This window comes from Vitis riparia, chromosome 11 (assembly GCF_004353265.1).
Source record: "Vitis riparia cultivar Riparia Gloire de Montpellier isolate 1030 chromosome 11, EGFV_Vit.rip_1.0, whole genome shotgun sequence".
NCBI lineage: Eukaryota > Viridiplantae > Streptophyta > Magnoliopsida > Vitales > Vitaceae > Vitis > Vitis riparia.
Genome location: NC_048441.1, coordinates 17,290,055 through 17,360,223, shown reverse-complemented (window position 1 = coordinate 17,360,223; position 70,169 = coordinate 17,290,055). Strand labels below are relative to the sequence as shown.

The following is a 70,169-nucleotide window of genomic DNA, read 5'->3' as shown; positions in this document are numbered from 1 at the left end:
TAATATCTTGATTGGTATGGAAGAAGTGTCGGAACTGCTAGCAATCCCCCATGCCCATGTCCCAGTAATGAAGTTCAAGTTCGAGGGAGTATCAATTGATCTTCTGTATGCAAGTGTCTCCCATTTGGTTGTTCCTGATGTAAGCGTATGCTTGTGTTCTCAATTCTTCTTTACTTGTACATCTTTTCTGATACTTAGAAGTTTCTGCCTACTTCTTTAACCGATAACCGATTCATTTACAGGACTTAGATATCTCCAATGAATCTATACTATATGAAGCTGATGAGCCAACAGTTCGAAGTCTCAGCGGCTGCAGGGTTGCAGACCAAATTCTTCGACTTGTTCCAAATGTTGAAGTAGACATTGAATTTCCTAACTTTACAATATTGTTTATTCCTCAATGTGTACTCCCATCCTTCGCTGATTCTTTTCCTCTTTTTCTTGACTAGCATTTTCGCACAACGCTCAGATGTTTGAAGTTTTGGGCTAAAAGGCGCGGTGTTTATTCAAATGTAAGTGGGATTAATTCTACATGCTTTACATTTTTAGTCTTGCTGCTCAGCTTTGCTTGTCATATTTAGGTTACCGGATTTCTTGGTGGGGTGAATTTGGCTCTTCTAGTTGCTCGTGTTTGCCAGCTTTATCCTAATGCAAATACCAGTATGTTGGTTTCGCGTTTCTTCAGAGTTTATACTCAGTGGCATTGGCCCAACCCTGTAATGCTGTGTCCCATAGAAGACAAAGAGCTTGGTTTTCCAGTATGGGATCCTCGCAGAAACCCCTTGGACAGGAATCATCATATGCCAATCATCACACCAGCATACCCAAACATGAATTCCAGCTACAGTGTTTCAACAAGTACTCTTGAGGCTATGATGAAGCAGTTCCACACCGCCAATAAAATCTGCAATGTATGATCATAAATCTCTCCACAATCTGTGGCTTTTTTCACAGGAGCTAATGGTTTTCTTGTGAATACAGGACATTGAGCTCAATAAATCCAGCTGGGGTGCCCTGTTTGAGCCTTTCCTCTTCTTTAGATCATACCAAAACTACCTCCAGGTTGACATAACTGCGACAGATGCTGATGATTTACGTGCTTGGAAAGGTTGGGTGGAGTCCAGGTTGAGGCAGCTGACTCTAAAGGTAAAACCACTTCTCAGAACTGTGTTACGAAGAGAAAGACTATATATCTTAACTTTCTAGTTGATATTAGTATACTGAATGGTGGTCTGTGAGATTATACTGTTTTGATTACACCATCTGATGTTGTACAGGTAGAGCGATGTACAATTGGAAAGCTGCTATGCGTTCCATGTCCGCGTGAATACGTCGATACATCCAGGCAGTGTTGCCATTGCACTTATTTCATGGGGTTGAGGAAGAAACCGGGAGTGGAGGTAGGAGAAGTGATCGACATACGTGTGGCAACTCAGGAGTTCAAGGAAGAAATAGTAAACATGTTCTCGTTCTGGACACCAGGAATGGAAATCCATGTATCTCATGTTCTCAAGAATCAGCTCCCATCTTATGTTTTTCCAGATGAGTATAGAAAAAGGTCTCAGTCATCAAAGTCCATAAACCAGCAACATCAAAACAAGAGGAAAATAAATTCTGAGATGGTTGATGGGAAGCCCAGTGCTTCTGGGTGTATGTCTGGTGGAATGTCAAACAGCTCCAGTCAGCTGAAGGCAGATATGGGATCATGCAAGACTGGGTATAAGAGGAGAAGATTAACACCTGAAGAGGGTTTTGGTGAGGAGAGTAAAGGGTTATCGGTATCAGAATCAGAATCAGAATCAGATGGGCTAGCAAAGGAAAAAGGCTCAAGCTTACTGCAAAATGCCTTGCTGAAGGAGGTAGAGGTCTCTGAAAATTTTCTCTGACTCTCTATTTTAATGTACTTGTTTGGCCTTTTTACCAACTTTTGTTACTCACATTTTCCTTGCTGTGTTGCATGTGAATCTTGAATCTTGAAGCCAAGGGTTGGTGTTTGCTGTGGGATGTTAGCCAAAGCTCAGGGTGAAGAGGGATGTGGTTTCACCATGTATTCTCAGGAATTCTAGTAGAACTTGTAACTTGTGGGATAAGGCTTTCAGCAGCATTAACTTGAAGACTTTGTATTGGGGTGTCATATGTATATATGTGCCATTGTTGCACACCTGTATGATCTCTGTTGACTCTTTGTAATTTAGCTTATATATAGTGCAGAATGTGATTATCGTTGTTCTTTGTATTCTTTAGTACGAAAGCAGAGAATTTTTTTTTTTTTTTTTTCATTTTTCTTTTTGGAAGCAACATTGGTGGAAGTTAAGATATTGTGAGCATGGGCCAGTAGAAGCCCCTGGACTTTCAATTGGGCCACAATTGACCCAATGAGGTGCCCAATGTCCTCCCTGCCAGGCCAGGATCGAATTAAAGGCCCCCGACCTCCAATAGGCCTAGATAAAAATGGACCCAGATAAGGGCCATTCGCTTGGCATTTTTAGGACCGGTAGCCTGAGTTAGCAGTGGCCCAAGTGAGGTGTTTCTTCTTTATTGTGTGTAACATGCATGGCGTGCAGGTTTTTTGTTTCCCACCATCGAAATTTATTTAAAAGAAGAAGCAGTTCCAGAAATCTACCATTACGGTTATCTCAAATATGGTAAATGCATTTTATCCTTAACTCTGAAGTCAATATTCAAAAATCAGCCTGCAGAAAGGAAAGTCTCCATTAACGAATTTGAAAGGCAAAACAATATTTTTAAGACAAGGTGAATAAAGAAGGAAGAAGGAAGAAAGGAGAAGAATCTCCATTGTTCTCAGGCATATGTATATGTTTATATAAGAAAAGTAAAAAGAAAATAAACACATGCATGCAACATGAAAGCATGTATGCATGGGATGGAAGGTTGAATCACGTAGCATGAGTGAGGTTGGAAGAGGGACATCTATGGAGGGACCCTTGTGTCGAGATATAGGGGGGTGGAGGATGATGGGAGAGTAAAAGGAAAGCAGAGAAGCTACAAAAAAATAAAAATGTGACAAAGGAGAGGCCATGTGTGGAGGGGACATGTCATGCCAATTTGAGAAATAAAGAAACGGTAAGTTGAACAAATCATGGAACTAACACCCCTACTCATGCAAGGCCCTGCTGCACATAAAAGAATATTCAAACACCAAGTCTTATTGCATCTCTCTGCCACTTGTTGCTTATAAGGTGGACAAAAGGGTCTGGGACTGTGCCCTAGTTGATCCACCCTACAATCTCACTAGACCCCTCTAGCCTTCCCTTTCATCCACAGACAGCCATGATGGGTTGGCGGGTTTGGGTGATGATGATGATGATATGGTGCTGTTGTTGGGGTGGTGAGCAGTACTGGTGTGTGGTGTGGAGTGTGTGTGTGTGTTCAAGAATGACAATATCTCTTTGAAAACAACCAAAAGAAAGACTACTGCTAGCTACTGGAGATTTAGATAAGGGGACAAGAGGAGAGAGAGGCTAAAAGCTGGGGGAATGGGTAAGTTGCTGAAAAGGGTTAGCCATGTGAGAAGCATGATGGTCTAGAATCATGTTGTCTTTCTCAATTTCTATATATTTTTTCCCTTCTTCCATAGCTGCCTTCTAGCTTCTATTTTACACCCAAGGGGAATGGCAGCCATGACCCCTCACCTCTTCATAGAGCTGCCTGTGGGGACTCTCTTTCTTCAATACATCCAGTCCAGGCTTGTTTCACCTCCCTTATTATTATTCTTCCCTTTGTTTTTTTATGACTCCATATGCTGCCAACATGCCCTATACAACATTTATGTGCGAATGGGGATTTCTTTAATATTCAAATACCAACTTAAGATATTTTCATATCATATTATATTTATGTCCATACAACATTTGATATATGTTACTATATACTTGGACCAAAAAGAAAAAAAAAAACAAAAAAACAAATACCCTTGTGAGCCATAGGTGATTGACTTGGGAAAGCTGTGATACTGATAAAAACAAATATTCTTGCTCATGCTTTATGTTTTTCTTTGGTGGTTTAATTATGTTAATTGCGTGCCCTCGCTCTACCATGTGCTTCGGTAGAGCATGCAATTGACCCGAGATAATCTTAATCTAATGCATATAATTAGGTACATAAACAAAACCTATATTGCAGTAAAGTGTTTGCATACTTGCATGTGATTATGCACCTAGGATGTTGCTAGCAATTTCTGGTATATGAGAGGCCACCGTTTTTGTGCACCCTTTTGGGTGATAGACAATGGGTCCCTTTCCATTTTGTGAATCGGGACATCAAAAAGTTAGAAGACATCCTCCATTTTAACTGCGGTTGTTTGACAAGGGGCCATGGTGCTTCGTCATTTTTTTTTCTTGAATTTTTTGAAATCAATGTAAAGAGAAGTCATAGATCTACAACATTTTTGGCCACAAAAGAAAGATAAAATGTGTCCTGATCAGGCGAGGCTCACACACAACATACACACATGCCTGGGAGGAAATATTGGCTTTATACACTGGGGAGTTTGAATTTAAGGCCACATGGCCTAGACATGAGTATTATTCATTTGGCATGCTTGCATAATTTGAAGTCGTGACCTTTTCTGATATGACATTGATTACTGAATCATTTTGCGTGGAGGAGTGGTGGGTTTCCACGCCAAACGCCACCCTTCTTTAAAACGTCTATTTTTAGCAAGAAGTTCCGGGATCGTTTGTTATATGATTTATCACTTTGGAGATGTGCAGAAAAAGGAAGGGAAAAAACCAAGCCCAAGCCAAAGACTTGGGTGAACACAATTTCAATGCGTCACGCTGGACGTTCCCCCAAATCGCATGAGGCAAAAACAGTTTCTCCCGTTAGGTTGCTACCAATTTTGCTGACCTCCCATGTCAAATTTTCTCTCTTAGGGCCATATCCCAACAGTAGGATCGATCGATCAATCAATCAAGCTGGTTCAAGTAGGCATCATTCGCCATCACATCAAATGAAAATGCTTAGCTATAATTGCCACCTGATCATCATTCGTGTCTGCTATTATGGAAATGAGCTGACAAATTTGGAATGATTAATGGAACATCAACAGCATAAATGCACATCATTAATTTGACGAGTGCCTGCTCTACTGTTCTGTTTGGGATACACGGTTGCATGGTGACACTTTTGCCGTACAGAAAGAGACTTGAATCTAATCTTGAACATTCAGACTATTAAATCCCATAAAGTCGCCCTCAGATTAGTAGTCTCTGATTTTGGTGGAGAAGTCATATTAAGTAGGCAGACATGGTTTGGAGGCAATGGCTGGTAAACGCATAACAGCAGCAACGCGTGTAAGTGCTGAATTCAAAAGCTTGGTGCCAAAAAGTTTTGGAGTTGGATGGATTTGATGGGGTTGGGTCCGGAGAAAAAGTAGTGGGGTTGGAGTCTTGAGGAGGAGGAGAAAAGGGGAGATGAATTGGAACTGTAGAGGCACAGAGAGTGATAAGAAGGGGAGGGATCGTACGTAAGAAAAGAACAAAAGTGGATTTGACCGGTGTGTGTCTGCGTGGAATAGTCGATACCCCCCTCGTGCAACATCTGCATAAAGAACTTCTGCCACTTCAAAACAGACAAGAACTTGTTTTCTTTTCCTTCCCTATGCTGCTGCCATGGCTGTTCTCTTCTGTGGAGGCCCTTTCTCTCCCCACAACCCACCTCTTTTTTTTATTCTTTTTTTTCTTTAATAATTTGGAATACTGGGTTGAATGAATTATTTTGAAGGGTGGGGGAGGAAACTAAATTTGAGTAAGCACTGGAATGTTGTTGCTTTCTTGAAAAGGTAATCAGAGGGAGAAGAAGTGCTTGGGAAATGTAGATGCATCAATTTTAGGAAAATGTGACCTCAACAATGACAAAGAGGCATTCTGAAAAAATATACATGTGAAAGATAAAAGTATGATGCATGGGAAACAATGCCTTTGGACCTTTGGAAAGTGTTGCATTCATTTTTCAAGCAAATGGGGTCGGTTGTTTTGACTTGTTTTGCCACTCTGTTTTGAACGATGACATCAAAAGGTGAAAAAAAGATTTACAATTGACATAAAACACCCCTGTTGACTGTCATTCATGGTTTACTATTCAATTCTCCTGGTGAGGAACAGAAGAAAGGTCACAATCCTTAGCAGGGAGATATTATTGAGGATTATATGGGGGGTTGGCCGGTTGGGTTGGGAAAGGGCGAATTATAGACGCGGACCACAGTGGAGAGTAGAGCCAAAGCCCCCCACTGAAAAAGTATGAAAAGAAAAGGAGAAGACCATGGGAATGGAGGAGGTGATTGGCCAAATATTTCTACCCTACCCTATCAACACAGCCCATGGTGTTCAGATAGTATAGAGCTGGATGATGATGACTTCAATCACCACGTGTCTTCCTCACACTTGAATGCCTTCCCCTCTGCCCTTTTGTCTACACATCAAAAGCTCAGAACAAAAAGGAAGAGACATGTCTGGATTTATGAGACACTCCCCAAAACGGCCAATTGCTTTGTGGCATCACTGTTCCAGTCTCTCTCTTTCGTTTTCTCTCCTCTTCCTTGAACCATCCTTTTTAACTTTAACGCAAACTGCCAACCCCTGACAGTGAAAGCTTAACAAAATAGTCCACAATAATTAATGGAATTTTTTGGGAAAATAACAACAAAAATTCTCCTTTATCATACTTTCAGGAAGACCCCATCTCTCCCAACCAAAAAATCAATAATTCACAATCACAAGTTCAGATTTTAAAATTAAAATGAAACCAAAAAAGAAAAAAGAAAAAAAGAAAAAATAAAATAAAATTACACCTGGGTGCCTATGTTTTGGTGGTCTCAACTCTCAAGATGATGAAGTGACCACTATGCAGATCAAGGGCTGTTCTTCATCCTTGGTATCAGCAGTTGGGAGTGGTGATACTGTGTCTCCGCACCCTGCGCAGGTTAGCGTCTTCGCCCTCATGGCTTGGTAGTTCCAATCAGTGGTCCCAACCACATACAACATCATCCCAGCGCAGCAGACCTGGGCCGCAAGCAAGCCCACCCAAAGTCCACAAAACCCAACACCCAGCCAAAACCCAAGCCCAACTGCCACCGGCATGCCCACCAGATAAAATGCGCCGAGGTTGACGTTGGCCGCCGTGCTGGGCCGTGCGCTTCCTCTGAGGACCCCACATCCTACCGTCTGTGGACAGTTTCCGAGCTCGCAGAGCCCTAGGATTGGCAGGGCCGCTGATGTCAACCGTAGGATCTCGACGTCAGACGTGAACATCCGGCCCCACCTATCTCTCATCCCTGATGCAAACATGGTTGCTGAAAACCCCATCACACCCGCGAAAAACACGGATACCATTGCTGATACCCTTGCCTTGTCTGGACGATTCGCACCGAGTTCGTTCCCCACGCGACTCGACACGGCGAACCCGAGTGACGATGGGAACACGTAAATCAACGACGTCGTTTGTATCAGAACACCCATTGATGCAACCGTTGCCTTGGGGTTCACTAGAAGCCCACACAGTACGATCATGATCTCGTACCACCACCACTCCAAACACACCGACACGCAGCTGGGGGCCGCCAGCCGGAGCAGCGGCTTCCACCCGGTCAAGCAGTCTATGCTCGGCGTGGTCCACGTTGGCTCGTGTATCCCGCGGGCCCACACGTAGGACACGAGGAAGATCAGTACGAAGAAGTTGGAGGCAGAGGAGGCGGCGGCGACGCCGGCTACGCCGAGTCGAAGGTGGGAGACGAGGATGAGGTTGATGGGTAAGTGGAGGATGGTACCAAGAAGTGATGCTATTGTGAGAGGGTGGGTGATGCCCTGTGCGCGAAGGTAAATGCGGATTGGGTGGATAAAGGAGTTGGTGAAGAGGTCAGGGAGAGAGAAGACAAGGTACGTGTGAGCGATACGTGTGATATCGGGGTCCTGATGCAAATAAAGAAGAATTTTGGACATGTTGAGCCAGAGGAGTGAGATGGGTACTGATGAGAAGAGAAGAAAAATCACAGAGCGATGAAGGGTCAAAGAGAGTAGCTTTGGACGTTGAGCTCCAAAGGCTTGTGAGCACAAGGGCTCCATCCCCAGTGCCAGGCCGGAAAGCACCGAGTATCCGGTGATGTTAGCAAAGGCTATGGCAAGAGAACCGGCGGCAAGTTGGATGTCGCCAAGATGGCCGAGGAAGAGCATGGAGAAGATAGAGCGAGAGTAGAGAATGAGAGCCGTTAGAGCTATGGGGAAGGAGAGGCGAAAGAGTGATTTGGCTTCAGTGATGATCTCGGAGAGGGATGGGCAAACGAATTGCGACTGCTTTTCCGGGTTGGTTTTGGAATTCTGGAAGTCCTTTATACAGTTGGGTAATGATAAAAAATCGGAATACGGTTTCTCGCTCACACCTCTGGTGGCGATGTTGGAAGTGGTGTTTGGATTACACATACTGATGATTCAACAACAGCAGCAGCAGCAGCAGCAAACTCTCTTTTCACTGGTCTTAGCCTCCTCTGTTTCAGCCTCTTCAGAGATACTCTCATGAACAGCGGCACCCACTAGCGCTCTCTCTCTCTCTCACTCACTTTCTCCTCAAAACGAGACACACAGATTGATTTCCGCCGGAGGCCAAGTATTAATAGAGAGGTTGAGGTGGGGTGGTGTTCTTGCTTTAAAAATTCAATTATTTTTCTTTTTTCCATTTTCTTTATAGGTTGGTTTGGAATTATAGTGATTTATTTTTAGAGAGTAATTATTTTCTTACTTTATGTGGGTTTAAAGAAAGGGACGTCAGACTGTCAGATCTTTCTGTAAGGTTCAATTTCCAATAAGTAAAAATGGTGTTTTTACGAGAGATTTTTGCTGGTTATTTCTTTCCCTCCGCCAACCCACCCCTTTGATACGTAACTCAACTTAAAATCACACTAGCCTACACTCCCCTTCCAAAAAGACAACTCTCTCCCTCTCCCCCCACCTTCACTAGAATAATCAGTTAATCACCACCACCACCCTATCAACTATAATTCCCTCTCCTCCCTTTTATTTTTGAACAAAATCGAGAAAATTGTGTCAGTTACTTTGACAGTTAGTGTCCGTTAAGATGTTCAATTCTAGTCATACCTAATTGTATGTTTTAATTAGGGGAGGAAGGTGGTAATGACCAGTGAGACGTGTGGATTGCCGTACTGTGGGATTTTTTTTTTGAAATTTTAATGTTGTAATTGGGTGGGGAGGTCCTTGTTGGTCTGTAAACGTTGCGCAGAGTCGCAGCGACGCGAGGGTGGCAGTTTAGGTGATCTGATTGGGGGACTGAAATTTGAGAGATGGACCCCACCAGCGGGTCAGGAGGGGTACACGTCAGCAAAATCATTTGTAAACTAAAGTGGGATTTTACTGCCAAAAATGCTGTCGACTGAGCCTTTGCCCCTCCAACTTTCTCCAACGTCATTTATCGCGTCACCCCTCCAGAAATTTTTAGTTTTTTTTTTTCTTTTTTTTTTTTTTTAAGAAAAAAACCGAAAATTCCTGGGGAAAAATAAAAAAAAGTATGCGATGGGTGGGGAGTACAAGAGGCGGGTACGTGATAAACGGAGGATTAGGAGGCAAGATGGCTGGCATTTCCACAAACAGATGGTAGGAAGGGGACATGGTCAGCAAATTCACTCCCCCTAAACCTGCGCATCAATCTCTTTTCTTCTTTTTAACTTTCGCTTTCTCTCTCTCTCTCTCTCCCTATCTCTATCTACCTCTGTTGACTGTGGTTGTCGTATCCTAAGGTATCATCTCTGAGTGTGTGTGTGTGAGGGTGTCAGGCCGTGAAGGCCTTCACAGGGCAGCAGTGGTGGTGGGGTGGGGGTGGTGGTGGGTGGTAGCAAGTAAGGAAGAAGGTACTCAGATTTTTGCCTGTTTGTAGTGAATCTGACTCTGCTGCACACACAGAGCTAGCCTTGGGTGCGCCACACTGAACCCCATTTTGTTTCTTTGTGTTCAGCCACTCTGACCCGGCCCTCTTCGCCTTTTCCCCCCTCTTGTGGACCCCCATCAGGATTTCTCGCCCCGAAATCTGCTTCATCCTTGATTCCACCGCCACTTGCCTATTTATTAACCTCTTTCCCCAGGAATGGACTCTACTCTGTAGATAGATTTTGATGGACACTCTATCATACACCCTTATCACCTTTCCTTCTTTTTTGTAATCATATTATCAATTCTCCTCCTATATGGCAGTTCTTTTTTCCTTAATAAAATAAAATATTTGATCCATCTTCATGGGTTATCCATTAGGGTGTCGAAATTTGTTATTAAAGCAGAGGTTTGACCGAATTAAATTGTCCAAATAAATGGAAAACACATCGGTGGCCTGCATCATAAATGTGGTCAAAGAGACTCAAAGGTCTCCCAAGACTAGAAGCAATAAGGAATATATTAATAATAACATCTGGGTCCTAAAATTTTAATGAGAGAAGAGCACAGATGTTAATGAGTAAGAGGGTTGGAGGTTGCTTTGGGGAATAATCTTCATTGTTATGGGGTTGTTTGTGGGTGCCAGTAGGAGTCGTCTTTAATCTTTATGGGTCATGGGTCATGGGCGGCCACCGTTTCATGAGTTGGCCATTTGGACTCTATTGACCATTCTCTATGACTTCCAACCCCTTTTGTCTTCCCCCGCTGACTTTCCTATTCTCCTAACTCCTAATTTCACTGCTCCCCTCTTCTAAATTTTACACACCTAATTTTAGAATAAAGAAGAGTTTTTTCTAGAAATATTTTTTGAAAATTTTATTTATAAATTTAAAAACACTGCAAATGAGAATCAATCTCAACAAAAAATGGTTTTTTTTTTCTAAGAAATTTAATTTCTCATGGTTGAGAATTGTTTTTTAAAACAATTTTTTATTCTTTAGAACAAAAAAATAAATAAAATATATTTGATAACAAAAAACCCTTTTCTGTTTTATATGTTTTAAAAAAGAAAATAGGGTGTTTTCAGATAACATCTTTTAGTTGTTTTATTTTATTTTTTTTAGGGTTGTTTTAAAAAATAATTATATAAACATGTAGAATAATTAAAAATAAAATACTAAATATAAAAATTATTTTTAAAACATATTTAAAAATATTAAAATTATTTTAGGTTTTCAAATAAACTTTTATCCTATAAAAATCTGATAGCGGTTATAAAAAATGGTTACCAAACATGTCCTTTGTTTTTTATTTTTACCTAATTAGAAGTGGAGCATGTGGATGAACGTGACAATTTATAACTTATCTTTCCTTTATTTTAGACATGAGAAATGTCATTAATGTTGGTGCATTCCAAGTCCTACATGATCTATCAAGTGCTACATTTATTTTATACATATAAGAAGAAGATGGACCATTAAAGAGGAATTTAATTTGGCTAGTTGGAGCATACTACAAACCTAAACTCAAATCCCATAATTGTAGCCAATAATTGACTGAAAAAAAAAATTTAGTTTTCAATCTTAAGTATTATTTTCTAACATTTTTATTAAATTTAGGCCAATTTTATAAATTAATGCATGATTAAAGTTTCATATTTAATCAAAGTCATACCATATTTTATCTTGAAGCAACCCGGAATAATAATTAATAGTAAGTCCAATTAAAATCTTATTCCCCAACAATTGTATATGGGGTCCATTTTGCATTATTTGTAACATAATTTAGAAGATAACATAAAAAAATGTGGAAATGTTTTAAATTAATTGTCATTCCTTGGAGATGGGTTATAAGAATTAACAACAATTGACATTTTGTGGTAGCAACTTTAGACGAATTAAAATGTGAAAAATCACCCAATGAGCATCACAACACATACAATAAAATTCCCTTTTGGTTTAATTTATGGAGAAAGAGGATGCTCAAAAAAATTTAACTTTCCAAAAAGAAAGACTTCAATATGCTTATTGGGACGCGTGGCAGCACCCCAGATGAGTCAATAAAAAGAGCTTTACACACTTTTTATGAGGCGCTTTTTGCATAAGAGATTGTTTCTAGGGCAGCATTTGTCGAAAAGCTCAGCATAAGAGCACACGAGTAGTGAAAAGATATGCACATTGGGACTACACATTTGTTGTATACATGCTTGATTTGATTTTGGTGCCTTTAATTTTCCATAAGCATGGGGCCTCCCCTTGATTTAAAGGGTTAGTTAGTCAAATCTGCCCATTACACTCAACTATTTTGGGTGAGCTTAGGAAAGAGGCTAGGGCTCTTTTGTTGTTGTTTGGATACGATTTGTTGAGGACCAAGCTTCCCCCTACTTTGACTTCAAACTCAGCTCCAAGCCTAGAACTTGTACTCTTTTGTGTTTAGTGTATGTTTTAGTTGAGTAAACTCGGATTATATATTAAGGGAAATCGTAATATTAAATAAAACAATATATTTAAAGGAATAATATTAAGTTAAGACAGTTGTAAGTTATATGATTCAGTTCTAATACCATTTATTAGTCCTTATAACGATTTAGATGAACCTATATCATTAAGCTCGGGTTTAATAGTTGGACTTATAAGCGCTTACATACTTTTCTCTTAAAAGTCGATTTTCAAGGGTGAATTGCACTCAATATGTGTGTGATAATTGGTTTCAGAGCAAACATTATACAAAGAAGATCTTCATCCTAAAAAGAGTAGGCTGAGGAAGGGTTACTACCTAATTGTGTGTGAGATCCACAAAGTCATTTAGTCATAAGCTTAAAAAACATAATGGATTGTAACAACCCAATTGAATCATACATCGCTTTAGCGGTTAAACCTATAAGCACTTGGATATCCTCCCTTAATAACTGGTTTTCAAAAATGAATTCTACCTATTGTAAATTATAACAGTCTTAAGTGTTAGTTATCTCATTTGAAAATCAATTTACTATTATTAATACTTCAAAACTTTGATGTCAATTCATAAGTAATTGTTTTTTGAGACGGGCATTCTTATATACATAATGACAATTCATATATAAAGAAGAGTTAAAATAAATCAATTGATGCCTAATAACATATAAGGTCATATATGCATAAAGGAAAAGTCATTTTTAAAGCAAGTGGTGTATAATAAAAGAAAAGTTGAATTAGATTTGGAAACAAGTTAGGATTTTGAAGGCCATGAATTGAGTTTAACCATTTTAATTAAGATTTGTGAGGGTAGCCAAGCCCTAAGCCAAGTGTAGGAGAAGAAGGAGAGGGAGAAGGAGAAAGGGGATTGATTATATATGTATAACAACACACAGGTGCCCATATTCCAAAACAGGAAAAAATATATAGAAAGGCACGTGAAATGTGAGATGGAGTTGCAGAAGGGTGATTGAAAACGCCAGCTACTTGCCTCACACGCACGTACAGCTCATAGCCACCTCTCCAATGCAGCAAAGCAAAGCAAAGAAAAACACATAGAAAGAAAGGTGTTCATGTTGTCTATCATCACCTGCAAAAGGACTAAAGGAGTATCTCTTATGACTTATCACGGCCACAACGCCTCCCTCCTTGGGGGCACTTGATGCTTACCTTTCTACACTTCAAATTATTTTTAATCTTTCTCATGTCCTTTGTGTATGGGACTGACCTTCCTTCCCTTTCTTAATTCCACCCTCAAAACTGCCCTTAAACCACTTTGAAGAGACCCACACGCATGCATGTCCCACGTGGGCCGCATTTCTTCACATGGTATTGTGAGACATGCCTAGGAGGAACTCCCCCTTCCCCTACTTTATTATTATTATTATTATTTTCTCTTGTTGTCCCAATCCACGACCTTCCTTCTGATCCTCTTTAGGATGGGGTTTCATTTTCTTAGGTTGACGACCTGTCTTTAAGTCTCCATCATCATCCTTAAGCTAAGAATTGATACCTTTGAAATGGGTTGTGAATATTAAACATATTGGGTTCATCAGTCCTAATTTGTGGAAAAATAAATGAATCTAGTTATGAAATGAAGTAAAAGAGAGTGGCATTTTATCACTGCAGTGTGTAGTGTAGCTGAGTCACCCATATGCTTGAAAGGGCTTAAAAATTAGGCAGTGAATCTCAGTGGGAGCCACACATACTTCAACTAAAAATTAGGTTGACCCCCCTAATTGTCCAATGAGAATGTGCGGTGGGAAACCTAATTTTTGGAATGGAGGTAGTGGGGATCCACTTGGCAAACTGGGTCCTCATCGACGTGGGGTTGTGGGCTTGCTTGGTTTAGCTGTTGTAGTGGAAGTCAAAGACTCAAAATGGTGTTGCTTTCATGAACTAAACTCACGTTTTTAGTAATCTTGATAGATTCCTAAACTAAAGCAAGAACAATTCCAATTCTACTTTATGGAAAAGCAATCCCGATTTCACATGCCCATGAATGGCCCACCCACCATCTTTCATCTTGTGTGATGAGACTCTGTGAAATGAGCACCCAAGTGGACATGGGGTTTCTTCAAAATGGTCAAACAAGAAGAGAAATCCATTAAGAAACAAAGATTATGTTGTGTCGACAAAATGGGGAAGTAGGAATCAAGGAAATGATTTTTCAGCGATTTCATCCACTAAAATCATGGCATGATGAGAGTTAGATATGGGGGGATTGTGGGGGGTCAAATCACTCAAACCCAAAGATCTTGAGCTTGTTAAAGAAAGTAGATTTTTGGATTTACAAATCCCTAAAGACCTCCCTATGGGGGGGTTGCATTAATTAGAGATCCCACCATATGGGCACACACCCACATTTTGAATAACCCACCACTTCTTCCATTACCCATTTCTAAAAAAATGTTAGATTTCTCATTTTTCTTTCTATTCAACCAATAGAAGGTACTCAAATGAGTCAGCTTTCTACAACTAAAATCCCATTCTAAAATGGGTTTTGCTTTTACATATAGTACCATGCCATAGAGTTGATCCAAGGGGCAGTTTTAACACTTGATCTTGTCGTGTAATTTTGTGCCCATTTTCATATTGAATTAGTGTACACATAGAGCACTAGAATGATACTAATATGATAACAATATCCTTTGCTAAGATACCTTTTCCTTTTCCTTTTCCTTGTAGTCTTGGGTTTTCACTAGCATTTGACTTATGCCCGATTGGAATTATAAAAAACAAAAGTAAAAAAGAAAAAAGAAAAAAAAGGAAAAGGTTGGACTAATGGTGGGGAGTGTGAAAGAATCATTGATAAGATTGTCAAAAGTGGCATTAATTTATGTTTGTGCTAACCGTGTGGTTAAGGGTGTTTTTCAAGAAATATTTAAAGGAGGAAATCAGAGGTGGGGTTGGCCGACGCCTGATAAAAGGAATGGGATGTTTGGGGGGAATCTCATGATGTTAAGTTAAATCTATGTCCTAGAGTTTCAAACACAATTTAAGGAACAAATGTAGGGGAATCTCATCATTTAATTTTTACAAAAAGAAATCTTATGTGTAGAGTTTGGAACACAATCATGGGTGTTTCTTTCTCCCCCCTCTTGCTCTAAAAGATAAGATAGGGTAGGCTCCCTATGAGCATGCATTCCTCCTCATCTTCAACCACCCCAACTATCGACAGCCCATCTCAGATTGGGATGGCTACACTTTTTAGTGCAAGCAAGGCTTCTTCTAGAGAATATTAGGCCCAACTCATAATCACTAATGTCATGTTTGGGGTGTTGGAAGATCTTGGAATAAAAAAACATGAATGGGAAATCAATTTTTATTTTTATTTTATTATTATCTTTGAATCGTGTTTTTTAAGAACAGGGATATGAATAAAAAATTGTTGTAGTATATGGCTCATATTAAAGAAAAGACATATATGGGGAAAAAAATTATAAATGTCGGGAGTGGAATGAGGAGAGCATAGGTACTGTTTGAGAGTATTTTTAGAATTTTATTATCTGAGGGTTAATATAAATAGTCTTTTATATAACCTTAATTTGACATATGATAAAAGTCTTCTTCCTTGTGCCCATAAATATATGCAATTTGTTGAATCATATTAAATATGTCTGTTTTCTTTTCGTTTTTCTCTAATTTTTCACCATGAATTATTGCACAAAAATCAACAAAAATTTATCAGTATGATATCAAATCCTACTTTTGTTGAATTGTTAGTATTTTAATTCTTTGTTTTTTTTTTTTTTACATGGTATCATAATTCATTGTCATTGTCATTCTTTTTCTCATGTATTAAATACACGTCAAATTTTAAGTACTAAATGTTTAGACAATATTTGATTCCAAAAAAAACTATGAAAAAAATATATAAAATATTTTTTCCATTTTGGTTTTATAATGAAAAATATAAAAGAAAATTAAATATAATCAAAATTTATTAAAAACTTATATATTTTCAAATTATTTTATTCTTAATGAGATTATTAAAAGACTTAAAATAAATGATTCATAAAAATAATTTATTAACTTTAAATATATTTTAGATATTCTTTCACTTTTATTTTCCTTCTACTACCCTATTTTATTTCCCTTATATTTTCCATATATTCTTCAGAACCAAGCAGAGCCATATCGTACCCTTAGAGTCATCTATTTATCTCCCATATTCAGATGACGAGTTAGCAATTGATTCCACAACAAGGGGGCTGGGCCCAGGAAGCTCCAGTTCAGGCCTAGTCTCAAAACATCTGGGCCTGACTTTATCCCAATTAAGGTACTGTCCTTCCATGTATTGGGCTTAACCGGTCAGACTCTAATGTTCCAGGTTTTCTCTCTTTTCTTCTCGGCTTTATTATAGGCCCAAATCCAGTAGTGGTCACGCCACGTGGCGTAAAATCAGGTGACCGTGTGTGGCGAGGCTCACCGTCCTGTGATGCCTCCTTCCTTAAAAAACCCTAGGGCATTGGCCCACAGTGAAGCGAAGCTCTGAAAATGGAACCTGAATCCAAGAAAAGAAGAATCGGCCATGCAATCTCTCGCAGGTAAGCCCACGAGCCTTCAATTTTTATCCTCTTCATCGCTTTCTTTCTCTTTTGATTTGTTCTTCTTTTTTTCTTTTTTTCTTTTTTTCTTTTTTTCACGCAATTCTTATCAATAAGATTCGTTTTTCATTTCTAATTTTTATCGATTAGGCTTTGCTGAAAAACATTGAATTCATGATACGTGATTTCTGAATACTTCATTCTTCATTAGAGATATTTTGGTGTTTGGATTTGTTGAATTGACAGTAATGTGGAATTTTGAAGTTTGAATCGAAAATGTTGGAACAAGAGGAAAGGAAATAGAATCAAACTCCTCTCCCTTCCATTCCACAATTAAAATTTTCTCGATCAAAATTTTGGTTGGAAACAAAGTGTTAAAGATGGAGAAAGCGACTCCATTGTAAAGGAGTATAAGTAGTATTTCTCAAACTTCTGAGTTCAAATGTAGACAATTCTCATCAGAACAATGTAAACTGCATAATGAGATGAGTGCAGTGGGTTGATGGATTAATATAATTCATTTTTGCTGCCACTTCATGGTTTAGATTTCCAAAGAAGCACCTTTGAAACTTTATTTAATGTTAGGGCTTGATAATCTTTCATCGGTGATGAAGAATTTTGTTGTTGCCCTGAAATTCCTGAAAGCCTGCAGCAGTAGAGATTGTTTCATAAAGTTAGGTTTGTCCTTCCACATACTGTCATAAAAAAGGAAAAAAAGAAAAGAAAAGAAAGAAATCTGCACAGTTTCAAGCTTAACTACCAAGCTTTGGTCCAAATATTTTATGATATGAAACACAGAGTATAGTTTCTTTCCGATTTTTGATTTCATGATTTAATTTTGAATGAATTTGTGATTCTTGAGCTCAACTTGTAACCTCTTAAGTGTCAATTGTGCCTTTTCTTCTGGTTGCAGAATGGTCTCCTCGCCAGCTGCAAAGAACGATGTAGTTTCAACTTCAACTGATATTCCAACTGTGAGTAATGCCCTCCTTTGCTGTGTTCTTGAATCATCGGTTTTTAACCCTAGGATTCTCACTAGGTGGCTGATTATGTAGGTTCCACTTCCAGCAGCCCATCCTGGTGGAATCCATTTCAGGATTGAACAAGCTAGGAGACATGCAGTAGCACAAGCTCAACAAGAGGGTTGCACTGCGAATTTCAAAATCTTTGATTCGCGATTCGGAAATTTTCTACTGCCTGTAATTCCAACTCATGCAGAACTAAATGGATAGACTCATGCCTCTACAGATACTAGATACTACGACGATGTACTTAAGATATTGTATGCCCTAATCTAAGATTCTGAATGAAGGTTTTGAGTTGAATGCCAACCTAATGTAACTTGCCTCTTTTCTACAGGTTTGGACCAACTCTTCAACAGCAGTTCTCCAAGGTCCAAGCATAGAATTCCAGACGTGACAGAAACAGAGTTGCTAGTTGGTTTCTGTAAGTTGGATGCTCTGTGAAATGCTTGATTTTCTTTGGTTTTGGGTTAAGCAGCAGTGCTAGAGGTGTGCCTCTAATTAACCCGTAGTCATACTGTCCAAGATAATGGGATCTGGGAAAAGGGAAATGATAAGTTTCCCAAACTGCTCATCCATCAAAGAATCAAACATTAATAATAGATATAGTATAACAGATGTGGTGTAAAGGCTAGAGCTAAGCCTGGAACACTAATTTTTCTTCAGGCCACTTGTTCACTTTCCTAAACAAAATGGGCTTTACCATATTTAGACATCAATGATGCCTTAGAAAGGCTTGGCTGTGGAAACAGCCGAGGGCCTGCCTAGTATTGGAAAGCAACGTGGATTCAAGACTCATCAATCAAAAAATGGCAGGTGAAATGGAGTTTGGTGCAGTCATTGCCCCTCCTAACTAACACGATTCACTTGGACTGGACCCAAATTGGGCCTGGCTTGAACGAACAGGTGAGCTAGAAAATTAGGTAAAAGCGCGGGGTGTGGAATGGTTCCACAATGAATCGGAGCCATGTGGGCAAACGAGAATGGGCCATAATGGTTTCCGAATCTGAGCCGAACATCACAAGTCCGCAAATCAAGTGCTTTGACTAACACCAACTTGACATCTTTGATCTGACCCGCATCATCCTCCACCCATCCAATCTCATGTGGGCCACTCACATGCTGACACTTGGGTGACGAATCTGATATTCTCCAAAATAGATGATGGGCACGAACAAAAAGTGGGCCGCCCACTTTTTTGATTCTCCCAATTAAGAAACTGCGGCCCAAACGTCAACTGCAGCTACACGTGGGCCCAATTAAGAAACGGACCCAACAGCGCGTCCCCTGGTTTGGTGCAGCCTCGTGTCCACATTTTCCCTTTATATATATATATAAATTTTTACAGCTCCAATTATAAAGACCCACTACTTTATATTAAAATATATTTATATACATATAAAGGCAATTTTATAAATAATAATTAAGATTCTATGGTACGCCACTAACCCTTATTCCTTGCCTCTAGGATTTTATTCCTTAGGAACTGAATTTTAACTGCAAGAATTTTCTTAAGTGGACATGTCACGCGTACAATATTCCTTGTTATGACTCACCACATCCATGGTTTCTAAAAGTTGGATAAGGATGGTCGATTCGTGTCAAATTAAAATTGGTTGATTTTGGGTAGAACTATTCCCAATAATGTCAACAATGGATGACATTATGGACTGCCTATTGGGTGCGTGTTACTTTCCAGCTTAATGGGAAACCATTAAGTTCGAATACTCAAATAAGGGATTAGACCTTAGACACATGAAACAAAAGGGATCAGGCCTTAGAAACATGAAGCAAGAGCAAACTCTCATAGTTGCGCCAACTACTGGCTCGATCAAGCCGGTCGGACCGAGAACTACTAATTTTTTTGCCTTAAAATTGAAGTTATATTTATAAAATTAGTATATTGCTTAGATGTGAGGTCCACGGTTTTAATTATAGACTATATGATAAGGGAAACTTATACCCAGATATTTTTGTGAACTTAGACAAGGACACCACGTGCCCCACACGCGTCAACCATGCAAGATCTACAAAGCCACGTGCCTAATTTATACCATTTGGCTGGCCCGCTGCAGAGTTTGCAGGTCACGTGACCTGCCTCGCCTCATTATCTACCCTTAAATTATTTTATCTAGTATTTTTTTTTCTTTCTTTGAAACATTTGATGAACATAAAATTTTCCCAAATAGGGAATTGAAAAGGAAATAACATGATTTATTTATTAATTAAATGTCATATTTATATTATTTTTATCTAAATAATTATTAATTATGATAAATAAATCTTATATTGTTTTTTAAATCTATAATTGTTTTCAATAGTCTTCAAGCATATCCAGATATATGAATAAACTTTGAAAAATCATTTTCTATGATTGACAGTGGAGGAATTGAAAGCTAACACTTGAGGGGGATGTTTAATAGAAAAACAAAATAATTCTAAAAAATAAAAAGGAAAATGGTGGGTCTTATTTTTTAAGTATATTTGATAAGAGTTAAAAATCACTTCTTACAAAACATGATCAACAAATTATAAATTTTTATAATTTTTTTTTATAAAAGAAAGAGTTTTATTATTAAATCATTTTTATTTTAGAATTTATCTTTTTTTTTAAATGATTTTTTAAATTAAAACATTTTATCATTAATTCCTTATTACAATAAAATCAAAATTCTAAAAATAATACCTATTTTAATTCTTTTATGAGATTCAGTTTTAATCAATTTTTATTCATTTTAATGGTTTAATGTAATAAAATTCAAAATCTAAATAAATTTTATTTAATTTATTTATATCAATTACTTTTTTTTCATGTTATTTATTTTTTTATCATTAAGTATATATATGGATATAATTGTTTTTATTTAACTTTAATTTCTTAATATAATAAAATTAGGGTTCTAAATAATTCTATTTAATTTATTTATCAAAATCATTTTTTTATTAAAAGGTTTTGAAATTCTTACAAAAAAAAAAGAAGAAGAAAAAATTTACAAAATACAATAAAAAAATATGTTATTTATTTATTATATTTTATATTATTATACATAATTAAAGTAAATATATTATCAAAAAATTTAATTTTATTTTATTAATTAATATCAACGATTAGTTTTAACTGAATAAAAATAAATAAATATTTACTATAAGTTATCGTATGTCAAGTGACATATTACAACAAAATGGATAAGGTTAAATTTGCATAAATTAAATGAATAAATTATTCCATCTAAACCAATTTCATACTTTGTAAATTCAATATTATCTCCTTCCATCTTGTTTCCATAATTAATTATTTCTTTTGAATTTTCCTTTTTGAAAAAGTAAAGTTAATTTTTAAGGTGAATAATTTTTAAAAAGAAATAATTTATTGTAAAAACTAAGAAAATAATATTTTTCATAAAAGTGAATTTTAGCTTGTATAGAAAAATTATTTTTCCATATTAAAAAAAAAAATTATGTTTTTATACCACCATACTTTGGAAAATGTGTATTTTTTTAATAATAATAATAATAATAATTTATTTTTTTACTTTTTTGTACCAAAAAAATTTACATTTTTTGTACCATTTTCTTTTTTTGGGATCTGTTTATTTTTCCCACAAAAGTATATTTAAAATGCGAAAAAAATAAGTATAATTAAAATGAATTAAAAAATATTTATAGAGACAAAAAAATTGTTAAAAAATTATAAAAATAATTTATTAATTTTAATCCTCACAGTAAAAGACAAAAGGGTATTATAGTAATTATATAAAAAGAGTGATATATCAAAATCTTAAATTATTATCCTTTTGAGATAAATCTGCAGAGAAGCGGCTGACTTGATAAAATACAAAATAAAATCGAGAGCACTCGAAGGAAATAAAAATAAAAAAGGGAATAAAACAAGGAAACCAAAGAAGCAGGAGCTGAGCCTGAGCCCTGTGTCCTCTTTCTTGTTTTCCTTACCTTATTTTCCCGAGAAAATCGCTCGAAATTCGTCCAATTTTTCAATCAAAATTTCCTCCCCTCTCTCTCTTACACGTGCAACTGAATCTCTGAACATCCAGGCAATTTCTCATTAAATCGACCAGGGTTTTCCGGTTTTTCCACCGAGAGGGAAAGCTTGGAGCTTTGGAGGAGCTCGGAGTTTGGAGATTTGAATCGATCTGCGTCTGGAGAGTTTTATTGATTGGTAGTTGGTGTTGTTGTTGGTGGTGGTGGTGATGGGGAAGGTGGCGGTGGGAGCGGCGGTGGTGTGCGCCGCGACGGTCTGCGCGGCGGCGGTGCTGATCGCGCGCCACCGTATGCGGAGCTCTGGGCGATGGGCTAGGGCCATGGCGATACTGAGGGAATTTGAGGAGAAGTGTGGGACCCCTATTGCGAAGCTGAGACTGGTGGCTGACGCCATGACTGTTGAGATGCATGCTGGTCTTGCATCTGAAGGTGGAAGCAAACTCAAGATGATTATCAGCTTTGTGGATAACCTTCCCACTGGGTAATCAAAGTTTCCTTCTTTGTTTTATTATATTTTTCTTTTTCTAACTTCATTTTATTTAAATCTTGATGTCGCTTTTATTTATAAATAAATAACTGAAAAAAAAAAAAAACTTGTTTGGGGTTTGGTTTTGGTTTATTGTTTTCTCATTGATTTTTGCATAACGACTCGAATTTGGAACTCTTATTAAAAGGTTGATCAATCATTGATCAGATATATTTTTTTGCCCTTTTTTGTGATCGTAGTTTGAATGGGTTTTCCAAACTATATATTTTAAACGATGTTCTTTTTTGTAATTTGTTGGGATCGGGTCTTGGTTTTCAATCTTGGGTAGTGTATGTAACAATTAAGAATCATTTTCATTGATTATATCAGTAGGCATTTTTGTTTTGCTGTTTTTTTCTTTGTTCTAATTTTTATATTTTCATCTTTGTATATGAAATTCAAGGCTCTCTGATTTTTATTTTTCCTATCTGATTTATCATATTCTTGCTGTCACTGTGTCAGTGCTTGAATGGAAGAAATGACTGTTTTGAGTTTATGAGTTGATGTAACTGAAACCAAACATGATTTTAATGTTCTTGCGTGCACTTATCATTGAGTTCCACTAGAACTTGAGGAAGATGGTCCCTTCTCTCTCTCTCTCGCTTCTTTTTTTATAGGCTTGAGGGAGATGATCCCTCTCAGGTGGTTCAAATGAAACTTCCTAGAAAAACATATTCCTCCGGTAATCATGGACTTCCTCAACTTGATTGAGTTGGGAGAATATCAAGATTGAAATGTAGGAGTTTCATGGTAGGTTTGCTAGTTGCCTTTTTGAGATGCCAACCCTATCTTACCATCAAACTTTATGCTCACGAAGTTCATTATATCTTGATTGGGGGTTATTCATTCTTTCTTCTTTCCTTTTCTCTGTCTTTGTCGAGCACCCACCTTTTTGTTCTCAATTTTGTTGGGTCGTTTTTCTTTTCCAATCTATTGGCTTATAGACTACCATATAAGGCTTTGTTGCTTTTACCTTTTTGTCTCATTTCTGGTCCTTGGTTTTGTGGCCCTTTTTTTTCCATTATTTATTTATTTTTTCATATAGCTTGATCATGAGAATTCTCCTTACAATAATTCTTCTTTTTTGTTAATTTTCATATTACTGATTTGGTCTAGTAGATTAGGGTCACCTGGACATAATACTGAAGTGGAATGTCACTTTACGCTTAAGAAGGTGGCAAAATGATTTTGATTTTTATATTGACTTCATGGAATTGTGAAAGTTTCCGTTTCTCGTTTTTTTATTTGATTTGTTCTTCTTGGAATGTCTCTTTATGATTAGCATGCAGTTCTGTTTAATCCGGTAGAGATGAGTTTGCCAGTGGCTCTGTAATGAATCAATGAAAGCAGATATGAATTAAGTTATCTTAAGACTGCCCTATCATGTATGAATATGATTAATAATCCTTGTGGCTAAGTTTCAATTAATTAAATAATTACGTCTTGTGATTATCATTAGGTTGAAGTCTTAAATCAGGGTAGTTTGTTTTTGTTCTTTTATCTACATTTGTATATATGTTTAGTTGGTAAGTTAAGGTTCCAAAAAGAATCGTGTTTTAAGCAAATGCTGATGGACTCCTATGTTCAGAGGAACTCAATAAAACTGCATATGTCAATGTATTTGGAATGATTCCTACCGATAAAAAAAATTGTATTTGGAATGATTCCTAATTGACCTATGTGTTGATATTTTTTTTTAATTTGGGCTGAGTCTTATGAGGAGCTAGGAACATAAAATTTTCCAAATAGAAAAATACCAATCTTTTCCTAAGACTAATAGGAAGGAGATAAAATTGACTGAGGAAAAGTTCCACCTGGAAATGGACAATTTCAGTTGTCCAGATCTGTTACACTGATTAAGAGAAATTTCAGCTGAACATGCCACTTATTCTCCCTCTTTTTTTTTTAGGGATGAGAAGGGTTTGTTTTATGCATTGGACCTTGGTGGCACAAACTTCCGTGTCTTGCGTGTGCAATTGGGTGGGAAAGACAAGCGTGTTGTTAAACAAGAATTTGACGAAGTTTCTATTCCTCCACATTTGATGGTTGGGAGTTCAGATGTGAGTGTTATTCAAGCATCCAAAGAATGTTTTATGCTGTTTAGATTTGTTTCATGCTCTGAAGTCTGTGAATTATGGTGATTTCAGGCTTTATTTGATTACATTGCTGCAGCACTTGCTAAATTTGTTGCTACTGAAGGTGAAGGTCTTCATGTTTCTCCTGGTAGACAAAGGGAACTGGGTTTTACTTTCTCATTTCCAGTTAGACAATCATCAATTGCATCGGGCTCCCTCATTAAATGGACAAAGGGATTCTCAATAGAAGACGCGGTTAATCCTAGTTACCTTGATCCTTGTTTGCAATCTAATATTGATCCTGCCATTCTCATCTCTAGTTGTTTTTTTTTTTTTTTTCCCTTAAATTATTGATGCTGGCCTTTGTCCAGAATAAAAAATAAAGGGGCATTGATAATCTTGAAAGTTGATAACTAGTTGTTTAATTTGGATGTTTTTGTGAAAAGTATGGATATGTTATCATTCTGCTATTTTCTACAAAATTAATTCCATGTTGATTAGTTTCACATTATACATGTTATTAGGCATTGTTTGTATAAGCTGTGCAATCAGTGTACTTGGTCATCGGTTGAGGATTGGTTATAAATGACAATGCCTCACTATATTTTAACTTATATGACCAGATTTTTTTATATCATATTGAGTTATTAACTTTTCTAAAACCTTAGGATTTGGCCCCATAAGGCATATCATGCCCCAGCACACTCTAAACTTCAGGGTAGTTTAAGTTACAATACTTGTGATAACAGTCCATTGCTGGTAGTATTTACTACTGCTACTAATACCTTTATTTGTATCATTTTGTAGTTTTATTTTTCCCTTTATTGACTTGTGTACATTGAAAAGCTGTAAACTAAGAATTGGAAAAAAAGAACTTCCCTATAATCTACTGTTTCATTTTTGTGCACTATCCTTACAAGGTTATAATCCTATATATTTTTGGGTTTTGGAAGTAAATTCTACCATCTGTTAAGCCCAGTGCTTTAGGTGGGGACATTATTTTCCCTCCAAATTTGTCTTGAAATTTTGATATATTCTTCTGTCCTGGGTTTTTTAACCTAGGGTTATAACATCTGGGGTCTAGTTTTGCAACTACCAGCTGTCTACTATCTAGTATTTTCACTTTAATGTTCTCATGTTTTCTTTTTTAAAAAAAATAAAAAATTGGCTGGCATGTTATAGGTTGGACAAGATGTAGTGGGAGAATTAACGAAAGCCATGGAAAGAATTGGTCTTGATATGCGCGTATCTGCTTTGGTAAGTCAACTTGATTTCTCTTTATGAGAGCTCTCCTAGAGAATTCTGTTATTTCAAATTTGAGTCTGGTAGCCTTCCTTTCTATCTAATCTGTCAAGAAGATTTTTTATTTAGAATTCTTCTATTTGCTCTGCTGATACAGGTCAATGATACAATTGGAACACTAGCAGGAGGTAGATATCATGATCAGGATGTCGTTGCTGCAGTGATTTTGGGTACTGGAACAAATGCAGCCTATGTAGAACGGGCACAGTCAATTCCCAAGTGGCATGGTCTCCTACCGAAATCTGGAGATATGGTTAGCAGTTCTCTTATAATTTCCATCTATTGATATGTGATTAGGAATGTACTATCCATCTTCTATTAAAAACAAAAAACTTTGACTTTTTTTTAATGTCTCTTTCCTGATATAGAAATGTTTCTGTGGTTTGGAACCTAGTATACAAGTTATGCTATTATGTCGGAAGATAAATAATTTTCTTAATAAAATTTCTGTAGGTTATCAACATGGAGTGGGGTAACTTTCGATCATCTCACCTTCCACTAACAGAATATGATCAGGTGCTGGATGCTGAGAGTTTAAACCCTGGAGAACAGGTGACTGATTTTGTTTGAGATTACCAAGTTCCATCTTGTAATTGCTTTTTGGATGAATTAATGCCGGAAAGGTTTCTGTTGTCAGATTTTTGAGAAGATTATTTCTGGTATGTATTTGGGAGACATTGTACGCAGAGTCTTGTGTCGTATGGCTGAAGAAGCCGACCTTTTTGGGGACACTGTTCCACCAAAACTGAAAATTCCTTTCATATTAAGGTAATTCCTTTATTTTTTATGGGCTTCCCATTCAAAAACTCATCTTTTTGGCCCAGGACAAAGAATATTGATGCATATTGACCTTTATAACAATGATATAGTTAATTTAACCCTTTCTTCTGCAAAGTTGATTATAATATGTTTTTAATCCCTTCAGATGCATTGATATTGGGCAGATTGCATAACTGTTGGGCAAAGACACGTATTTCATGGATATCAAATTAAGCATGTGCAAATTAGTTTCCCATTATTCTTGTTGACAAAGCTAGATTCTAGAATTAGTTATGCATTGTGAACACATCAGAAAAAAACATTTTCACTTACACATAAAACATATCTTTAAGTTACAACCTTCAAAATGTGCTCATGAAGTTTCTGGTTGGATGTTCCTATATGCACAAAGTCCACAAAGTGTTTGCAGCAAGATTGGATAGATTGGGTGGTTTTCCAAGCTTTGAGACTTGAGTACAACTGAATTTTGGGACGAATTGCCAATTACATTTTGTGGACACAAATTATGACACTTCCCAAGGTAGCATGATCAGGAATGCCAATAATTTTACCATCAAACAACTAAGGGCAATGTTAATAAATGTGTAAAATAGCGCTGTAGGGAAACCCAGGATTTGGTGTAATTTTTAGAGTATGAGAATGATCCTAGAGAGGTTTAATAGCAGGGTTGTTCTGGTTGTGGTCTTCTTTTGATGTGTTAATTCACAAAATTTTCTTTTACTTATTTGAAAAAAGATACTGACACTCACAGTCACAGTCACAGTCACAAAGTTCCTGAACCAAACTTATGGAAGTTATAGGCATTTACTATATTGCTAGTTCAGCCATGTTTCAAACTCTCTTTATGTTATATTTCATGTCATGTAATTTCTGTCTGGTTGCAGGTAAGTTTTCTGTGCAAGATTTTATTGTGTTTAATTGATTTTTTTGATGGACTACTTACAATAAAGCTACTTCTCTTGTAAAATATTTAGGACTCCTGACATGTCAGCGATGCATCACGATACATCTCCTGATCTGAGGGTCGTTGGCAGCAAACTAAAAGATATCTTGGATGTATGTTACTCTGACCACATTGTTGTCTGAAAAATGAAAATGTAATAATATTTTCTGGCCTCACAGTTTACTTTCAATCTCCTAAAAAATGGAAAACAAGATGAAAGAAACAAGTGTAAAGCAAAAAGCATTAAGGACAATTATATCTCTGCAGTTTCTTTCTAGAACACCTAGAAGCCCCCCAATCAAATCTCAATTTTCCTGCTCTAGCTTCAAATGGGGCTTGAGCATAAGAAGGGTAGTATATCCACATCATCTAGTATTTCATCAGTCCTTTTTTCACCTGTTACTTTTTCTGATAATGAAATCCCCATCTGAGTCTTTTCTTCGACAATCCCCATTTTAGCTTGCCACTTTTCCCTTTTCCTTCTACAATCAATACCATGCTTTTTTTTTTTCTTTTTACTCCCCTATAGAACTCTGGTAATAGTAGGAAAACCCCCATCCACCCATCTCTGGGATTTGGAGAATTTTTCACCTTTCTTCAAATGCCTTTCCTTATTGATTTGATCCACCAGCAATACAGATCCCTCATTCTTGAAGAGAACTGTTGTTAATCTCCTGCTGCTCCTCTCAACCAGTTTGAGCTTGATTTGTTCACAGCCTTTTTCATTGGTCTCCCACTCCCAATATTTAGAACTCAAATGAGATAAGGCTCCTCATCTATCACGATTTGAAGACAATTTTTTAACTTCTTGAGGCAGTTCATGATTTGTTTTAATAAAGCAGGTTGCATCCCACAATAGCAGAAATAAGTGCATGGTTTATTTGTCTGCTTTAACTCTTTTTTCTTATGGGTTTCTTGCATGTCCTAACTTTTTTTATTCATGTCAGATACCCAATACTTCCCTGAAAACAAGAAAAGTTGTCATTGAGCTGTGTGATATTGTTGCTACTCGTGGGGCCCGTCTTTCTGCTGCAGGGATCCTAGGCATTCTCAAGAAATTGGGGAGAGACACAATGAAGGAGGGGGATAAGCAGAACTCGGTGATAGCACTGGATGGAGGGCTGTATGAGCACTACACTGAGTTCCGCACCTGCTTGGAGAGCACCCTCAAGGAGTTACTGGGAGCAGAAGTTTCTGATAACATAGTCATCAAACACTCCAATGACGGCTCAGGCATTGGAGCTGCCCTGCTGGCTGCCTCCCACTCTCAGTACCTTGAAGAAGACTCTTGAACGTGGTTGGCCCAGTGTATTTTGGTCCAAGAAGCTTTTACAAATTCAGTTTTTGTATATCTTCCTTATCCCCCTTTCTTTTCACGAACTCCCCTCAGATCATTTGGAGCGTTAACGTAGTTCAAGTGATCATTCTAGCAAAACCTTAATTTATGGTCTTGCAGAGTATAGAACTGAATGATGGATCAGATATGCGGTTGGAATGCCTAAAATTGGCTGACAAGTGCACACTATAGCCTGTCATTTTCTAATGTTCCGGCAGTGTATTGGTACTTATAAAAGTTCATTGTCTCCTGAATTACAGAATAAAAGGGGATTTAAGGTGTTTTTCTTTGCTACTTGCTTTTGGTAGAACATCCTCTCTATTCTAAATAAAACAGGATTTTATGGGTATCAGCAATCTGTTTCTGTACTTATCACTTCTGGTTGCCAAGTACTATTTTGCAAGAGGACGCTCTATAGATATTTCTAGGCATCCGAGGAAAAGCATCAACTGCCTTCGTTCTTGAGAGTTGAGATGGTTTTCCTGTGTGCTTGCCTCACTTTTTCTTCCCTTCTAGTGTTTCTCTTTACTCTGAATTTAGGGTTCATATTAAACAAGTTGCAAACAAGAACGTATTACTTTTTTAAATTATAGATATGCAATGTGTGCTTCATACCTGTAGAATCTTATTGTATACAGCAATGTTCATGGCCTAACTTGGGCCACCTTTGGCCTTGGTTTCTATATATGACTACAAGATGCTCTCTAAGCTACACGATTCAGAGCAGTTTGGTCTTCTCAATATAGCAACCTATTGCTAACTATATGTTTTCCTTTGCCTCCTGTGACAGCATGGAACGGAGTCTCACACATTGGACGCAAAATTACTGCCATTATTTTCTGATATTCTCGCTGGCTTTGTGTCGAGGAGGGGGGCGGCATCGTATTCTCTTGCGGTATTCTCCTCTCCATAGACCTCTAGTGGATTGCTGTATTGGAGCAAGATCTTCAAAACCTTCCTCATGCTGGGCCTGGTAGAAGGCAGTGTGCCAGTACAAATGATCCCTAGCTTGAACACACTGCTCATCTCATCCAAGTAGCAGGGTTCCTTGATCTCCTTGTCCAAGGCGTCGGCTGTATGCTTGCCTTCTTGGATGTGTTGCCATGCCCACTCAACAAGGCATGTGTGCTCATCTCCATCACTGGCTTCCCGTCCTGTTACCAGCTCCAGAAGGATTACCCCAAAGCTGTAAACATCGGTCTTCTCACTCACTCTTGCAGTTTGAGCAGACTCTGCAAGTCAAATTAGAAACAGAGTTTTAACTGAATTTTTCTAGGGAAAATGAGGGAAAATGAATCAGTAGTTGTAAAGGGGAGGTCATTTCCAAATTCTTGCATCACTCACCTGGTGCCATGTACCCGACTGAGCCTGCCACAGTTGACATTGTGTTCAGCTCTCCGGGCTTGATCAGCATCTTTGCCAATCCAAAATCTGCTAATTTTGCATTGAACTCAGAATCCAGCAGGATATTGCTCGACTTCACATCTCGATGAACAATGGGAGGTGAACAGTCATGGTGCATGTAGCATAGACCCTGGGCAATATCCACAGCAATCTTCAACCTCTGGGGCCAGGCCAAGACAAAATGATGGACTAAACCTGAGGCAATCATCGGCCTTCTCTTCCTATGGAGCCACCGATCGAGGCTTCTCCTTTCCATATACTCATAGACCAGAAGTTTTGAATCCTCACTTGAAACACAACACAGCAATTTTATGATATTGGAGTGCCGAATTGCACCCAGTATTTCAACTTCTGCTAAAAAATCTTTCTCAAGCTTGTGATCCAAGTTTCTGTGAGTCCATATCCTCTTCACAGCCACAACTTCACCCAAATGATTTACAGGAACACAGTATACTTTCCCTGACCCGCCACTTCCAATCACATTATTCTCTGCTAAACTTGACAAAATGTTTGCTTCAGTGAAATTCAATCTCTGGAATGAGGTGAGTTTCCATGTGGGATCAAATCTGTGCTTCTTCCTTCTATAGACTCTGAAGACAATGAATGAAAATGACAAGGCCAACACAGCGGCTGCTGCAGCAACACTCAGAATCAAAGCCAAAGATTCTGATGAGATCTTGCTCTTCTTCCTTGTCTCAGAATGGCAGAGTTGGAAGCCAATGCCTAGGAATGGGTTACTTGTACAGAGACCAGGGTTGTTCAAGAAGCTGCTGTCATATGCTTTGTTTTCAAACTTGGTTGGGATTTTCCCAGTAAGATGATTGGAAGAAAGGTTGAGAAAGGTGAGAGTCAGGAGGCCGATTTCAGGTGGGATTTCACCGGAGAGTTGGTTCTCCGACAGGTCTAGCCCTGAAAGGTCAGGTAGATAACCAATTTCAGCCGGAATCATGCCAGAGATCTGATTTCGGCTAAGGTTTAGGAAATTCAGCGACTTCCAAGACACTATCTTGGATGGAAGGTGACCGTCAAATAGGTTTCTGTCGAGAAGAAGAGTAGTGAGGCGAGGTAGGGCTGTTAATTCAGAAGGAATTGGACCGGATAATTGGTTATTGCGTGCATCAAACACCACCAGGTTCTTCCAGGAAGCCACTCCAGCTGGAATATTTCCATAAAACATGTTGTCTCTGATCTCAATCCGAGAAAGATTCCACCCCAATTCATCAGGCAGCTCACCTGTAAATGAATTGTGGCTTATCATCAGCCGTGATATGTTCACTAAAGTCCATAGACCACTGGGAACGTTGCCTGAGAGCGAGTTATTGTAAACCATGACAATTTTCAAATTCCTGCAATTCCCAAGGGATTCAGGCAATTCCCCACTGAGCTTGTTATCAAAGGCCACCAATCCTTCCAATTTTCCACCTGCGCACAAGTTCTCTGGAAGCCTTCCGGTAAAACTGTTGGAAGCTACCTCAAACGCTTCCAGCATTGAGTATCGCCCGAAGTCTGGAGGCAGTATACCGGACAGATTGTTGCTGAACAACCTAACGTCTGTCAGGGCTGTTAGATTGCCAATGCTTTCTGGAATCTCCCCTGTGAATTGATTGGAATACAAAACCAGAACTTCCAATTTGCTTAGCCTTCCAAAATCTTCCGGGATTGCCCCAGATAAGTTGTTCTTAGAAAGATCAATTCTAAGCAAATTTATGGCCTCAATTGTTGGGCCAATCTCCCCAGAAAATTGATTTATTTGAAGGTATAATTCGGTCAAATTTTTCAACAGAAACAAACTGCTTGGGATTTTCCCACTCAAATTGTTTGAAGACAAGTCCAAGTACTGGAGTGCAGTCATTTCTCCAATCATTTCCGGGATTTCTCCGATCAAATTTGATTGGGCCATCCACAGATACTTCAAATTCTTCAACTTAGTGAAATTCAGAGGTATTTCCGATGGCCGGAAGTCGTTATAGGCCATTCCTAAGTGTTCAAGTTTCGACAAATTACCTATTTCTGGCGGGAAAGAACCGTTGAACTGATTTTGGGTGAGCCTAAGAAACCTCAACTCCGGTAATCGCCCAATTGCAGCCGGAATATCGCCAGAGAAGTTGTTGCCGACGAGGAAGAGGAGATACAGCCGAGGTGACAAGCGGTCAACATCCGCCGGAATGGGGCCAACGAAGTAGTTTTGAGAGAGGTCCAAGTACTCAAGCTTGGTGCAGTTGTACAGACCTGTAGGGAATCCACCAGGGATGTAGTTGAGTTGGAGATCAATGGTTGTGATGTTCTTCAGGTCACAAATGAAGGGTGGGATTTCGTTGGTGATGTTGATGTTCACAAGAAGGATTCCAGTGACAGAGCCATCCTCTGCACATTTAATCTCCGGCCATGTGCAGTAGGATGAATTGGACGAAGTCCAGTGATCGATGGCTGGTGGATTATGCCAGTGTTGCTTAAGTTTCAGTAGGATTGAGAGCTCCTGATCACTGGCCTGAGAATTCCCATAAAAGGTTAAAGAGAAGAGGAGGATAGAGAGGGTGTAGAAGTGAAATTGGACAGAAGGTGGGGGTGTTTTCGACATTTTGGGACGTGGGTTTCAGAGGTTGAAGATGAAAGTGGTGAGCTTAAACTACCATGGTGATACACAGTGGGCTTCAGACTTGAGAGTCCAGGGTAGTAGTCGTAGTAGTATATGTGTGTCCAAACACACTGGAACTTGAAAACAAGCAGCTGAGTTCAAACCATGGAAATTTGGAATCTGTTTTCCTTTCCATTCAAAGGGTGTCGGAAATTCTAGATGAAGTTTCGTGGGTGAAACTTCTACCAACCTTCTTCCTCAGAAGAAAGAAAAAATAAGGTTACAGAAACACGCAGAGAGAGAGCCTCTCCTCGTGTGGGAGCAAAATGATTTATTCTTTGATAATTTATGCTAAATTTTATTGAAGTCAATGGAAAAAAGTTAAAAAAACTTCAGACGGTGTGCAAGAGCAGCCACATCGTAGTTGTTACGATGAAGATCTCTTTTCCCTGCATCACGTTTTGACAATTGGCAGGCTGCACGTAATTGGAAAAGTCAATCAAAATTGGCTTCTTTTTCCTTTTTTTCTTCTGTTGTCAAATGTTTTAGCACGCCAACGTGATAAATACACAAGGACGTGGAGCATGGCGTTCAAAATATGGCATTGGACTGAAATTGGGAAATTTTCTAGATGAGCACGCCATTGTTGAAGGTTCACCCTGAATCCATGCCATCATAATTTCCAAGTCAACACTTCATATATGAAATAAATTTGATTGGTGGAGTTTGCAGTTAGAAGTCAGATTCTTTACCTACCTTCCTTGCTTTTTTTTTCTTTCTCCTTTTATTTCTTTTTGTTCGTGGAAATGCTCCTTTTTTTTCCATGTTCTAAGGCCTGTCAATTGTCATCAGTTCAATGAATTGCCTTCTTGTTTCCCCATTTTTGAACTGTGAAATGACCACGTGAGTGTACTCAAATTCTGGCTGCTGGTGATTGTTTGGAAAAGTTGTAATTTCACATAATTAAAAAGAATTCGAAGATAAAACATTGGACTGCAATATGGCCACAAGCTTTGTGGGGCCTTGTTTAGGGGTCCATTGGCGCTTGTCATGAAGTAGAATCCATGGCATTAATTCCTTTCTTCCAAAGAGAAACTAAACTGGGTAATACAAATAGGTCTGTTTTAGAATTATTCAAACTTCACACTTTCACTCTACTCCAATCCAGATTCAATTGAGATCTCATTAGAAGGGTTCCAGGGCTAACACATGGGCAGAGACCTGACTAAGGTGGTGTTTGTTTTTTGGCTGAATAGAGAAAGCCAAAATATTTGGCTTATTTTGGCTTTCTCTATTCAACCAAAAAACAAACACCACCTAAGTGTTAGAAGAGAGAGACACTTTATCTCTCTTTCAAGCTACTCCTACCAGCTCAATCTGTTGGGTACATTCAGCACATGAGGAAGGCACCAAAGGTGGAACACAAAGAAGGGAGATTTGAAGAGTGCATAGAAAACTTCAACCAAAACAAGATTACCTTCAAAATATTAAGATTGTCGGTTATACCAGTAAGTTAATTAGCATTGACAAGTCAATAATGGAGGAAATTGGCATTTTGGGCTCCTTCATAACATTGAAAACTGAACTACAGTTTGAATTAAAAAGGAATTTCAAGGCAAAATGATTGACAATTTGACACAAGCAAAGTAAAAGAAAGTTAACCTAAACAAGAATTTAAAGGCTGCTTAAAAGTTGGGACATCAAGTGCAACATCTAAACAGATGGTTTACGTAAGTCAGCCTCTGGTAACAGGAAACAATTTTATTTCTTTAATTGGGAATTAAGGGAAACTCAGCAGAACTTTTTTCTTGTTGTAACTTGTTTGCTCAGATATGAACATTTCTAGACCATGCTTACAAGGTGAAAATCCTTCAAGAGAAGCTAAATAATGATATTTGCTTACAAGATTAGCTTAGTTTCCTTTCAGACACATCCAACTGATTAGAAAATGGTAAGCAAACAGAGTGATCTTTGACCAGATCAAGGAGACTATTCAAATTTGGCTCTTGACATAGATGCTTTGTATCATAGTTGACTCTTTTGTCTGCCAATCAAAATGGTTGTGACTACAAGTCCATGGCCATCTTTCTAGAAAGTTGGTGGGTAAGCATGAAGTATGTCAGGGTGGTTGATTGTTGATGATCCCGGAAAAATGCTTCTTTTGTTTTTTTTTCTGTATTAGATGCCGAATCCTCACTAATATTGAGGTTTTCCGGTTCAATTTTTAACACCCACTTGTTCAAGACCAAGCATGGCCATATGTTATTCTCTTCCATGACCTAGAGTCGAGCAAAGAGAAGATGCCTGTGGGCCTACCGGTAAAAGTGACGCAACGAAAGTTTCATTTTTGAATGAAGTTACACGACACAGTTCTTATTTTATTATTAGTTTACTCAAGAGTTGTTCAATGAATCTGTTGATTCAAAATCACGGTATGGGTAGATGCCAGGGACATTCGGAATTTCATATCCGATGACACTTTTTTTGTTGGGGATAGGAATGAGGTCAATTATCTCATATATTTTGATATTAAAAATCATAACGTTTGGGAAATCATTCCTGACTTGGGTTCAATTCTGTTCAGGAGCTTCAACACCATCTTCACCCTCCAATGACAGACATAAATTCTACAAATAAGTTTTTTTTTTTTTTTTTTTGATAGGTAAAATAAGCAATTAAATTAAATGTGCATCAAAGTATACAAGGACTAGGACTATACAAAGACTGCCAAAAGACAAGCAAAAGGAAAATAGCCACAACCACCACCACCCAATACAAAACCAAAGCCCTAACAACCTAGTAAAACAGAAAGCTCCCAGATGACCCTCTTCCCTTCTCTGCACCTGAACCCAAGAAACTTCCCACTCCTTGGATCCTCACCATCGAACTGACAACAGAAGCACTTTGATCCCTAAAGCTGTCTAGAAACATCCTTGTCTTTGGCCCTTATGACAGACAACCTTCTGCTCCTTACCCAGCCAATAAAAAGGCTGACCCTTTTGGACTGGCTTGAGTGGCAAAATGTTGGGATGGAAGAGATTCCAAGTTAAAATTTCCAAGGGGAAAAATACAAAAAAGGCAGCAGCAGGTATAAAGCATCTGAAATTCCTATTATCTTCAAGCTTCCTATTGCATGGTAATCACCTTCGGGCTTAAGAAAAATTAGTGAAACCAGGAGCCTAGGCCATACCTAGGTGATTAAACTTTTCTAGGTGAGGGACAAAGGAAGAGAAAAGCTTCTGTCTTGGTAAGTCAACACTAAAGCTTTTTTTATATTAAAAATGTGCAGAAACAGAAAGATTAATGTGCCTTAATTGAAGTACTGCAGCTCTACTTCAATCTCTTACACTCACTGGGAAAATAAATTTACAAGACACATGAGAAAAAATTTAAAGCAACAATTAATTTTAATAGTGTTTTTTTTCTTTTTCTTTTTTTTGATAGGTAAAAACAAATAGAATATAAAAAATATAGGTGCTAAAAGAGTGTCCCAAAGTATATTGGAAGTATACACAAAACCAAGAGAGAAGAGGAAGAAACAAAACCCATCACCTACCCTCACTTAGATCCTAGCCAATCATTAAAGCTAATTAGAGATAATGAGCCTCATCTACAAACACCCTAAACCAAAACCATGGATTACAAATGAAAAGCTTTTTCATTATTTGATTCAAAAGCTCCACATTATCAAAGACAATCCTTCCAAATTGTCCAAAAGATACATGAGGGGCAGCCTTCCAATTCTTTTTACGATTTCAGCCCAAAAAGGAATCATACCATCTTTCTAACTAAAGAAGATGGAACCCAAGACACTCCAAAGAGAGTAAAAAGCAGCTGCCCATAGAACTCTTATCTTAACACTATGGACAAGGGTGTGATCCACGGATTCTTCTTCATTATGACATTTGTTTGCCAGAGAACACCCCCCCTCCTCTGGACCTAATCCAATGTTAAGGCCTTCTCCCACATCACCATTCAAACAAAGAAGGTCATTTTAGGTGACACGCATGACCTCCAAATGATACTCATCAGAAACAAAATTGGGTCACCCGACTCCAAAGCATAATAGGAGGATTTGACCAAAAACTTACTGCTCTTCGACTTTGTCCAAACCACCCTATCTTCCTCATCCTTGTACATCCTTTGATCTTGAAGCTTCAGCAGGAATTGCTCCTAATTTTAGTGTTAATGCTCGCATGATGCCAAATTGGATGCAAAACCAAATAGTTCTCAGTCTTGGTAATTGGGCATTTGAGATTTTAGGATTTAGGAAGCCAAGGTGTTGATAAAACATGACATGTTGTAAGAAGGCCCAAAAAAAAAAAAAAAAAAAATTTAAAAACATGTCATGATGAGTAATAGTCACTCAACATTTGGCTCATCATATCTCTAGCTTATGCTTTATAGTAGGGTTTTTTCACAATAAGTAGGATGCAACATATCATATCATAATGCATAGTCATCATCCAGCATCAATATACAGAAAAAGATAAAAAAAAATTCTTGTTAAAAATTCCATCTTCTTGTTACATAGGTTTGGAACCTTTTCTTAAGGAAACAGAATAGCAGCATTCATTGATTCAGAAATGATTATTCGGCTTATCCTTTAACAATGTCCCTTGGACTGCAATGTGCATCAAGCTTGATATCAAAAAAGCGTAAATAGAAAAGCTTGACAAGAGGCCATAAGGCCTAGCTCAGATGACAAGGGATTGAGGATGTTCCAGGTTTGATTCCAGGCAAAAAGGAAAAAGGAAAAATAGGAAGTAAAAAAAGGGCTCAAGAAGAAAGCTCTTTCTCTCTTATGTTCAGGAGCATATAGGAAAAAACCCAGTGGGTTCTCTTCATCTTTACCTTATTAGCTTAGACTCTCCATTAGCCCTCCAACCATGGATCCTAGTAACAAGCAAGATGTTCACTCAACCATGTTTGTTAATGCACCAAAAGACCATAGTTTCAAGGTCTTGTAAAATTACACTATATACTTGTGGCCAAGGCCGCAAAGGTGCATCTTTTGTGGGGGATTGCAGAATCAGGTTTCATATGAGGCTTATTTTCCGCCACCAGCATGACCTAAGTTTAATAACTTGAAAAAAGTTCCAACATGTGGGTTCCCTTTCGATACCTCCTCTGGAGTAAGCCTCCTTTTTTTGCTAGGTTCTGTTTAACACGTCTTTATTTGCCTATCAAAAAGAAAATTCCACCATGTGTATCACCAATTACAGTCCCTTTCATAGACAGGTATAATTTCTTTACATGTATCTCTACTCGCGCTTCCTTGTGCTCTTCTATCTTCTATATTCTCTCCGTGCTTAGAAAATCCATTTTCACTACATAATAAGATCTTATGCTCTTAGTGGCTTAAGTGTCCAACCCCTATATGCAATATGGACCTATAAGAAAAAAGAAAAAAGGAGAAAAAGAAACTTCTGCCATATCTAGAAAAAAAAAAAAAAAGCAAAAGAAACCCAATACAGAAGAAAGATCTAGCAAACATTTATTGTACTCTCAATTAAAAGATGTCCAAAGGAATTACCAGATTGTTTATCAGAATCCATACAACTTGAATTAAACCAAGCAAGCACCCCATTACACTAATAATAGTAGAGCAAGATCAAATTCTCATACTAACCAATCTAAGATGAAGGAGGAGAAGAAGGTGGAAGAGTAACGTTATTAAGACGCTCAAGCGTCAAGATAAGAGCTTGGGTACCCAAATTGCCCTCCCCATGAGCCTTGAGTGAGAGATAGAGCTGCTGAGCGAGTGCCAAACCAGGAAGAGAAAGCCCCATTTTTTGACACTCAATCAAACATATCCCCAAATCCTTAATAAAGTGATTCACAAAGAAACCAGCCTCGAAATCCCTCTTCAAAATCCTACTCCCATGCAAATCCAACGACTTTGAGCCGGCAGCGCCGGTGGAAATTGCGTTCAAAAACAAAGCCACATCGAGACCAGACTTGTAAGCATACATCATCCCTTCTATCAGTCCAAGCATAGTCGAAGCTATGGTGATTTGGTTAGCGAGCTTCGCGTATTGCCCTTTTCCAGGGCCACCCATGTAGTTAACCTTGCCCAGATGGGAAAATAAGGGGTTCAGGCGCCTGACGACGGACTCGTCCCCGCCGGCGAAGATAGCAAGGGTGCCGTTCTTGGCGCCCCGGTCTCCGCCGGAGACGGGGGCATCAACGGAGAAGCAGCCCTTGGAGGCAGCAGAGGAGGCGATTTCTGCTGCGAGTGAAGGATCAGAGGTGGTCATGTCGACGAGGACTCCACCGGGGCGGAGTCCAGATAGGGCGCCGGAGGAGGGGTCGAGGAGGACTGAGCGGACGTCGGAGGGGAAGCCGACTATGGAGAAAACGACGTCGGATTGGGAGGCGAGAGCAAGAGGAGAGGAGGCTTGGTGAGCCCCCATGTCGAGGAGGGGTTGTGCCTTGGAGATGGTGCGGTTGAAGATGGTTACAGTATAACCCGCTTTCATCAGATGAGCGCACATCGACCGCCCCATCACGCCGGTTCCAATCCAGCCGACGCGGGTGTTGGACGGTGAAACGGGCTCGGCGACAGCAGCGGTGGCCATGGATCGGCGGAGATGGGCGACGATTGAAATGGAGGTGAGGGGGATTGTGGTGGAGGGGGAGTGGGGGAGGGGGAGTGGGAGTGGGAGCAACAGCTTTAGGAATGACATGATCTACCCTTTCCTTTTTAATTTTTATTTTTATTTATCGTATTATCCAATGGTTGAGACCGAGGGGCAATTTTTAGGTATGATTGTCTTTTAACGGTCTTCACATTCCGATGATTTACAAATCTATGTACTGACGATAATCATTATTTACTTAAATATATAAATAAATATTTTTTTTTTCTACTTCAATTAAACATGAATTATGATAATAAAAAAAATTATTTTCCTACCGTATATTTAACTGATGATAAAATAAGATAAGATAAATTATCGAAATTGATCGGAGAAGTAACGAGATATATCATCCTTTTTTTTCTTTCATGTTTTTTTAATATATAAATATACATACCTCATACATAAAAATACTAAAAAATATTTATAAAATTCATTAATTCATAAATTATTATTTTTATATGTTGAATAATATAATAAAAAAAATATTTATAAATTTTAAATATTTTAATAATAAATATTGCTAAATGTAATACAATTTTCATTTTTAATAAAAAATATATTAGGATATAATATAAATTTTATTTTAAATAAATATAGAAATTTGAAAATAAAAACCATGTTAATAATATTATTGATATTTTCAATTGATAAATTCTTCAAATATTCTTTATATTAATTATATATAAACTTTGAATATTTGAGCTCAAATATGCATTTTATATGAAATCTTAAACCCATTTATAAGAAGGGGAGACCCTTAAACACAATCATCCCTATTATTTATGGATGATGTGCATGGTTTGAAATTTTTATAATATTTTAAGAAATCATTTCATTTAAGCATTTGATTCTTTTTGCTTCAATTTTTTTTTTTCCAATTTCTACTATTGTAAAAAAAAAAAAAAATTGGCTTCCCACCTCTTCAATCAAATTTCTTACACCATTATTGAGATCTGGAAAAATGGCCCCCCCACAACATGTGAGCCCTCTCATTTTGGCAGAATACAATTATTTGGTTGGAATTTAAAATTTGTAATTAACTTTCTTTCTAGTTTTTTGGTAATTTTAAATTTATAAATACATGGAAAATAATTTCATCTATAAAAATAATCCTTCAATTTTATAGCAAGTAATTAATAAGGGGGGTCATATCTTTCCCACTTTCCAATTCTAGAAATATATCGAAAGACATTTTTTTATAAAAGATTAATTTTTGAATACCAAGTGGCAAACAAAGATTGAAAGGAAAAAAAATGCTAAAGAATCATTTTTCTTAGTTTGACTGACATGAAAAATGGTAAGGAAAAAAAATTAGGAAAGAAAACATTGAAAAAAATATATTTAAACATTTTCCTTGATTGTTGTGTTTGGTTTTTTAGAAAGTGCAAAAAAAAAAAGCAAAGAAAAATAATTTTCTCATATTTAATTTCACTATAAATTTTTTAAAATAAAATTAAATATAATTAAAATTAGTTAAAAATTTGTACACTTTAAAATTATTTAATCCTTATATAATAAAATAAATTAAGTGAAATGAGTTTAAAGAAATATATAAAAATAATTAATTAATTTTATCTTTATTTTTTATTTTTCTTCTTTTTTTTTTCCTTTTATTTTCCCTCAAATCTTCCGAAACCTAACATAGACTATTTCTAATTTCCAAAAAATACTAGAAAAATAAAAAGAAAATACTAGAAAAATTAAAAAAATATATATCAAAAAAAATAATTTTCTCATCGTAAAAAAAGATATAATAAAAATTAAATTTAATTAAAATTAATTTAAAATTTATATATTTTAAAATTATTTAATCTTATTATAATAAAAAAATAAATAAAATGAATTCAAAGACACCTATAAAAATAATTTATTAAATTTATATTATTTTTCATTTTTCTTTTACTTTTTCTCTTTATTTTCCTCAAATTTTCCATAACCAAACATAATCTAATGCAAAGAAAAAAATGTAAACAAAGACATGATCTAATGCTGAAAAATATGACAGATTACAAATAATATATTAATAAGACAGTTCCTTTCCATATATACTTTTTTAATTCATTATAATCCAGTTGATTAAAAAGACTAATCTCAAGAAAAAGAAAAAGAATAATCTATATGACTGAGTCTTCAAGAAGACTCTGGTCCTAACATATTCTTAAATCAGGATATGGGTTTTTTCTCGGGAAAAAGTATTACGAGGGCACTCAGATCACGCATGGAATGGAATCCCGTAACCAAAAAAGAAAAATGAAGAAGAAGAAGAAGAAGAAGCTTTGATAATATTAAGACATTTGTGTAACCAACATTCAGACCTTCTGTAACCACCATTGCATTCCATCCCTGATGGATTTCACTTCCACCGAGTCTCTGTGCCTCCGCCTGTCAGCCTTGACATGATCAAAATATGTAAACAAGACAGAAAGCAAACTTCATGATTTCTGGGAACCCAACTATATAAGCTGTCTAAATTCTTAAAGACCAAATTGTCATTCCCATCAGACTTGAAGCTGGAATATGCGATGGACTCAGGAAGTCCTGGCCAATTTCTCATTACACGCCAGTTTCCAATGTTATGACACCTATCTGAGTAACAGTGCAGCTTATATCAGCTAGCCTATTCAATCTCAAAAGTTCTCAGAATTAATGTTCATACATGGAAGATTGAGATTTTATATCTGACGGTCAATCTAACACCACCACTCCATTCCTCTAGGTTTAGCCAGTAGTGTAAACTGAAGTCCCTAAACATGACATAAGCAAACTTGAGAAACACCAACAAGAACAATATCACAGTCGAAACATTTCCACCATGAGCATTAATGCAAAAATTGAACCAAGTACTTCTTTTGATAGGCAAATGAAAATCTTTTTAAAAGACACTCCACTAAAAAAGGGTTAAATCCAAGTACTGATGATGTTAACCCATCTCAAGAACAAGTCCGAACCAACTTTTGGATGCAATTTGATATAGCACCCACTGTCAAATTGAAAGTTACATTCCACCAACTGTTCTACTCGCTTCCATGTGTATCACCAATTACAGTCCCTTTCATAGACAGGTATAATTTCTTTACATGTATCTCTACTCGCGCTTCCTTGTGCTCTTCTATCTTCTATATTCTCTCCGTGCTTAGAAAATCCATTTTCACTACATAATAAGATCTTATGCTCTTAGTGGCTTAAGTGTCCAACCCCTATATGCAATATGGACCTATAAGAAAAAAGAAAAAAGGAGAAAAAGAAATTTCTGCTATATCTAGAAAAAAGAAAAAAGCAAAAGAAACCCAATACAGAAGAAAGATCTAGCAAACATTTATTGTACGCTCAATTAAAAGATGTCCAAAGGAATTACCAGATTGTTTATCAGAATCCATACAACTTGAATTAAACCAAGCAAGCACCCCATTACACTAATAATAGTAGAGCAAGATCAAATTCTCATACTAACCAATCTAAGATGAAGGAGCAGAAGAAGGTGGAAGAGTAACGTTATTAAGACGCTCAAGCGTCAAGATAAGAGCTTGGGTACCCAAATTGCCCTCCCCATGAGCCTTGAGTGAGAGATAGAGCTGCTGAGCGAGTGCCAAACCAGGAAGAGAAAGCCCCATTTTTTGACACTCAATCAAACATATCCCCAAATCCTTAATAAAGTGGTTCACAAAGAAACCAGCCTCGAAATCCCTCTTCAAAATCCTACTCCCATACAAATCCAACGACTTTGAGCCGGCAGCGCCGGTGGAAATTGCGTTCAAAAACAAAGCCACATCGAGACCAGACTTGTAAGCATACATCATCCCTTCTATCAGTCCAAGCATAGTCGAAGCTATGGTGATTTGGTTCGCGAGCTTCGCGTATTGCCCTTTTCCAGGGCCACCCATGTAGTTAACCTTGCCCAGATGGGAAAATAAGGGATTCAGGCGCCTGACGACGGACTCGTCCCCGCCGGCGAAGATAGCAAGGGTGGCGTTCTTGGCGCCCCGGTCTCCGCCGGAGACGGGGGCATCAACTGAGAAGCAGCCCTTGGAGGCAGCAGAGGAGGCGATTTCGGCTGCGAGTGAAGGATCAGAGGTGGTCATGTCGACGAGGACTCCACCGGGGCGGAGTCCGGAGAGGGCGCCAGAGGAGGGGTCGAGGAGGACGGAGCGGACGTCGGAGGGGAAGCCGACAATGGAGAAAACGACGTCGGATTGGGAGGCGAGAGCGAGAGGAGAGGAGGCGCGGTGAGCCCCCATGTCGAGGAGGGGTTGTGCCTTGGAGATGGTGCGGTTGAAGATGGTTACAGTATAACCCGCTTTCATCAGATGAGCGCACATCGACCGCCCCATCACGCCGGTTCCAATCCAGCCGACGCGGGTGTTGGACGGTGAAACGGGCTCGGCGACAGCAGCAGTGGCCATGGATCGGCGGAGATGGGCGACGATTGAAATGGAGGTGAGGGGGATTTTGGTGGATGGGGAGTGGGGGAGTGGGAGTGGGAGTGAGAGCAACAGCTTTAGGAATGGCATGATCTACCCTTTCCTTTTTAATTTTTATTTTTATTTATCGTATTATCCGATCAATGGTTGAGACCGAGGGGCAATTTTTAGGTATGATAGTCTTTTAACGGTCTTCACATTCCGATGATTTACAAATCTATGTACTGACGAGAATTATTATTTACCTAAATATATAAATAAATATTTTTTTTTTCTACTTCAATTAAACATGGATTAAAAATAAATATTATTTTTTTATCACAAATGATAAGATAAGTTATCCTAATGATATTTATATCTTATATTGATTGAGATATATCATCCATTTTTTTTTCTTTCATATTTTTTTAATATATAAATATACATACCTCATAAATAAAAATACTAAAAATTATTTATAAAATTCATTAATTCATAAATTATTATTTTTATATGTTGAATAATATAATAGAAAAAATTTATTTATAAATTTTAAATATTTTAATAATAAATATTGTTAAATGTAAATACAATTTTCATATTTTTTGAATAAAAAATATTAGAATGTAATAAAAAAAAATATTTTAAATAAATATAGAAAATTGAAAAAAAAAACCACATTAATAATATTATTGATATTTTCAATTGATAAATTCTTCAAATATCCTTTATATTAATTACATATAAACTTTTATTATTTGAGCTCAAATATGTATTTTATATGAAATCAAAAACCCATTTATAAGAAGTGGAGACCCTTAAACACAATTATCCCTATGATTTATGCATGATGTATATGGTTTGAAAATTTTATAATATTTTAAGAAATCATTTCATTGAAGCATTTGATTCTTTTTGCTTCAATTTTTTTTTTTGTTTCCAATTTCTACTATTGTAAAAAAATTTGGCCCCCCCACAACATGTGAGCCCTCTCATTTTGTCAGAATACAATTATTTGGTTGGAATTTAAAATTTGTAATTAACTTTCTTTCTAGTTTTTTGGTAATTTTAAGTTTATAAATACATGGAAAGTAATTTCATCTATAAAAATAATCCTTCAATTTTATAAAAGCTCGATTTTATAGCAAGTAATTAATAAGGGGGGTTATGTTTTTCCCACTTTCCAATTCTAGAAATAAATTGAAAGACATTTTTATAAAAGATTAATTTTTGAATACCAAATGGCAAACAAAGATAAGTAAGGGTATGTTTGGTCCCCGGAAATATGGCTGGAAAAGGGAAAAAAAATGCTAAGGAATCAGTTTCCTTACTTTGATTGACATGAAAAATGGAAAGGAAAAAAAATTAGGAAAGAAAATATTGAAAAAAAATATTTAAACATTTTCCTTGATTTTTTCCTTGAGACTATATTTAGTTTCTAGAAAATACTAGAGAAAGAAAAAAAATTATCAAAAAAAATAATTATCTTATATTGGGTTTAGCAATAAAAAAAATTATATATAATTAAAGTTAATTTAAAATTTATATATTTTAAAATTATTTAAAAATAAGTAGAATGAATTCGAAGATAGGTATAAAAATAATTTATTAAATTTGTATTATTTTTTATTTTCTTCTTACTTTTCCTCTTTATTTCCTTTCTTTTGCATTTTCCCTCAAATTTTCTTGAACCAAAGATAACTAGTGGAGAAGAAGAAGAAGAAAATGTAAACAAAGAAGTGAGCTAATCCTGAAAAATATGACAGATTACAAATAATATATTAATAAGACAGTTCCTTTCAATATATATTTTTTTTAATTCATTATAATCCAGTTGATTAAAAAGACTAATCTTAAGAAAAAGAATAGACAATGCTTAATATCATTTAGAAATAATCTAAATGACTGAGTCTTCAAGAAGACTCTGGTCCTAACATATTCTTAAATCAGGATATGGGTTTTTTCTCGGAAAAAAGTATTACGAGGGCACTCAGATCACGCATGGAATGGAATCCCGTAACCAAAAAAGAAAAATGAAGAAGAAGAAGAAGAAGAAGCTTTGATAATATTAAGACATTTGTGTAACCAACATTCAGACCTTCTGTAACCATCATTGCATTCCATCCCTGATGGATTTCACTTCCACTGAGTCTCTATGCCTGCGCCCGTCAGCCTTGACATGATCAAAACATGTAAACAAGACAGAGAAAGCGAACTTCATGATTTCTGGGAACCCAACTATAAGCTGTCTAAATTCTGAAAGACCAAATTGTCATTCCCCATCAGATTTGAAGCTGGAATATGTGATGGTCTCAGAAGCCCTGGCCAATTTCTCATTACATGCCAGTTTCCAATGTTACGACACCTACCTAAGTCACAGTGCAGCTTATATCAGCTAGCCTATTCAATCTCAAAAGTTCTCAGAATTATTGCTCATACATGGAAGATTGAGATTTTACATCTGACTGTCAATCTAACACCACCACTCCATTCCTCTAGGTTTAGCCAGTAGTGTAAACTGAAGTCCCTAAACATGACATAAGCAAACTTGAGAAACACCAACAAGAACAATATCACAGTTGAAACATTTCCACCATGAACATTAATGCAAAAATTGAACCATGTACTTTTTCTTTTGATGGGCAAATGAAAATCTTCTTAAAAGACACTCCACTAAAAAAGGGTTAAATCCAAGTACTGATGATGTTAACCCATCTCAAGAACAAGTCTGAAGCAACTTTTGGATACAATTTGATATATTCAGCATAAGCACCCACTGTCAAATTGAAAGTTTCATTCCACCAACTGTTCTACTTCAGCAGCATTACGCAAATTAAATCCAATCTACTTAAATAATTAACCTATAAAGAGTAAATATTATCCAGAAACAAATGTACGCTTGGGCACCAAAAATTTCCAAGTTCTAAGCAAGAAAATGAATGCATGCTTGAATTGAATGAGGATGCTAAGCACATATGTTGCAGTTTTGCATATGGGACAAGTCAAATTAGAAACATAAGATAACAGAGATTCAACTTATATATAAGGAGGCCTAACTTTCCACAAGGTGGAAAGACCTGTTTGTGGAACATCAAATTATAGTATGAGGGGAAAAACCTCGTTGAAGATTTGAATTCTATGGTTGAATCAGGAACTGAGAATGCTAATTTTCATCGTGACCCAAACTGAGCCAAGGTTGGGACTGTCAGGAATTTCAATCTTAATGAGGTTAAACATGGTTATTTTGAGGGAAGAAGAAATAAATGGTTTTTCCTTCCCTGGCTAATAAAGGATTTAGCTTAGAAATAACTCTAGCCCATCAATAGAAGGATTCTGAGTAGGAGACAGGTCTATGAGAGCTTTCGCCATGGCCTATGGAAAGGTAAGGAAGATGGTAAACAGAGTAGCAACACACAAACATGAAAGTGTGCCCTAGGAGACAGGGTTTGTTCTCAGGCTCATTGTTGTGTCAATTACTCTCACCTTTGGAAAGAGAATTTCGTCTCACATATGGATCTGGGCAAGGTCTCCTCCCTCTCCAAACCAAACTAACCCACCCAACCATGAGAATTAACACACACACACACACACAAACAAAAAGGTCACTAAAAGGTTCTCTCGTCTCTCCCCACCCCACACACACACCCAACTATGAGAACTAACACACCCACAAAAAGGCCACAAAAGGCCTCCCACACACACACAAAGGGTCACTAAAAGGTCTCCCACCAATTTGAATCAAGAGATCATAACACAAAATAATCAATATAATCAGTTTTGAGCCACCGATGTTGTTTCCCTTCCCCCCATGGATTGAAGCATACAAGAGAACAATGGTTAGCAAGCAACCTAGTTCTTTTATTCTCCACGAGAGAAGCAGAACTAACAAAATTTTCTAATTTCCTTTCACAGTTTGTGTATCATAAATATGAAAAGAAATCAAAATAACATTGACAAGGCCTAAAGAAAATATATGAATCAATAAATAACACTTAATCACTATTTAACTTTTCTCAAAATAACCTCATCTAATACCAAAAAGCATTATTATACAATCCTATAACTATATTCTATATGATGGAAACAGCGAAAAGAAGTTGATATTAGATTTCAGAGGCCAAGTTCATGATAACAGATCCTAGCAATAAATAAATTTCAAATCCCTCCTTTGGTCTTTTACCAGAAAAAAGACCTCAAAACCCCATAATTCACTTGTACTCAAAACTTGGCATCGGTGTAGGCGTGTCGAAGCTCTCCAAAATCTCCGTCTTGCTTCCACTATTCGCAGCCGGTTCTTGCTTCTTTCCCCCGCCAAACAACCCTCCAAACCACGAACTTGAACCAGAAGAAGGCTCCGGCGCCGGTGGCGCAGGCGGAGTCATGCCAGGTAACTGACCCATCGGATATCCGGATACGGGACCGGGAGTCATGCCGGGCACGGGCTCTTCCATCGTCATTGGAAGATTTTGAGGAGCGCTCAGGACCTTGTTCAGCATGATCCCAGCTCCCTCAATGAGACCCAAGAGTACGCCGCCGAAGATGGCCGATCGAGTGGAAGCGGCTAATCCCTGACGCATCTGGAGGAACCCGCCGGTCGCGGCACCAGCGATGATAGAATTCCAGGGATCCTCCTTCTGGCGGACGTAGACCATGGTGCAATCAAAGGCGGAGAAGAGGCCTCCCCAGACGGCGAAGCTGCCACCAACCCGCGGCGCGTTCATCCTCACGGCTTGGGAGCCGCCGATGAGGCGCTCGCCCTTAGGGGAGTTGTAGATGCCCTTGAGGAAGTGGAAAGCCGAGCCGCCGACCGCGCCCATGCCAAAGGCGCCGCCGACATCGTCGAGGATCCGATCGGGACAGGGTTCCCTGGACGTTTCCGGAGTGCCCATGATGATGAGAGGAGGGCTTGGTGTGCGATTTTTCTGATTTTGGGCTTTAGGGTTTTGGGGTTAATCGAGAGAGTGAGAGCGTTATAGAAAGAGAATCGGTTGTCTTTGAGGAGGGGTAGACTCGGTAAGTCTTATAAACTATGGCACTTACATTTTTAGTGATTCCTGTGGAGGTTTTGTGACTTTTAATGTCGTCCTTTGATTTGTAGAATAAACATGATATTCTCAATTCATTTTAGGGTTTAATCTACATAATTCTTAAATTGTGATTTTATACTAGAGTGTTTTTAATAATGATTTTAAGAAGTGTTTTTAATAATTTTAATACTTAAAAAATAAAAAAATTTAAGTGGACTCTTAATCTTTGTAGATACCATTTGGATTTTTAATAATTTTTTTAGTTATTCATAAAATGAAGAAAGTGAAAAATAAATATGTAGATATTATTTGCATATTTTCATAATAATAAAAAATTAATATTTTGTATATAATATGATATATAGATCATTTTTAATTCTAACATACCATAAAAAACAATTATGTAGATATTATTTATATATTTTTATAATAAAAATAATAATATTTTGCATATGATATGATATGATATACAAATAATTTCTAATTCCATTGTATAACTAAAAGTTATATATAAAATTTTTATCTGTAATTATATAGCTAAAAGCTATCTCAAGCTATTATCTTATATATTTCATATTATAAAAAGTATGACTTATAGTTTGAAGTTTTATAAAGTTATATATTCTCATTATCAAAAGTTATGCAGAAATTATGTGAAATAATTTTTTTTAATACATGTATATATTATATTTATTAGTCGTGTGTTCATAATATCAAGTAGATTTATTTCTAATATATCTATCTCATATATTTTACACATATTATCACATGATGCTTCAAATGACCCTCCTCATGAGCTTATATAGGAGGTGGAAAACTTCTAAAGACGCCTGAAGACATCTACACTTAGCTACAAAGTGAAAGAATATGGAAGCTTCTAGAAGGGGGTTAGAGATGTCCACACATCTCTAAACTTGGCTAGGAGAGTATTGGAATAGTGTGGAGTGTTCTAAAATCTTTCAAAGTCATCTTGTACATAGACTAGTGTAGAGAATTCTAAATTATTATTGAGTTGTAAGGAACCCTCCAAGGTTTCAGAGAGTTCCATTGGTACCTATAAATAGGTTAAGGTCTCATTTGGTCAAGACACCTCCTTAAAACCACCTAATAACCTAACCAACCAAGTAAATGAGTTCCAAAGCACTTGTAAAACTTTCTTTAAGCAATAAAAGCTTTCATTTTTTAAGAATTGTTTACTACGCCTTCTAAAGCTTTTAAGTCGTGAGCATCTTAACCTATCAAGCTAAGTATTGAGAGTAAGACTGATTTAGCAAGATCAAGTGTCTTGACTTGTCTAAGTGTTGCACGAGTTTATGAAAAGACTAAATCCATGACAATATGTATCAGTTGATATTAATATATATCGAGTAAGCTTGACTATGAACTCCTAAAGGGATAAAATTATGTTAGTAATGACATAAAATTTCATGTAAATGATACTTTACATTCTATCAAATTCAAAAGAATCTGATATGACTAACATGGTCCTGAGGTAAATAATAATGCATCAACTAATTACAAGTCATGCAAATATATTATAAAACTAGAAGTTTTTATTTAGTGATTTGTTTATCTATATTTTTAAAGGGTAGTATGACATGTTTTGCAAATTATTATTTCAATGAGATAAATTTTCTCACCATTAAGAGGAGGAAGCTAGTTTTAGAATAACAATGTGAGAATTCTTAGAATTTTTTTTTATACAAGTGTTAATATCGATGAAGAATAATTAACTAACATAATAGTATATATACACATGAAGCATAGTAAAATAATTGAAGCAAACATTAATATCCTCATAGGACAAGTAGCTATTATAACTACAAATGAATGCAACAATCACTTGAAATGTAGTTTGTTGGCTCAAATGAATGCAACAAACACAAAAAGTCCTGAAACATTTTCAAACAAATCACATCCATTAAAATGCAGTTCATTCACTAAAGTGAAAAAAGACTTCTTTCATCCTAAAAAAGATAACAAAAAACTACTTAGTAAAAAACTACCTTTATTTCAATGTCATTAGTGCACTAATGTATGTTGTAGATTATACATGACGAGACATAATATTTTGTAAACTTGCTTCCAAGATAAAGTTTTACACCAACATGTCTACATAGAGGAAGAATATTGATATAGATATATATTATACTTTTTTTTCCTTCATACAAGTTGTCTCACTAAGTTTTATAGACAAAATTTTTAACGATACAATTGTAGTAGTTCAAAAGAATATTATATTATTTTTTCTTCATTAGGATTTTTTTTTCATAGGGTTTTTCGTAATAATGTTGTAACAATACATATTCTTATAATCATCCGATGAGGAGTATTATAAAATATGAGAATTTATTGAATTATGAGAATTTATTGATGATCATAAACAAATTTTTTTGGTGACTCTTTGTTAAAAAGAGAAACGTCTAATAAAATATTGATTCAATTTATTTCACAGTATCCTTTTTTTTTTTTTTTAAACATTCGTATTCATTTTTTTCTTCTTCTCATTTTTTTATTTTACAATTTTTTTTTATAAGAATAGTTTATCTTGCAAGTTTAGTTATTTCAATATCTTATGAAATAATTGAATTTTAGGATATACCATAAAAAAATTAAAGAAAAGCAAATATAGTTTTTGTCATTTTTATTTTAATTTGAAAAAAAATATAAAGACAGTTTTCATTGTGATAAGAGCTAAACGACGTCGTAGGTTACCTGAGCACGGGTTCACAGAGGAGGAGACGGCGCAGACTCGAGTCATGGTTCTGGTTCAAATATGCAATCGAGAACTTTCTCAGTATTCCTCTTAAACTTGTAATCAAGGTTAGATTTTTCTGTTTCTGAACTCCTTTACTTCAAGTTTTCAGATTCATCTTCTGGAAAGTTTCTCCTTTTAATTCATACCATGTACTGTAATTTCACAAAGTGCCAGGCATTTCCCTTGGCCATTAGGGTTTCATCACAGCCCATATGCTTCCGAAAATTCCACACATTGAAAACCCAGTTCTTGCCAATTGGATTTCATCCAAAACCCTCACAAAACCCCATTTTGGTGAAATGCGCAACCCTCTCATGTGGGTTTGGTTGCAAACCCCATGAGAACTCCCATTCGTTGAAATCCACTGGGATTTTGATTGAGTTGCATCATAAAGCCCTTGAAAAGGGCACAACAAGAAGACCCAGAAGCGTTTCCTGTGGATTTCGTCTCAAAAATGTTGTGCAAAGTTACAATTTTTTAAGAGGTAGAAGTTTTTCGAGTTCATATTCTGTGAGAGTTGTTGGGGGCAGTGCTGCAATGAGAACTGGGAAAGCACTTCCTTGGTTAACAGCAAAGGGAGCTAAGGAAAGGAAAAGCTCAGACAAAGTGGTGAATTTGAAAAATAATCAGTCTTATCGGGAGAAATCAGCTAAAAGGTCAGAGAAAGTGACAACTGCAGAAACTAGTCGCTCTTCCTGGGAGGAATCAGCAGAAAGATTTGGGAAAAATCACAGTTCAAGGGAGCTTCTTCCAAAAAATGGTACACTTAGAGTGGGGACTGAGGGAAGTAAGAATATAATGGTAGACATGGTAGAGAGTCAGAAAAATGGTTATATGGAGAGAGATGAAAGTGCTGAAGAAGAAATGGAGGTTATTGACGATCCAAGATGGGATAAGATTAAGAATAGGTATACGGAAACTGGGGATGTCAAAGGCAGATATGAGAGACCAGAATTACGAAGGTGGAATAAGCAGGAAAATTGGGGTAGAAAGACATGGAAAGAAGCTACTGAATCAACCATACCTAAGATTGTTGGTGAAGGAATTTATGGGGTTGGTCCTGTTCTCGCTGCATTGTCTGCTGGAAGAAGAGAATTTTATGCATTGTATGTTCAAGAAGGATTGGATTTGAGTGGTAATAATAGGAAGAAGAAGGACAAGAAAGGGTTTGAGAAGGTTTTGAAGCTAGCAGAAAAAATTGGTTTAAGCATTAAAGACTTATCAAAGCATGATCTCAATATGGTTGTTGATAACCGACCCCATCAGGGACTGGTGCTAGATGCTTCTCCATTGGAGATGGTAAAAATAAAGGAATTGGACCCTGTTTTAACTGAGGGAGAGAAGGGTCCCTTATGGGTAGCACTGGATGAGGTTACAGATCCTCAGAATTTGGGGGCAATTATTCGGTCTGCTTACTTTTTTGGAGTTTCAGGGGTGGTATTATGTGCAAAGAACTCAGCTCCATTGAGTGGCGTTGTGAGCAAAGCAAGTGCAGGCTCCCTCGAGTTGATGGAGCTCAGGTTTTGCAAGAATATGATGCAGTTCTTAACATCATCTGCTGAAAATGGTTGGCAGGTTCTTGGAGGCTCAGTATCTCCAAGAGCAATTCCTTTGAATGAGATTTCACCTGGTGCACCCACAATTCTTGTTTTGGGCAGTGAGGGCACTGGGTTGAGACCTTTGGTGGAGAGGTCATGTACTCAGTTAATTAGGATCCCTGGAAACATTCCAGTGCATGTAACTGCAGGAGAAGTTGAAGATGTGGATACCTCAGAGATGGATCGTAGGTGCTTGACTGAAGACTTCCAGTCCTTTTTGGCAGTTGAGAGTTTGAATGTCAGTGTTGCTGCTGGAGTGCTTCTTCACCATTTGGTTGGGAATAGCTATGATAACAATTGCCTCTTAGGCGATAAGCAAGTCGATGCACTTCAATGAGATTCCGAGCCCTTGCATCAAACTATATATATATATATATGGCATTTGTAGGGCCCTCCTGTAAGTTTCTGGAAGTAGATCACAAGGTTTATTTTCTTTTCATTACTTGATTGATTGGAAAGAAGGATGATAACACAGGCCACTTAAATGATGGGCAATGTGACTGATTTGGATGAGATTCTATGATCAGCATCAACCTATTTCTTCTCAGTACTTAGATATGTATCTCAAATTACTGATTATCTTTCTTTCTTTCAATCTTTATTTTTCCGAATATAATCATTCCATCTGATTGGCATTTGGAGGGCTGATTCTTAGTTACCAAAAATTCAATAGTATAGATTGTTGCACAACTTTAAGTATCTTTGGCTCAGTAACAAGCTTAGATGAACAGAGAATCACAATTATGTGTGCACACATGAAATCGGATCAAACTTATTGTAAGATGACCTCATGGATATGCAGATGCTCGTTCCCTTGCTTTATTTTGGCTTGTTTTGTCATCCCTGTTACATTTACTGCAAATTTGGAGTCTAGATCCTGATGTTATTCCAAATCACTTCTTACCTATCAAGCTAGTCAAGTTTGCAAGAATGAACTTTGATTTTGATGGGTATGTCACAAATACCACACCTATCTGCTTTCATAGTTCTATTTTATGATGCTCTGCATAACTGTTCGTTCCCTGCAAATTTTGAGCCTAGTGACTGATGCATTGATTCATGTTCCAGTCATATGTGTGCAAATGCTATAACTTGCATGATTGTATGGTTGGACTCTTTATGTATGAAACAAATTGGCAAGTTTTGCATAAAAATCTAGCTGGATATTGGTATGAATATTATTGTACATCATTGCACTGTGGACTACTTTTTGCCTGTTTCAAGCTTTTCATGTGAAATGCTGAAACACGTGCTTGGTGGACCAAGCCTTTTTTTTCCCATTCATTTTTTGTGTTCTTGGGTAAACCATAGCATCAAAACCTCTAGCAACAGCTGTACTTCTGTTATTTTGGTCAAGTGTGTGCTCACTGTGCAGGTGTGTTTGCGGGATCAGAAATTCTGGAAGTAGTGAGGTTGTTTGAACTTTAAGAGCCCATATAATGGAGGGAAAGAGAGAAGAAAAAGAAGGAAAATCTGTCTCTTGTTTGTTTATAATGGAAAACAAAAAAGAAGCAAAGATATGATAAAAATTTGTTATATTTAAAACAGCAAAGATAGTTGGGGAAAGAATGGATGGAGGAAAATCATTCCAAACTTTTATTTTTTTAACAAAGGATTACCTTTCATTCTTCTATTTTTCCTTGTTCTCTCACAGATTCCAGCATCCAAACAACAGCGTAAGTCATAAACCTGCCAAAAGTCCTCATTTCCGTCAACAAACACAGAAATCCTTGATAAGAGCACCATCAGGGTCCATGGGGGAGTTTAAGGAATAGTCATTTAAGTGACCACTTCAGCATTTGTTCTACCAATAATTCTATGGGAAACCTCATTCCAGGCCAGGATGAGATGCTGCCTGATAACCTTCAATTCAGCTTTTCTACCCTCAAATATTCACAAATTTAAAGTTAACCTGCCAACCAATGACCCTACCTGTCCTAATTAGCATACTTCACTTGCTGGTCCTAGTTTTTCATTAGAGAAATCACCTGGATGAGATGTTGTTACAAGAACTTGAACATGTATCTCAGATGTGAGTGTGTCTATATGTGAGATCCATCTAATACCTATTCTACGAGACATGGTTGAATGTTCAAAACCTTCAATTTTCCCTCTTCAGTAGGTGTAAAAAATGAAACATCTTCTTGTGGTGCGTGCCTGACATTTGTGCTTCTTCACTCATTTTTAATCTGTGTAACAAAAGAGCATAAGAAATTTGGAATGTTAGCATGAATTTGTCCCTTTCATTCTCTGCTTGCCCATATGTTGGTCCATATTTTGACAGCAGGTGTGCCCATTTGGCTCAAGATCATGACAGAAATGCTGCAAATGTTTATCATAAACTCAAATGATGTGGTAGAATGCAAAAAACACAGATTGGCACTACCAGTGATGCTGCCATCCATGGCCATCTTTGTGTTCTAATCCCCATTTCTGCAATAAGTTGTTTTCTAGCTGAAGGGTAGCAAGGCTTATATTGTTGTGAGAGAAATGCAGTGTCTGTTAATCAGTAGAATTGCTTGGTAATTGCAGTTATGGCCGTCCATCCCCAATTGAAATATGATTCATTCTCTCAAAGATTGACCATTACAGATATTCTTTTCCCCACATGGAGTTGCAGTCGATACACGGTAAACAATGTCTGCCATTCCACTGGTCAATCTCCTCAGATGCCATTGCAGGTCTTACTTCTATATCCAATCTGTTTCAGACCATATCTAGAGCATTGGGTCTCAAGGAAATTGCAGAGACTTCATGGGTGGCCAACAACCATTCAAACATGAAATGCAGGTGTAGGTCAAAGAAAGGACCAGCGGGCTGAGACAATTATGAATTATCCTAGACCAGAGACACATGGACCATCATGCCACGTCCATTTCAGATGAAGAATCCAAATTTCCAGTAATGTGCCACATGGGGTCTGCAATCATCTTTAGATGACGTGGCCCCTTGAAGCCAAGCTGGGCAAAAGCATGTGGGAGAAGTCATATCCATCTTCCTTACTTAGCTCAAAGTCCCCTTCTGCATCATCACCTTTCATATCCAAACCCCCTTTTGACGAATGACAACCCATTTCTTCGAGGAAACTTCCTTCTTTCATTTTCCTTTTGAAAATCACCGATTCATTTTGGAATATCCACGAGGGCTTCAAGAAGATTCCTATGACTGCAATGGATAAATATTTAAAACAATTTTTTAATTTAATTTTGGTAGCGTGACGTGTGCAATCTCTCCTCAAAATTAAATTGTCAGCGTGTCCATCTGCCCATTGGATGCCGCCATGGACACTTGAAATTGAACAAGAAAAATTTTGAAAAACTTTAAATCTAAGGAAATTTCACATGGATGCATGTTCATTCCTTAAAATGGAGCTAAAAACCATTTGAATGTTGTAAGATTCAAATGTAGTGGTCCCCACTGGGCTTTGTTTGATTTCTTCTAAGATTGACATACCTAATTTATTAATTATTATGCTATATTTTAATAAAATAAAATAATATATATATATATATATATATATTCTTAAATTAATTATTAATCTATTTGACAAGGGAGGCGTGCCGCCAATTATGATCGGCTTCCATGCCCTCCACAACCATGATGATTGATGGCTCACTATTTCCACGGATTTATTCACTAATGCCACTTTTTTATATTTTAAAACATAGGAGTGAGGAAATATCAAGATAACTTGTTTGGTGATAATTTTAAGAAGCGTTTTTAATGTTTTTAATACTTTAAATTTTTTATTATTCAAGTGTTAAAAATATTAGAAACGTTTTTTAAAATCACTTCTAAATCCACTTTTATATTAATAATCTAATTATTACATTATTTTATCATTTAATAAAAATACATTGAGTGTTGGTTTTTAGGTAATAAAATGCTAAAAATATGAATGATTGAGTTTGTATTTAAAATTAAGTGTTTGGAAGTATTTTTAAGACAAAAATAATGATGATTTTGAAAATTTTAAATCTAAATTCTTGTATTGTGCTCAATTAAAAGATTATTATTTTTAAAAATATATAAAATAGAGATAAATTATATTGGATTATTTGTTTGATTGAAATGATAGTTAGTTTCCATATTGAATTATGAATAAATAGAAAAAAAAAAGTTAATATTATTTTCCATTTAAAATTGTATTTTAAATGTTCTTATTTTATTAAATAAGGATGGAGTCATCGAAAAACCAAATTTGGATATGATTTTGATTATTTATGACACTTATCCTTATTCTATACACTTCATATTTTCCATTTCTAAACATATAAAATATTAATAATTTTTTTTAAAAAAAAACACGATAACTTTTGAAAATTTTTAATGGTAAAAAAATTTAAAATTTGAGGTATAATTTTTTTTTTAATTCATAAACACTTTAAATAGCTTTTAAAAATCATTATCTTAAAAAGGTAGGTTTTAGTCTTATATAGAAATTATTATCATGAAATAAAGGGTATATCCAAAAGATAGATAACGTTTGTATATAAATTCAAAGAAGTGATTTAATAGTGGGTTTTAACTTTTAAATATATTATATGAAAAAAAGGATTTCTTTTTTGGAAATATTGTTTTAATTTTTTTTTAAATGTTCTAAATATTTTAAAAAGCTGCTACAGATTAAAAATGTTTTTATGAGAATCATTTTCAAATAAATTCGAAGTAAAATTTAAAAGGTTTTTTTATTAAATTGAAATTAAAATGTGTTAAATTATAATATTAAAAATTATCAAATTTGAATCAATTTTCAAATTAAATCAATCATTGTTATAATTAGTTTTTTGAAAATACGAGTCTAAAAAATTTAAAATTGATTTTCACATATCTATCAAAAGAAGAGCTTTCAAGAATTTTTAAAAGCATTTATAATGAAACCGCTAAAATTCTAAAATTATTTTATCAAAATCATTTTCAGATGAAATCGAAGTTAAATTTTAGGAAATTTATATTTAAAAATGGAGTGGAAACGTGTGACGTGTGGAATCATAATATTAAAAATTATCAAAATCGAGTCAATATTCAAATCAAATCAAAGCTTGCCTGGGAAGGTTTGTGTTGTGTTTATAAAATATATATGAAATTGAAACTCCTCCCTCTCATAATGGAAACAGGGGGGCGTGGGACCAGCAAAAAGTGAGGTGGAAATAGCCCACCCCCAGCGCAGAAAGGAGCTGTAATCAAAAGCGACACCAAGTGAAGATCCCAACCTAAGAGCGGCATCTTCTCCAAAAGATCCTTCACCTCTCCGCACGTGACACCTCACACGCTCCAATTTCTCAGACATTTACCTATAAATAACCACCGTTCCAACTGTCTCTTCTCTCTTCTCTCTCTTCTCACAATCCTCTCTCTTTCTCTCTCTAGCGGTAATAAGGAAAAAAACAAACGGATGGTGAATCTTTTACTGCAGTAAGAACGGAAAAGGGGAAAAAAAAACCTGGGCTGTTCGAAATATAAAATTACGCGGTCTCTAGCATTTCGCCCTTTTCTCTCTCTCGCTCTGTTCCTTCTTTCCATGGTGATCTGAGGCGGAGGTAGAGAGGGACTGTAGTTGAATTCTAGGGTTTTGGTTTTTTTTTTCCTTCCTTCTCTTCTTCTCTCTGCTCCCTCATTTGCCCTAGCGCGCAATGGGAGAGACGGTGTCGGCATTCGATTCGTATCTCTTCTCTGCCAGCAGAGCTTGTTGCAGTCCTCTCGCCATTTTTATCCAGATCCAGGTTCGTTTTTTGTGACTGTTTTTTCTTTGTTTTCGTGGTTTGGATCTGAGTTGTTTTGTTGTTCGGACAGTGGGAGAAGAAAAGAAACCCAAAATTTGAATCTCGGTTTTTAAATTTTTTTTGCAAGTGAGTGACCGGATTTGATTTCTTAATGATTGAGTGGTGATTCTCACACTGGAAAGTTTTGAGTTGTTGTTCTTGTTAGGTTTTTTTATTTTTATTTTTATTATTATTGGGTGACTTTTGAGTTTTCTGGATGTTAAAGGTGTTTGTTTTTTCAATCATAATCGGGTTTAGGAGTTTAATTTATTATAACTTTTATGAAAAGAAAGTTTTGTGCGTGGATGATAATAAGGAGGTCTGTTGCTTGATTTTTGGTCAGAATCGCAGATGTCGGTACAGAGAACCAGTCCGAACGGGGTTCAATTTTGGGTTTTTGGACCTTATATCTTGGAATATATTGGATTCCTTAAGGTGGGGTTACGAGAAAATCATTAGGTAGTGAATGGCTTTTATCTCTGTAAATTTGGCTGGCTTAGACAAATAAGATTCCTTTGGATATCTATTGGCTACTGCAGTTCTATTTTGATTTCTTATAGTGTGGAATTTTAGGGAGTGCTCATCTCTACAGTTGTAAGAAGAACACTGCACCATGTTTTTGTGTTCATTATCCGTTTGAGATGCCCCATTAGAGAGAGTTAAAATAACTGTTTACCCACCCTAGCATGGCCATTGGAAAATGCATGAAAGGTTTATGGTATGAGTAGCTTATCCATATTATCAAAAACTGGCGTATGCCACATTAGATAATTCATTGTGAACCTTGTGTGGTATCATTGAGTGATTCGATTGGGAGCTATTTACGTAATGGATTTATTTTTGCTGCATATATGTACCTTGTCTTATAAGCACAATGCTAATTATAATAACACTATTTAATCAACAAAAAATTATAATCTTATATCAATCTTGGTTCATTGTGGGTTATATATATATAATATTTGTTTACCTATCAAAAAAAAATATATGTAATATTTGTTTAAACATTGTGTGCTATGTTTTAGTGGCCCTTTAGGATAGTATTATCACAGTGTGGTCATGTATGAATCTGAGTTTTTCTTTGTGCCACAGGGATGCGTAATCTGCTTAACTCTTGCTCTTGGGTGGGCTCTTGCAGCTTATGTCAGGTACCAAGAATTGATGACCAGTATGGAAATAGCATGGCTTTTAGTCTATTATTCATTCTCTGTTATTTTGATACAGAAACTTACTTTTTTTTATTTGAGATATCTTCAAATATTTTCTTCTTCCCACAGGAATAGAGAGATCAAGCGAATAAAGGATAATATGAAAGGTGGGAATAGCTTTGCATTTCTTTACCATGATATCAATGACCTTGAGCACTCTAATCAAGCTAAGCTTCCAAGAGTGTCAGTTGTTATGCCTTTAAAGGGATTTGGAGAACATAATCTACACAACTGGAGTAGTCAGGTGAGATTCTTATGGGATATACTCCTAGCAAGCATGCTTCCTTCATGCTGTTTTCACTGGAAACAAATAGAGAAATTGGATTCTTTCACCCACAACCCCCCTGCCATCCCTCTTTCTTCCGCTTTGTGCCTCTTTTTTTTTTTTTCATCAGCACTAATCTAGTTAGTAGCCACAAGGATGCTGGTTGCTTTCTTTGGGTTGACAGTGTCAAATTTGTTTGAACTATTTTTTTGGAAGAATTGCCAATTTTAGTCATTATATATTGGAGTTCCAGATTTATCTCCATTTCTATTTTAAATGTATAGTTCTCTGTCATCAGTAAACACAGGTAAAGAATTCCATATTGGGGATCACTAGATGTTTGTGTGGTAGTAGTTTTTTGGATTACTATATGCTTGTTTTAACTGTTCTGAGTTTCTTGGAACTGATACTTTAGACATTTGGACTTTGTTCCTAAATTTTATCAGCTAAAAATTTATAGTTATTTTTACTTTTAAGTTTATTTATTAAGTTTTTCCATACTTTAGTTCCCATTAAATGCAGGAATTTCTATGTTCACAAATGTTCATTACAATTTGATTCATGAATTACTAAATGCAGGTCACATCTCTGTATGGTGGTCCTTTAGAATTCCTTTTTGTTGTGGAAAGTGCAGAAGACCCAGCTTACCACGCTGTAGCTCGGTTGAAATCAGATTTTAAGGCATGCATTTATTTTTCTACCATTTCATTTTGCTTTACAGAAAGAACTAGACTCCTCTTATACACATTTTATGTGATGGAGGCATTTATTTGATATTTTTTCATCATGTCTTCCTTCATTGACTTTTATGGTATGTCTAATGGTCACAGGATGATGTTGATATTAAGATTGTTGTGGCTGGTTTGTCAACAACTTGTAGTCAAAAAGTTCATAATCAGTTGGTATGTAATAAGCTTATGGCTTCCCTCACTCTGCTGAGAAATATGATTCACTGTCCATTTTATTTACCAAAATCCACCTATTTTACTTGTACACTCTAAATTGAACATAGTTTCTCATTTAGACTGGACAATCAGTTGTATTGATTCTCATGTAATGTATCTATGAGGCACCCAACACCTGCAGTCAATAGGAACTGCACACACTCATATTTGTATACACCTGTTCCCTGTAATGGTTGAAGTATTTTTTCTAGAATCATGTAGTTTTTGTGCTTTATCATGTATATTCGGTTCTCTAATACAGGTTGGGGTGGATAGAATGCATAAAGGCAGCAAGTATGTATTATTCCTGGATGATGATGTCAGGCTGCATCCTGGGACCATTGGGGCCCTCGTTGCTGAGATGGAAAAAAATCCTGAGGTGTATTTATGCACATAAACTACCATGCCTTTTATCTATGTAACTTGCATTTTTATCTAATCTTGTTTGATATTTTTTCCCCTTTTGTGTTTTTTTTTTATATGTGTACTTCTTATGATTTTGGTTGGCATTGATTGGAATTCTGGAATGCCCTTTTAATGGTCTGATTTTGTTGGAGACGTGCAGATATTTATTCAAACCGGATATCCTCTTGATTTGCCTTCTGGAAGTTTAGGAAGTTACTGCATTTACGAATATCATATGGTATGCCACCATCTAGGCCTTAAACTTTCTTTTATTCATACACATATTACATGCTTTTAACTATAAATAAAGTTTTGTTTCTTTCATTCCAACCCGCTGATGTGATGTATTAAGGGAATTGAGTCTATCATGATATTGTTCTTGTAGTTATGTGCTATGTTCTAAGATATTTGGAAGAAAAATTATTTCTCTCATGGATTCCATATAGCAGAAAACAACAAAATGTGTTTTTTGACAGGCAAATGCCAGATTAATTTTAAAATGCATAACAAAAGAGAGTGCAACCTAAGCATACAGAGGCATGCTGTTTACAAAGGGACCCAAGGCAGAAAAAAGAAGGAAAAGCCAGAAATACTAGCATGGCCCTATGTAATGAATTCTAATGAAGACAAACAACCATTTCTCTGAAATTTTCTTAAACCACAAAACAGGGACTTAATAAAAGTCTGTTTTAGCATTGAATCCTGAAGCATGAACTAGAGCCAACTCTTATGACACAAGTCTTGGATTTTAAAGTATTATTGGCTGTTCCAGCTTTTGGCCAACCCCAAGTAGTTCTGGATAAACCTTTGTTGAGTTATTTTCAGTTTGATTGTTGATAAAAAAACTTGGAACTTGTGGCTGTACATATTGGTGATAGATCCTTCAATTCCTGAATAGATTGATTTGTACCTATTAGAGAAAACGTCTAGATTGATTTTTTTTGTCTTTTCTGATTTACAGCCTTGTTCGATGGGTTTCGCTACAGGTGGAAAAACATTCTTTTTGTGGGGAGGGTGTATGATGGCAAGTAGCTGTTGCTTATCCCTTTCTGAGTGGCACATGCATGAACTATGAAATAATGTTTTCTGATTGTTATAAATTATTTTCAGATGCATGCGGATGATTTCAGAAATGATAATTATGGAGTGGTTTCGGGACTTCGAGACGGTGGATACTCTGATGACATGACTCTTGCAGCAATTGCTGGTAATGCATTGATCTACCTTATCTTCTTTGCCAGCTGATTTCCATCAACTTGAAGTGTAATATTTTTGAACTACGATAGGTTGTCACATTTATTGAACCAGTTTATCTGTGGACCTTTATTTCTGCCTGTTTGATGTTATGTGTTTGACCAATAAAATGCTGGTTAACTTTGTCTACTTTTTACTTTTAACTCAGAGGACCAAACTCTAACCTTCTTTATGCAGTGTCATTTGACACAAGCAACTTCAGGACAATGTGAATTTATGCTTGTTTGGTTATTATACATCTACATATGTAGCTCTTTTCTTCTTGGAATGACAAACTCTTTTATATTTAACGTCACTTGAGATTGTCATTGAATAGTTGATGGCTGTATAGTAATTAAGATATGGTACATACTGGATATTTTTAGGTGTAGTTACATAACAGTCCTGTGTTGACCCCTTTTTTGGATGGCTCAAGGTTTTGTCAAGTTTTCTTTTCTTTGGTTAATTGATGGCTTTTTCATAGTCTATTTCCTTATTGAGATGGTGGTTGCTAATGTCATTGTGTCTTTACAGGGAATCATAAGAGGCTGATTACATCTCCGCCAGTTGCTGTCTTTCCTCACCCCCTTGCAAGTGATCTTAGTTTTCCAAGGTTTTTGATATTCCCTTTTCAAAATTTGTTTTTTCACATGGTATTCCTTGTTGATCTTTTCCCTTTTTGACTTGTGTAGATACTGGAATTACTTGAGGAAGCAAACATTTGTTCTTGAATCATACATTTCGAAGGTTAACTGGATTATGAATCGTGCATTATTTTCTTCCCACTGCTATCTATCGTGGGGATTTGTAGCACCCTACTTGATGGCTATAATTCACATTGCAGCAGCACTACGAGTTGCTTCTAAAGAGTACTCGCCTGAGGAAACAACCTTTGCTTCTGGTGGTGAGCACACTGCTTTTCCCTTTTAGGTAGGTTGTAAGTGTTTATTCAGATGAAATCATTGTGCGGGATCCTGATACAGGACAATGTTTACTGTCCAACCTTTTTCAATGCTAAAAATTAAATATTGTATTTAATAGCAGAGCCTCCAAAACTTAAGTCAGAATATTTAAACAAAATATGATGATTTTTTTTTTCTTGATTATAGAAACCCTCCCTTGTGTGATCTTTTGTCAGTTCATTCGAGGTGCTTTCTAATTTATTTACATTGGGTCGTGTGGGAGGTCAGGTTGGTTGGTGGCATTTGCCTAACTGGGAATTTAGTAACAAACAACCACTTCCAATGTGAATGTTTGTCTACATTATTTTAACTTTCTGAATTGTATATAACAATTTCTCTTACGAAGAGTATGTATGCATTAGGAAAGCACAAGCTAGAGAAGTCAACTGTTGATCTTATGCAATAACATTTTTGTTCTTACAGTTTTATAAACTTATTTCAATCAGGGTTGTTGCTGGTTAGCTCCCTTGCTATATGCACTATTGTAGAACTTCTGTCAATGTGGAACTTGACAAGGATAGAAGTTCAACTATGCAACATGTTATCTCCTGAGGCAACCCCACTGTCACTTGCGTCGTATAACTGGGGCCTTGTAAGTATCACTACTATTCCTCATAAAGTAGAAAGATGATGCTCTTTATTCCAGATGCACCATTTAGTCATTTGAGAGTTTGCAGGACTTTCTGTAAATACTCCAACATGTTATAGTATCCTTTAGTAATATTTTATATTATATAATACTTTTAAATAGCCTCTTACAATTGTTGAATTCTGATTCTTCATTCTTATAAGCATATGTGAATTGACTCTTGAAATGTAAAGTTGAAGAGAGTAAAAGAAATGTTGGATATGTACTCCATGAATTGAAGCTAGAATTCAATGTTCAAAGTGCCATTCATGATTCATCTTTTGATTTGACTAACATGATCATCTATCAGTTGGTGTGGCTAAGGATGGAGTTGAACAGATACTGGGAAAATTTAAGTGTGAATTGGGAAAATAAAAGATGTAATGCTTTGTTAAGAAATATAATAAAAACTGGCAGGCATTTGAAAAATAGGTTAAGATTATAAATGATACCTCTATGTCATTCAATTTAGTAGAAGCTTGGGGTTGTTAATATCATGATGATGCTGTTCAATAATTACTAATGTAAATAAATTGGTACTCAATTTGAGCAGGTGTTTATTGCATTGCTGGTGGATAATTTTTTGTACCCTGTTTCTGCATTCCGTTCACATTTGACTCAATCTATCAATTGGTCTGGTATCAGATACCACTTGAAAGATGGGAAGATAAGCAAGGTATGTTGACAGAGGCCTTTAAATCCTAAAAATTCAATTTTAGCTTGATATTTTTCCTTTGAAATGATATTTTAATCATTGCCACGGTTGAGGATTCTATGCATTAAATTCCAGTTCTTGATGATGACTGGCAAGAATATTTTATTTGCTTTTTCTTTTTAATAAATAAATAAGGGATTTAGGGTGTGGTAATGGACAAAACAGCCTTCTATATTAAAAATTTTAGTTAATTCTGTTCTTTGGTGGGGGTGGGAGCAAGCTAGGCAATTGTTTAGAACTTTTGGTTCTGTTGGAAGAATCGAAGATGTAGCTTCTAGTTTGTTGCATATGTTATTATGAAATCAAAACCACTAAAACAAAAAATTTATTGGTGATAAAACATAATGAGCCCTTTTCATGTTTCACTACTTTTTGAATATCAGTCATTTCTCGCAGAAGGAAAAAAAAAAAAATTAGAAATAAGCAATAAAACAAATCATAATTAGCCAGCTTTTTGTTTCACTTCTTCACCATTTATGTGATGCAGATTGACAGAGGCAAAGATATTGGTTCCAACTACACTGACCTGGGAGGAAAGCATTTATATGGTAAGAAAGGTGCCCCAACAAAAGTGTCATTCCTAAGCTCTTTGGCAAGAAGTTTGCAACAGTGGCACCAGCCCAAGAAATTCGATGTCTAGCAATGTATCCTACAAACAAGAAATTGTGATAATTTTATCTTCTTGGCCAGATGTGATGATCAGTAATGACAGCTTCAAGGGTAAAACTTTTGGCAGATCGCTTGGTCTTGCCTGGTCATCCTGGATTACATGCCCAATCCTTTATGGCATTGATAGATTTCAATATTCTAGGATCTGTCTCATTTTTTTTTTTTAATTCTTATTCAATCGATTTGATTCTTCAGCCCCACCCTACATGTATGGGCTGATTTTGTAATTTGTGCCTGTCATGTTCTTCTGTAATTCCTTAAATTCTTATAGGGGATTTAAATGCCAATGTAGACATTGAATTTGTGGAATTCCTGCTCTCTTGGAATCTGACTTAAGATTTCAGTTGTATCAATCCTGTAATTTTAGGCTTTCTGTTTTGTCTCATTTTCTCTCTTCCCCTACAATGGATGGTATTTGTGATAGGGTTGAATGTACCAAATCTGCCCCCCAAAAAAGGGCAAATAAAAAGATGTTAAATCATTTTATCAAGGATATTTTTAGTTCCCCATGGTTATAATTAGTAGTAATTTTATTTAGAGTTTAGAAAGTTTTAGAATTTTTTTAAAGAGAAGTTTTCAAGCTTTTTATTTTTAAATCATTTCTTAAGTTTTGATCTTAAACCCTCAGACTTCACAATTCTTTATTAGAAACTCTTATTACAATATTTTTCTATAAAATCTAGGTTTCTAATTAAAAAACAAAGGTCTCTGTTTTTTAATTTTTGTAGAAAAGTCTAATAAGTTACTGTCAGCCCCTTAGCCACTTGACCCGAATAGGGAGGAAAAGGCTCATGGGTAGGCCTTGCACCCATGAGAACCTGGACAGGGAAGCAAGGAGGGTCTGGAGGGTTAGTGGTTTAAACCCCAGAAGACAAGTGAGAAGGCAGAAGTCAAGTTTGACAAGCACCGCGCGCGCACCGCGGGCGAGCCAGACGAGCACCGCGCGCGCACCGCGGGCGAGCCAGACGCGCATCGCGCGCGCACCAAGGGCGAGCCAGGCGCGCACCGCGAGCGAGCCAGGCGCGCACCAGACACTTGTGGGCTACGAAGTGGGTGCAGATGGGGGTCGAGGGTTAATATTGGAAATTATTTTATTTATTAAATAATTCCATTATGTCTCCTCAGACATTTTGATGTCTCCTGGAGAAACTTTGGAAACGGCCCGTATTGCTCTTTAAGGGGGGGGTAGGTGACTCAAGGGGGCGCCGAGGGAGATCTTGAGCGCACCAAGGGGGCACCATGGCACGGCCTTGGGCGTGCCTAGGACACACGGAAGGCACTCGAGCGCACACCCACATGGGCTCAACGACATGTGAGGGTGCACCCCGTGGCCGCAACGGCACGGGGCCAGGGGCAGCCTACCTCCTTCCCGCGCAGGCACGAGGGCGCCTATCCTTGTGCGGTGAGCCAGCTGAGCAAGCCATGGGCGCAACGCCATGGTCTAGTGGGGCAGCAGCTGACTCGCATCAAGACATGCCAACTCACAACACAGGGGCGCAATGCCCTGTGCACCAAGAAGGGATCAGCCATGGGCACAATGCCATGGCTCGTTACATTGAAGCACCAGACCTGGTCAAGCTGGTCCGCGCATGCTGCCTAGTTCAAAGAGCCTTGATCAAGGCACATTGGTGAAGCACTCGGTCACAAGCGGCACCTTTGGGGGAAGGCAGCAGCTTGTTAGGAGGACTCACCAGCAGCTGAGGAGATGGGCTCAAGACAAGGTAGCTGGTCAGCTAGTCAGTGGCAGCTAGCTGGAGCAGCAGGGGACCAGGTCAACATGCAGCAGTTGGCTGAGGTGCTGAAGGCTTGATGCATGGAGGTGGTCCACGAGCAGGCCACGACCTGGAGGGTGGGTGGTGATGCAAGGCAGTTGAGGGCGGTTCCAGCCAGTTGCATAACCACCCAAATTGGCTCCATGCTTGGATTTTTGAAATTTGAATTGTAACTGCAGCAGTGTCTCTTTTAAAAGGGCACCTGCATCCTTGAGACGGGCAGAGAGGGGGAGAGAATTGTGAGTTTGGGTTCTCTGAAAGCTTAGGGGTGTAAGCTTGTTCTCTGACTCAGGGAGAACGATTTTGTAATCTTGTAGTTGAGAGTTAATACAAGTTGGGAAGGTTCCCGTATCTCTGTTGTCCCTGTTTTGGTTTCTTTGTTGTTGTCTAGTTCCTTATTTGTTGCTTAGTGTTGCTTTGGTTTTCAAAGTGTGCTGGGAAGGAAGGTTGGCTAAGGAACGGTCCTTAGCACCGCACATCCAAGGTGAAAAATTTAGGCCAAAATCGAGGGTGTGACAGTTACCATAGTTTATATTCCTATTTTCATGGTTTTATTTAGGCTTTTAGGGTTTTCTGAAACCCATGAATAAGTTTAATAGTTGTGAAATTCCACTGTCTTACTTTTATCCCATCCGAAAGAATCAAATTTATGATTAGATTATATCAAAATCAATATTAGAAGTGTTTTAGTATACTAAAATATAGTTTAAATTTATTTTGATAGTAAATTGAGCCTTTTTTTTTACTCCAAAATTCATTACAATATTTTGGGGAATGTTATTATTAGGGATATCACTTGGGAGGGTCACCTTGGTCTAATCTAAACCTAATTTTATATTTGGATGGATTAAACAATCATTTTTAATACTTAGATTGAGTTTGTATTAATATTTTTCAATTTAAACTTATTTCAAATTGGCTTGAGCAAAGTCCCAAGTAACCCGAGACTAATTTCAACCCGATTAAATATTTTTATAACATTTATAATTTATATTATCATATATAATAATAATAATACATTAATAATATATATATTTTAAATTTGTAAGGAAACTGATTTATTTTTACCTTGTTAGAAACATGGATATATTGTTTATTTATTTTTGTTATTATTTTAAAATATTATCTTACTTACAATTCAAATTTCAGTATAAATATAAAAGAAAGGTTTTTAAAAAGGATAATTTTATTCATATGAAGTTTTGGCTAAATACATTTAGTTTCGTAGGTTTGAAATTTTATTATATACTAGTTTTTTATTTTTAGTGTGAGGGGAGGTGATTCAAAATTAAAAAAATAATAATAATTAGAAAAATATTTGATAAAATTTCAAATTAATAGTGACAAGTTTGTTATCCCTTACCTAGATCCTAGGGATTGAAACCAAGCTCACCTGATTTTATGGTAGGCCAGGATCGTCCTACATTGAAATTTTGATAAAGGGGGAGGAGGTGTTCACAGTCTGTCAAACACTCATAAAGTCACATTACCCTCAAGTGAAAAATTATTCTCTAGGAATAGAATAAAGTTAAACAGGCATGGAATCAATCCACCTCTCCCTTCCTTTATATAACAATCAGTTGCCCAAACACAGAGAGCAAAAACAATAGAAATGGGCTGTTTTGGACAAAAGAAGTTTAAAACCCATCTCCTCCCCAAACCTCTGACTATGAAGAAGCTGCTTTTTCAGCCAACCAAGGGAACCTGGAACCCAAGAGTCTCAAGCAAGAACTTCTGCTACAAATTCCTGCATGTACTGTCCATCTTATGGAGGAAGGAGAAGCTGTGGAACTTGCCAATGGTGAGTTCACACTTCTCAGGATCTCTGATGAGAATGTTTTTCTTGCTACCATCATCAAGGTTGGGATGATCTTCAGTGGCCTCTAACAAAGGATGAACCAGTAGTGAAGCTTGATTCTCTTCACTATCTCTTCTCCCTGCCGATGAAGGATGGTGATCCTCTAAGCTATGGAGTGACTTTCTCAGAACAGCATGGTGGCAATCTGGGCTTGCTGGATTCTTTCCTGAAGGAACACTCTTGCTTTTCGGGTTTGTCATCCGCTCGAAACAAAGGTGTTGACTGGAAGGAGTATGCTCCGAGGATTGAAGACTATAATGGAGTTCTGGCCAAGGCAATTGGAGGAGGTACTGGTCAGATTGTCAAGGGGATCTTCAAATGTAGCAATGCTTACACCAACCAGGTTTGTTTTTAGTTATTTTAACAATGGGTAAGGAATCAAACTCAGTTTTTTCTTGAGTTGATGGTGGAAAAAACTATAAATGAAACTGATAATGTAACGGTCCATTCTCAACCGAGTAGATGTTGG

The 70,169-nt window shown here is 36.8% G+C and overlaps 9 protein-coding genes and 1 pseudogene across 10 annotated transcripts in view; 5 read left to right on the top strand and 5 right to left on the bottom strand.

Moving 5' to 3' along the window:
- The window catches only part of LOC117924812 (nuclear poly(A) polymerase 4-like), a 3,232-nt gene extending 1,346 nt beyond the window's left edge, over positions 1-1,886 (top strand). The window contains exons 5-10 of the mRNA XM_034843521.1: positions 1-139; positions 243-356; positions 450-512; positions 582-911; positions 982-1,146; positions 1,278-1,886. The exon at positions 1-139 is cut by the window's left edge and continues 23 nt beyond it. Coding sequence (XP_034699412.1) covers positions 1-139; positions 243-356; positions 450-512; positions 582-911; positions 982-1,146; positions 1,278-1,886 — 1,420 coding nt within the window. The remainder of the gene's footprint in view (positions 140-242; positions 357-449; positions 513-581; positions 912-981; positions 1,147-1,277) is intronic.
- A 4,191-nt stretch (positions 1,887-6,077) lies between these two features.
- On the bottom strand, positions 6,078-8,587 carry LOC117924711 (protein DETOXIFICATION 51). Its single transcript, XM_034843432.1, has one exon. The coding sequence runs from the start codon at positions 8,433-8,435 to the stop codon at positions 6,843-6,845; it is 1,593 nt and encodes a 530-aa protein (XP_034699323.1). The 5' UTR covers positions 8,436-8,587; the 3' UTR covers positions 6,078-6,842.
- Positions 8,588-21,795: 13,208 nt separating this feature from the next.
- Positions 21,796-29,226, top strand: LOC117925691 (hexokinase-1). 2 transcript variants are annotated; one of them, XM_034844763.1, is made up of 9 exons: positions 21,799-22,395; positions 24,350-24,500; positions 24,588-24,770; positions 25,698-25,772; positions 25,915-26,070; positions 26,271-26,369; positions 26,455-26,585; positions 27,572-27,653; positions 28,488-29,226. In XM_034844763.1, the coding sequence occupies exons 1-9, from the start codon at positions 22,124-22,126 to the stop codon at positions 28,830-28,832; spliced, it is 1,494 nt and encodes a 497-aa protein (XP_034700654.1). In that variant the 5' UTR covers positions 21,799-22,123; the 3' UTR covers positions 28,833-29,226. The 2 variants fall into 2 exon arrangements, with proteins under 2 accessions (XP_034700655.1, XP_034700654.1); XM_034844764.1 differs by lacking the exon at positions 27,572-27,653 and having other exon boundaries at positions 21,796-22,395; positions 28,488-28,601.
- A 207-nt stretch (positions 29,227-29,433) lies between these two features.
- Positions 29,434-33,166, bottom strand: LOC117925690 (receptor-like protein kinase 5). Its single transcript, XM_034844762.1, has 2 exons — positions 30,221-33,166; positions 29,434-30,108 (listed from the first exon to the last, which is right to left on the bottom strand). The coding sequence occupies exons 1-2, from the start codon at positions 32,856-32,858 to the stop codon at positions 29,681-29,683; spliced, it is 3,066 nt and encodes a 1,021-aa protein (XP_034700653.1). The 5' UTR covers positions 32,859-33,166; the 3' UTR covers positions 29,434-29,680.
- Positions 33,167-38,331: 5,165 nt separating this feature from the next.
- On the bottom strand, positions 38,332-39,544 carry LOC117924811 (probable 3-hydroxyisobutyrate dehydrogenase-like 1, mitochondrial). The gene has a single exon (XM_034843520.1). It carries the CDS (start codon positions 39,542-39,544, stop codon positions 38,492-38,494), a length of 1,053 nt encoding a protein of 350 aa, XP_034699411.1. The 3' UTR covers positions 38,332-38,491.
- Positions 39,545-42,790: 3,246 nt separating this feature from the next.
- On the bottom strand, positions 42,791-44,022 carry LOC117925761 (probable 3-hydroxyisobutyrate dehydrogenase-like 1, mitochondrial). Its single transcript, XM_034844865.1, has one exon. The coding sequence runs from the start codon at positions 44,005-44,007 to the stop codon at positions 42,955-42,957; it is 1,053 nt and encodes a 350-aa protein (XP_034700756.1). The 5' UTR covers positions 44,008-44,022; the 3' UTR covers positions 42,791-42,954.
- A 3,882-nt stretch (positions 44,023-47,904) lies between these two features.
- On the bottom strand, positions 47,905-48,897 carry LOC117925186 (mitochondrial import inner membrane translocase subunit TIM17-2-like). The gene has a single exon (XM_034844108.1). The coding sequence runs from the start codon at positions 48,783-48,785 to the stop codon at positions 48,105-48,107; it is 681 nt and encodes a 226-aa protein (XP_034699999.1). The 5' UTR covers positions 48,786-48,897; the 3' UTR covers positions 47,905-48,104.
- A 2,738-nt stretch (positions 48,898-51,635) lies between these two features.
- On the top strand, positions 51,636-53,925 carry LOC117925185. The gene has a single exon (XM_034844106.1). The coding sequence runs from the start codon at positions 51,829-51,831 to the stop codon at positions 53,614-53,616; it is 1,788 nt and encodes a 595-aa protein (XP_034699997.1). The 5' UTR covers positions 51,636-51,828; the 3' UTR covers positions 53,617-53,925.
- Positions 53,926-58,456: 4,531 nt separating this feature from the next.
- LOC117925579 lies at positions 58,457-66,455 on the top strand. The gene is made up of 14 exons (XM_034844632.1): positions 58,457-59,002; positions 60,134-60,189; positions 60,319-60,493; positions 61,094-61,195; positions 61,345-61,416; positions 61,721-61,837; positions 62,024-62,101; positions 62,825-62,887; positions 62,974-63,070; positions 63,631-63,709; positions 63,789-64,000; positions 64,505-64,650; positions 65,240-65,362; positions 65,889-66,455. Exons 1-14 carry the CDS (start codon positions 58,913-58,915, stop codon positions 66,039-66,041), a joined length of 1,563 nt encoding a protein of 520 aa, XP_034700523.1. The 5' UTR covers positions 58,457-58,912; the 3' UTR covers positions 66,042-66,455.
- Positions 66,456-67,775: 1,320 nt separating this feature from the next.
- Positions 67,776-70,169, top strand: part of LOC117924810 — a 3,226-nt pseudogene continuing 832 nt past the window's right edge.

Excerpts from the sequence above, each read along its gene's own strand:
- LOC117924711 (XM_034843432.1), bottom strand. The coding sequence starts at position 8,435 with ATGTGTAATCCAAACACCACTTCCAACATCGCCACCAGAGGTGTGAGC.
- LOC117925691 (XM_034844763.1), top strand. The coding sequence starts at position 22,124 with ATGGGGAAGGTGGCGGTGGGAGCGGCGGTGGTGTGCGCCGCGACGGTC. Across the intron at positions 22,396-24,349 it reads GTGGATAACCTTCCCACTGG|GGATGAGAAGGGTTTGTTTT; the intron begins GTAATCAAAGTT and ends TTTTTTTTTTAG. Across the intron at positions 26,370-26,454 it reads GTTTAAACCCTGGAGAACAG|ATTTTTGAGAAGATTATTTC; the intron begins GTGACTGATTTT and ends TTCTGTTGTCAG.
- LOC117925690 (XM_034844762.1), bottom strand. The coding sequence starts at position 32,858 with ATGTCGAAAACACCCCCACCTTCTGTCCAATTTCACTTCTACACCCTC. Across the intron at positions 30,109-30,220 it reads AGTCGGGTACATGGCACCAG|AGTCTGCTCAAACTGCAAGA; the intron begins GTGAGTGATGCA and ends TTTGACTTGCAG.
- LOC117924811 (XM_034843520.1), bottom strand. The coding sequence starts at position 39,544 with ATGTCATTCCTAAAGCTGTTGCTCCCACTCCCACTCCCCCTCCCCCAC.
- LOC117925761 (XM_034844865.1), bottom strand. The coding sequence starts at position 44,007 with ATGCCATTCCTAAAGCTGTTGCTCTCACTCCCACTCCCACTCCCCCAC.
- LOC117925186 (XM_034844108.1), bottom strand. The coding sequence starts at position 48,785 with ATGGGCACTCCGGAAACGTCCAGGGAACCCTGTCCCGATCGGATCCTC.
- LOC117925185 (XM_034844106.1), top strand. The coding sequence starts at position 51,829 with ATGTACTGTAATTTCACAAAGTGCCAGGCATTTCCCTTGGCCATTAGG.
- LOC117925579 (XM_034844632.1), top strand. The coding sequence starts at position 58,913 with ATGGGAGAGACGGTGTCGGCATTCGATTCGTATCTCTTCTCTGCCAGC. Across the intron at positions 61,838-62,023 it reads AGATGGAAAAAAATCCTGAG|ATATTTATTCAAACCGGATA; the intron begins GTGTATTTATGC and ends GGAGACGTGCAG. Across the intron at positions 63,710-63,788 it reads AGTGATCTTAGTTTTCCAAG|ATACTGGAATTACTTGAGGA; the intron begins GTTTTTGATATT and ends TGACTTGTGTAG.